Source organism: Coffea arabica, chromosome 10c, assembly GCF_036785885.1.
Source record: "Coffea arabica cultivar ET-39 chromosome 10c, Coffea Arabica ET-39 HiFi, whole genome shotgun sequence".
NCBI lineage: Eukaryota > Viridiplantae > Streptophyta > Magnoliopsida > Gentianales > Rubiaceae > Coffea > Coffea arabica.
This window is the reverse complement of record NC_092329.1, coordinates 269,159-341,247: the sequence shown is the minus strand read 5'-3', so window position 1 is coordinate 341,247 and position 72,089 is coordinate 269,159. Positions and strand designations below refer to the sequence as shown.

The following is a 72,089-nucleotide window of genomic DNA, read 5'->3' as shown; positions in this document are numbered from 1 at the left end:
GACCTCAACAACTAATTCGGAAGCAATTCTGGCCAAAACAACCAATTACAGACGCACTTCTCAATTTCGGGTAAAACCAGAACAGCAATAGTAATTTCGACTTTTCTCATTCCACACTGCTCCGATTGACCTGAAATTTTGAAGGCACCTTTAAAATGTCATTCCCTACAACTTTCATGTTTTAAGACAAGGCCAATTCGGCCTCTATCTATGAGCTATAAATTCGGACAGAATGAAGAACATTGAAACCTAGTTTTCCACTTTTCCTTCCAAAACAGAAATTGATTGCAATTAATCACTTTTTCCACCTCCTAGAGTCCTTAAACATCATTTCCAATCATCATACATGACCCCATAATCATATCATATGAAAACAGAAAAATCCCCAAAAATAATAAAACTTCATCATTTTCAACCAAAATCAGGAAATCAACCATAAAATCACTTATTCAACCACCACCAATCACTAATTGAACATTATCAAGATCAAAGGAAAGGTTCCTTAGTCACTTACCTTACAAACCCAAGAAAAGACCCAACTTAGCACCTTTGCTTCTCAAACCACTTCACTTCACACCTTAATACCACCAAGAGAAAGGTTTTTATGGAGCAAATCCAAGTTTAATCGGTTAAATTGTTTGATTGGAGCAAGAAATGAAGAAGTAAGATGAAAGCTTTCCTTTCTTCCTTTCTTGAGAGAGGTTCGGCCATGAAGCTTGGAAATGGAGCAAATTTTTGGTAAAGTTTTAGTTTATTAAGTCAAATGGTAAGACATGGCATAAAGTCAAAAATTCCACCCAATGGCCAAGCGACACTTGTCACTTAAATAATGAATCTCTATCTCTTTGTTCCCTCTCACACCAATCCATAAATATCTCTTAACACCTTGTAGAAAAATATCACTTAGCACAAAACTCCAACAAGTTATCAAAAATATATTACATTTGCCGCACTAGCGGGTCCCACGTTCAAAATACGCTTTTAATTTCTCAAAAACTAACCGATACTAGAAAAATCATTTTAAAACTATCTTTGCTCATAAACTTTATCTGGGGAATTTTTCTAATCAAGAAAATGTAGAAAAGGCGGGCGATTAAATAAAAGGGTTAAATACCAAAAACCCCCCTGTGGTTTGCCTAATGTTCACTTTACCTCCCTATGGTTTGGAAACCTACAATTTGACTCCCTGTCGTTTCAACTAAAGTGTATTTAACGGAATTTCTGTTAGATTTTCACTTTAGGTGAAACGACAGGGAGTTAAATTGTATATTTTCAAACTATAGGGAGGTAAAATGTACATTTGACAAACCACAGGGGGGTTTTTGGTACTTAACCCAAAACCCTTATAGAGGGGCAATTTTGACATTTTCCTTTCAGACGTTAGTTTAGATGTTTTCCGTTAGACTTTTACTTTAGTTGAAATGACAGGGAGTCAAATTGTAGGTTTCCAAATCATAGGGATGTAAAGTGGACATTAGGCAAACCACAGGGGGGTTTTTGGTATTTAACCCTTTGAAAAATTCAAGGCAACTCAAGCGACACACAAAGCAGCAATTTTTCAGAAACAACATAGGAATTCCACCAAATAAATTGCTCTAAAACACAGCCAAGAACTTCAGTCATCCGTATTTAACACTGGAATTTGAAGGCAGACAAATAGCTTACCCAGCTGTGTCGGTGACGATGGTGAATTCGAAACGGGACTGACCCGAACAGAATTTAAACGGGACTGACCCGAACAGGAATTTAAACGGGACTGACCCGAACAGGAATTTAAACGGGACTGACCCGAACAGAATTTAAACGGGACTTCACTGGGGATGTTTAAACAATAAATTGAGTTTTTACCTGAAAGTAGTTCACACTTTTGCAGCAAAAGGGAGTTTTGATTTTTGTGACTGAAACGATAACTGATGTCGTTCTTTATGCTCAAACTTCGTTAACAACTTTATCACTTCACCGTTGCTTACTGGGGAGCCAGTTCCGACGTTGATTTAAGTGCGAGAAATAGAATGTTTGCAATGTTCCTGCAAGAAAAGAAAAAGTGGTAATGGACTCGCCACCATCATTTGATCCGATTAGCCTTGAGAATCGTGTAAACATGAGTCTTGTGATGCTTTTGCCTCTAGTTTTGCGGCATACACCTTAGTCGAGCTTGCAACTTTGAAACCTTTCAGATTCTGAGACTGATAAGCACGTGTTTACTACTTCACCCAAATCCGTGTAGCAGTCGTGTTACTTTTTAACCACTGCGATAGATGATGGAATTCCCTATCTTTGTCCAAACCTTAGGGTTTATCATTCATCCGAATTTAATGGTGAAAGAATGATGCATGAAAATGTCATATAAAACAATGATATATGCAGAATGAATTTCCTATGTCAGGCAAAAATGAGAATGCAAAAGAATACAAACAATCACAAACAGTCGAACACAAATAATTGAGAGGAACCAAAAGATTTATAAGAGTACATTTTGTAAAAGAATGTTTGTACAAGTTTGGCCAAACAATATTATATTCGAAACTTGGGTATATCTGTTTCGGAATTCGATACTGGCAGAAATATCACAAACATGAGGAAAAGTCTAAATGAACCAGGTCACCAGCTATCCCTTACCGTGCTCATCCGTTGCGAAAAACCGACCTCGGCGCCCTTTCGGGTTTTCACCAAGGTTGCCCCCACCCCTTTTTGATTTTTTTTCTTTTTTTTTTTTTTTCTTTTTTTTTTTGAGGCGCCCTTTCGGGTTTTCACCTAAAGAAGATTGAAATATCTCGACCATGATCGACTCAGAAACATGAATTAAGGATTTGCTTCTGATAGCACTGACCATGACAAATAGCGTTGAACCGCTTTTCATCGATCGAAGTCAATTGCTCATGTCGTTGCTTCAACCAATCGGCCTCCTCCAATTTAGCTTCCATAAGGATTCGTAGCGACGGAATCTCAACCTCAGCTGGTAATACAGCTTCCATTCCATACATGAGTGAATACGGCGTTGCCCCAGTTGATGTTCGAATAGAAGTCCGATATGCCATTAGTGCATAAGGCAGCTTTTCATGCCAATCGCGATGCCTTTCAGTCATTTTGCGTATAATCTTCTTCAAATTCTTATTTGCGGCTTCTACAGCTCCATTCATCTGAGGCCTATAAATAGCAGAATTACGGTGTCTGATTTTGAACTGCTCACATAGTCCATCTACCATGTCATTGTTCAGATTTTTGGCATTGTCTGTAATCAGTGTCTCGGGTACTCCGAAGCGACAAATGATGTGATTTTTCAAGAAATTGGCCACTACTTTCTTCGTTACATGTTTGAATGACTCCGCTTTAACCCATTTGGTAAAGTACTCGATTGCCACCAATATAAATCGATGCCCATTTGAAGCAGGCGGGTCAATCGTGCCAATTACGTCCATACCCCACATTGAACAGGGCCACGGGGCGGTCATGCTATGCAACTCAGTGGGTGGAGCGCGTATAATATCACCGTGCATTTGGCATTTTATACATCTCCGGACAAAGTCTATACAATCATGCTCCATGGTAAGCCAGAAGTATCCGGTTCTCATGATTTTCTTCGCCAGCAAATGGCCATTCATGTGAGGTCCACAAACACCACTGTGCACTTCTTTCATCATATACTGAGCTTCATCCTCATCAATGCACCTTAAAAGGTTCAAATCTGAGGTTCTTTTGTACAACACTTCTCCACTTAAGAAAAACTTGGAAACCATTCTGCGCAAAAAACTCTTATCCTTTGAACTAGCATGCTGAGGGTAAGACCCTGTTTTGAGAAATTCCTTAATATCCTTATACCAAGGCATATTATCAGAGGACTCGTCTGCAACCCAACAGTGGGCAGGTTTGTCTTGAAGTTGAATCTGGATTGGTTCGATTTTCAATTCATCTGGATACTGGATCATAGAGGCTAGAGTGGCCAAAGCGTCGGCAAATGCATTTCGGGCTCTCGGGAGATGTCTGAACTCTAAATTTTGAAATTGCTTGGCCAAAGTGAGCAAACTACAATGGTAAGGAAGAATTTTCGAATCCTTGGTTATCCACTGCTTCAAAGTCTGGTGTACGAGCAAATCTGAATCACTGAAAGCTATCAACTCTTTGATTTCCATTTCTAAAGCCATTTTGAGACCAAAAATGCAAGCTTCATATTCGGCCATATTGTTTGTGCAAGCAAATTGCAATTTAGCAGCGGCAAGGTAGTGCTTCCCTTCGGGTGACACCAAAACAGCTCCAATTCCAGCTCCGAGAGAATTCGAAGCTCCATCGAAGAAAAGCCTCCATTCAGGACTTTGTTCACTTATATCGTCTACAGCGCCTACAAATAGGACCCTCTCGTCAGGGAAATAAGTACGAAGTGGTTGATAATCATCATCCCTTGGATTTTCCGCCAAATGATCAGCTATAGCTTGCCCCTTGACCGCCTTTTGTGAGGTGAACACAATGTCGAATTCTGATAGAATTATCTGCCATTTTGCCAGACGTCCAGTCAACATCGGCTTCTCCAAAAGATACTTCAAAGGATCAGACCGGGAAATAAGGTACGTGGTATGGCTCAACAGATAGTGTCTAAGCTTTTGGGCTGCCCAGGCCAATGCACAGCAACTTTTCTCAATGAATGAATAATTAGCCTCGTACTGCGTGAACTTCTTGCTTAGATAGTAAATGGCTTGTTCTTTCCTTCCAGAGTCGTCATGTTGACCTAGAACACACCCTACTGCTCCTTCAAGCACAGATAAATACATAATCAAAGGTCGGCCCGGTTTGGGCGGCACTAAAACTGGTGGATGCAACAAATAATCTTTAATCTTGTCAAAAGCTTGTTGGCACTCCTCATTCCAATACAACGGCACATTCTTTCTCAATAATTTGAACAACGGCTCGCATGTGGCAGTTAGTTGGCCGATGAACCTCCCAATAAAATTGATCTTTCCTAAGAAACCCCTCACGTCCTTCTGAGTTTTTGGCACCGGCATATCTCGAATTGCTTTGATTTTTGCTGGATCTATCTCTATGCCTCTCTTACTGACTATAAATCCCAACAGCTTACCCGCAGGTGCTCCGAAGGCGCATTTTGCAGGATTTAACTTCAAATTATACTTCCGTAGTCTCTCGAACAGTTTCTTCAGATCAACCAAGTGGTCATCTGCCCTTTTAGACTTGATTATAATATCATCCACGTAGACTTCCATTTCTCGGTGGATCATATCATGAAATAGGGTTGTCATGGTCCTCTGATATGTTGCCCCTGCATTCTTTAAACCGAAAGGCATCACTCGGTAGCAAAATGTGCCCCAAGGGGTAATGAAAGCAGTCTTCTCCCTATCCTCCTCTGCCATCAAAATTTGGTGGTAGCCAGCAAAACAATCGCAAAAGGTTTCAATCTCATGTCCGGCAGTATTGTCTAAGAGAATATGAATATTTGGTAGAGGGAAATCATCCTTAGGACTGGCTTTATTAAGGTCTCTATAGTCAACACAAACTCTCACCTCTCCACTTTTTTTTGGAATAGGGACTGGATTTGAAAGCCAAATTGGGTAATGGGAAACAATGATAATATTGGTTTTGAGTTGTTTTTCAATTTGCTCTTTTATTTTGAGGCTCATATCTGGTTTGAATTTTCGGGGTTTTTGTTTTACGGGTGGAAAAGAAGGGTCTGTGGGTAACCTATGCACTACCACATCGGTTGAAATGCCCGTCATATCGTCGTAGGACCATGCAAAGACATCCTGGAACATAGTCAAAAATTCAATCATCTCCTTTTTCTGCCTTTCATTCAAATGAATACTGATTTGCACCTCTTTAACTTCATCCTTAGTGCCAATGTTTACTGTTTCTGTCTCTTCCAAGTTCGGTTTTGGTGTTTCCTCATATTGTTCAAAATCCTTTGCAAACGAATCGGATACTTCCTCATTATCACTCTCGCTTTGGAGTTCGGATTCACAGACCTCCAAGTCGTGAGTGATATAGAAATTGCCATTATCGTATTCCAGAACTGTGATATCCAAAGGGTCAAATATTTTTATTTTTGGCCATCTGAAAGAATTAACGAATGTGGGATAATAAGCAAATAAGCATACAACAAACAAATGAACAAACAATATGGATATAGACAACACAACATGACAAGAACAACTTGTGCATTTTCATAAAGACCTTTGATTGAAAGCAAGTGAAAAATGAAAATTTAACAATATTTACATGCGCAAACGGGAAATTGTTTTCATTGGCTATTTACAGATGCAAAAGTATTTTTCATGAATTCATATGAATGATAAACCCCTTTCAGTTTACCGAAACTCCTTCCGAATAGGCAGAAATTCGGCTGTCCAATTGGAAATCGACCCTTCAGGGATGTCAGGAAATTCGGCCTCGTTCGGGAAATTGTCTTCAAATATTGCCCCAATGAACAGTTGGGACAAACTATCCTCGATTTCTTCAGTTGAATTACCCTCTGATGTGATTATTTCAGCTGGCCGGGGAAAAGTATACCGTAGCGGTGGAATATCGAAAACCCTTTGCCGGCCCTCTTTTTCTGCTCTTTTACGCTCCTTCATCTCCTTGAAATCCTTGGCGGTTGGTCTGAAACCCAAACCGAAGGTATCCCTCTTTTCTACTATCTTCACTGGCTTCAGGATCCCTTGCAGTTCACGCCCCAACCCCTTGTCGAATTTGTATCCTCCACGAATCATTTCTCTGGCCATCATTACACTGGCCTTTGAGAGAGTTTGTTCCTCCGTGGTTATCCAACTTACGGAGACTATATCGGATGTGCTGTGAGGGGACATGGTAACACTTTGACTACCCTCCTCTTTAACTCCAGAATCGGTGATCACCAGGCAGTCCTCTTCAGCAAAGATAGTGATTAGTTTGTCATTTACCACGAATTTGAGTAATTGATGCAACGAAGACGGCACGGCCCCAGACTTGTGAATCCATGGCCTTCCAAGTAAAATATTATAAATGCTCGGGAAGTTCATGACTTGGCAAGTTATTTGAAATTGGGCGGGCCCTATCTCGATTACTAAATCTGCCTCTCCTATTGGCTCCCTCTGCGCTCCATCAAACCCTCTAACCATAGTCCCTGAAGGCCTCAGCTTGACGTCTTGCAACCCTAGTTTCTCTAAGGTACTCCAAGGACAGATATTCAGTGCGGATCCATTATCGATTAACACCTTAGGCAGCATTTTTCCATTGCACCTCACTGTTATGTACAACGCCCTATTATGTCCGATGCCCTCCGTCGGCAATTCATCGTCAGAAAAAACAATTTGCTTGTTGAATAATACGCTCCCCACCACGTTTGAAAAATTATCAACAGAAATGTCCCTCGGAATTTGAACTCTTGTTAATACGTCGATCAATGCATCCCTATGCACGTCCGAAGAGAAAAGTAGGTCCAACATGGTTATCTGGGCAGGTGATTTGCTTAGCTTTTCCACTATGTTGTATTCACTTCTCTGGAGTCGTTTAAGGAAATCCACGGCTTCTTTCTCGGTGACTGTTGGTTTGATGGGTGGCTCAGAACTATTGGCTTGAATTGGAGTAGTAATCTCAAATGGATTTACAGTCTTCCCCGATCTGGTAACTACTGACACTTCCTTCTTTGCGGTTGAATTCTCCCCGATCTGTATGCTAGGCTCATCGTAATTCCACGGCACTTGTTGCAGACTTAATACGGGCTCCTGCTTCGGGAATTCGATGACTACCGGTTTCAAAGCTTCATTCTCTGCTGGCGTGAGGTCCAAGACAAAAGGCTTGTTATCTTCTTCGAATGGCAACTCTATGACAAACGGTTGGTCCGTGACCCCAAACACTTCAGCTTCTATTGCCAATTTCTTGATTTGTTCCTCGTACTCCGCATCGTCCATAATAACCCCAACATGCTCTGGTAAGGGGTTTTGATTTACGTTTGGCCCTTGCGGCTCCCTCTTTCTGATCACGATTTCTCCAGACTCAACCATATCCTGAACTTTATGCTTTAGCGCCTTGCAATCCAAAGTTGCATGCCCAGGTGCCCCCGAATGATACGCACAAACAGCTTGCGGGTTATACCAAACGGGCATGCCATACGGGTAGGTAGGAGGTGGTATTGTGCCAATTTTTCCGGAGGCCCTTAACTGGTCATACAGTTGGTCTAAAGGCCTACCTAAATTGGTAAAAGTACGGCTTGGGGGTCGGTTGTAAGGTTCATGAGGTTGAGGATGATTGTAAACAGGTCTATTTGGAGGAGGAAATCTTGGGTTAAATGGAGGTCGAGGTCGGTTTTGGGGTGGATTTGGTTGAGAAATTTGAAAAGGGGCTGAAGGTGGGTTAGTATAGTTTGGGCGAGGTCGAGGGTGGTGGATGTTGGTAGTATATACAGGGTTTGGGCTTGAATAGTAGTAAGGGTAAGGTTGCTGGTAGGCTGGGTCGTGTTGGTATCGGGGTCTGGGTGAGGGGTTGTGGTTCCAAACAAATGTTGTATCTCCTTCTTTCTTTTTGAATTGTGGTTTCTTTTCACTGCTTCCTCGCCCTTGCAAAGCTTCCACTTGCGATTTCAGGGCAGACACATTAACAATTTTCCCGGCTCGTACAAAGTCGTCGAATTCTTCAAGTTTATTTACAATTGCCGCGAATGAACATCCAGTCATACGGAAAATTTCTTCAAAATATGGAGGATCATGGGCCTTGATGAAAGTACGGATGATTTCTTCCTCGGTCATCGGAGGCTCCACCTTGGCAGCTATTTTCCTCCACCTCTTGGCATAAGTCTTGTGATCTTCGGAGGGTTTTCTTTTGGTTCCTTCCAAGGTGGTTCTAGTCGGTGCCAACTCACAATTATACTCATATTGCCTTACGAAAGCCTTGGACAAGTCAATCCAGGTTCTTACGTCTTCAGGTTTCAGATTTGAATACCAGTCAAGTGCGTCCCCTTCCAGACTTTCGGGGAACAACCTTAGAGGCAAGTTTTCATCGTCCACAGGCTTTCCCAATTTGTTTGCAAATAATCGGAGGTGCGTCTTGGGATTACCCGTCCCATCGTACTTGTTAAACTTAGGAGTCTTGAACCCCTCAGGCAGTTGCACATTCGAAAAGAGACACAACTCATCGTAATCCAAAACTCCTTGCTTGTTCAGCACCTGACTCTTCCTCATGAATTCATCGAAACGGTCCAGGCGCTTTAATAACTTCACATCAATGGGAGCAGAGGATCCTCCCACCTCTGGTTTGGTTTGAATAAAATGGTCTGGCAGATAAGGCTCAGTGGTGGGGTAATAAAAAGCTTGTGTCTCAGGTGGTATATTTGCAGTGACTTGAGGTTGTGGGCCTTGCATATGAGTAGGGAAAAATGAAGGATTAGGAGGGTAAGTGTATGGCAGATGAACAGTGGGGTAGGTGAAAGTCCCTTCGGGTGGACCTTGCATGGAAACAGTAGTTTGAACTGTAGGAATAACAAAGGGTTCAGATTGCAGTTGTATTACGTGCGGAAGCTCCGGCTGTACCCCGCTACTGACAAGCTCATCTATTAATTTCTTTTGGGTGGCCATTTCAGAGGCCATTTCCCCAAACTTAGCAAGTAACTCGGCCAACTGGACTCCAGGACTCGTGACTTCCGGCTGTGTAGTCGCTGTAGTCTTATCGGATGATTCTGGTTGAATATTCATGTTTACACGATTTCTTTGAGCTTTACTTCGGGATCGCGTAATAATGGGGCTTTTCCGGAAAGCTATTTTTGGAAATTTTACCTGAGAATGCAAAAGACTGCTTTAAATAAACCAATCGTTATTGAATTTCTGCAATTTATTCAAAAGAGGAAAAGAAAAAGACATGAGTTAGTAACTATTCGAACAATTCGGATGCATGTCCTATGGGGGGACCCTTTTTGTGCCAAGGGTAGGCCTAGCATGATGCAACACCTTCGAAGTGGGACCCGTTATACAAACCTACTTGGACAATAATTCCAAATGATTGCAAAAGAAAATTCACTTTCATTGATAAACTTGCCAATATTTACATCATGTCATGAAGACGATTCCGTACAAGATTACCAAAGCTCTTGAGTCTATCTAATATAGAATCCCTAGTTTCCCTAGCATATGGCAACTTGACACGTTCGGCTTGATCATATAATTCCCCACATTTTCTTTTCATCTCCTGACGCTTTTCTCGCTCCCCCTCATACATTTGCTTGTTTTGCTCCGCCATCCCTTTGTATGCTTCGACGGACTTACTTAATTGCAGAATCTCCTTATCCCTTGCTTCAATAATGGCTTTTAACCTTTCCACCTCCTTGGCCGGCTCATCTTGTATTTCTTGTATGGTGGACCTTCCTATCCAGTCTTCATATTGCGGAGTGGTCAATCCCCTTTGTTTGAGTTCCGGAACGTACTTGACGCGTTCGTCATCGGATAATGTTTCCCAGGCCTCATCAATAAGAGTCTTCATTGGAATTTCCTTCGGACATATCCCTTTGTCGAAAACGATGACAAATGGAGTCAGATCCACTGCAGGTGGTACATCTTGGACTCGCCCTAATTGTCGGAGAAACCTCCTCGGATTGTATGCCATGATACCCTGGGTACCCCATAGAGGAACAAATTCGGATGCCTTGGTACGAAGAATAGGTTTGGTACAATTGGTCCAATCCAATACCCATCTAACATTTTGATTGGTCATATTCGTCAAGAAATCCAAAAATTCGGACGCATTGCACGGCAAATTGCTGCTATCAACCCTTTTGTGATGTGTGATTACCCAGTTATATCCGGACATTGGTAGACTCTCAGGAATAGCCGGTCGTCTTATGAAGTGCTCCATCCCCCATACATGTAAGATTAAATTCGAACCACAAAAGAACTTTCCCCCTCTCTGACAGGTAGAGCAGGCTATGAAAATATCGGCTAGAATGGTTGGAATGATAGAACAGGGCTTATTATTGATTCCTAAAAACAGGTCATACATGATTTTGGTGAGCTTGAAGGCTATCTTTTTGTCTTTCCTGGGAAAAAGATAAGTTCCCACCATGACTAATCCATACACCCAAACTCTCTTTCGATCCCATATTTCCCTAGAAGTAAACGAGAAATCCCCTTGATGTCTTTCAAAACCATCCCTTAACGCGAATCGATCAAACAAGAATTTTGCCTCTATATTCTGGTCCAACCCTTGTATTACTGACTCCTTTATACCGGTAAAACGACAAAACTCCACTTTGTCAGATGCTAATGGGAATATAACGGCGGTTCCCTGAACCGGCAAATTGAGAAATCCAGCAATTTCCTCGATAGTTATGGTCATTTCTTCTTTCCCTAGCCTAAAAGTAGAACAGATGGGATCCCATAAGTGCACCAAAGCCTCTACCAAATATCCATCGGACTTAATGTCTTTAAAATCCCCGATAGGTCCCAATCGAGTGGATACTTGATTAATCTCGCTTGACGAAAGCAATGTGGGCCATTTTTGCACCTCAACTGGTATTGCTAACATCTGTTGGACGCGGCGAGGATTTCCCATCTAAGAACGAAAATCGATGTCAAATACCTTACCTACGGGTCCCACCTCTCTAGTTAAACATGAATTTAAACGTGCAATTCCCAAAATAGGGTTAGATACCCACGGGAAAAAAAAAGGTCGGCTTATCCCTAATATAGGATTCCCTATATGGCATTCCATTTCTAGGGCTTATGCATGATGCCATTTATTAAAGCAGTAAAATATGCAATATGACCTAAAGGACCCTTGATTTGCCAGGGTAGGCCCGAAATGACATGACATTATTATTTGTGCACAAAATATACAACACTTCTTAAACGTGCCATGTCCTATCTACACGGGTAGGCTTCTTAAAAGAAGGTCATGCCAGACCTCTTATTTGCTAGGGTTGTGAATGCAAAAACAAGAAACAAGGAAAGTTAGTTCCACAATTTAATCACATAACACGTTGGACAATTAAATGATAAAAAACAGGAAAAGTAAATAAGGAAAAGGATGGGATCCCTCCCCTCGTGAATGGTGTCTCTAATAGGGTTAGGCAGACTCTATCCTAGGTGAACTATATGGATGCATGAGGTTGGGGTTCACTAATGCATCTAACTCGATAAGCTCAGGTCCCCAAGCCTTCAGACTTAGGGCCAAGGGTCATCAATTCCATGGCCCTTTGTCGGTGGCTCGAGCGATTCCCCAAACACCGCTACGCACACGTCGTGTCACGGCCGCATGTTTGAGTGAATCTATAAAAACCCTCAACCTTCGACTAAAAACTAAGGATATTAATCCGAAGTTTAAAGCGGAAGAGTGAGTGACCCATTGGATCGTGCTACGCACACGTTGTGTCACGATCACACGTCCAAGTGGGTCTCCTAATCCTAAAAGGGTGGAGTGGCGTGACAAGCCACTAAAAGAAAAATAAAGGGGGATGAATAGTAAAACGTATGCGCGTATGATAGTGCACGCTTTGGAGGGGAGGGATCAAGAACCCACGCGAGGCTCTAAGGGTGACACACACCCCCCCCAAAATGCAATGCAAAGAGCGAAACAAGCAATTAAACATACATCCACACATTCATACATACGTGAGTGAGGGAATCGTTTGATATGCGCGTATGGGCCAAAATCCTAAAAAAAGGAAAAAATGCACCCTAATATCCAAATGAAATGCATAATAGGGGTAGAAAATAGAAAAGAATGGCTAAATCAAAAAAGCTCGGACCCACTTAGGAAGTCCCCAGTGGAGTCGCCAACTGTCGCGCCCCATTTTTTTGGAAAAATAAAATGATTGTTTTTGTGATTTTATTGGTTTGGGAAAAGTGAATTTTTTTTTTTTTTGATAAAAATAAAAATGGGTCTAAATGGGACTTTTGAAAATGCGACGATTTGACCCAAGAAAAATAGTTCAAAAAGGGTTTTTTATATGGAAAATGGAGTCGCCACTTGGTATAGAGTTAGGGTGTACCAAGTCACCCAAAAAGTGAATTTTTTTAAGGAAAAAAGTAAGAAACCCTTTTGAACGACTCCTAGTCCACGCAAACAAAGAAAAAGGTTCGGGAGTCACATTTGACGAAGGGGAAGGCAAGGATAAAAATCCAAGGCACCCCTTCGACCTAGCCAAGGCTAGTTGCGTGATTTAACCCTTATTTTCCTAATTTTTTTCTACCCAAAGTATGTATTTGCAATTTGGACAAAGACTAATGAATGAGAAATGCAATCCTAAATCTAAGAAATGTCTCTTATGAGGCTCGTGGTCCCATTCATATGAATTGTGAAGGCCAATAAGAAGTACCTCATAGAAAACCATGAATGATGCAAATGAGGACTCAAAATAAGAGTGTAAGGGTGCAAAGTGTAGAAAAGTACATGTTGTGCAATTTGAAAGTGTTTGTGTGCAAATGAATGAAAATATAAATGCTCGTGTGCAAGTGAACAAAAATAGCAAATATATATAAGTAAAAAGATAGGTGCAATGTGTGAGGTGAAAAATAAAGAAGTGAAAGAAGTGTGTGAATATGGCATGTGAATTAAAATATATAATTAGATGGGAAAAATAAAAGAAAATGATATGAAAATGCATGAATTTAGAGGAATGCATTAGGTCGGGTACGGGAATGACCTCTAGTTTTATGATTTTAATTTTCCCTTTGACTAGAAGGTAAAACTAGCGTGCTAAGGCTATTTTGAAGCCACACTCGCTCGTTTTCCTTATCGGAAGGGGATTCGCAAGCAAATGGACCCTATAACTAGCATGAAATGCAAAGAACCTAGAAATGAGGGGAAAAGGGATTCGAGGAACATGCCAAATGATAACAAAAACTAAGAAAAAATGCATGAGATGAAATGAACATGCAAAATATGCACTCAACAAAAGGGAAAATTCCTAAAGGGTCTATCGTTGGACTAGCCCATATCTAGGAATTCCTACTAGCGTTGGACTAGTGGAATACGAGACAATGAGCCACAACTAGCGTTGGACTAGTGTGGTGACGTGCATTCATTCAATCATGTCCATTTATGAATATATAAAGCAAATAGACATGCAAAATCACTTATAACACGTAGCACATAACACTTAGCATGCTTGACTAGATGCAATAGCCTAATAAAGCAAATTAAACACATAGCAAACCAAATTATACACCAAAAGCTAATGAACATTTACATGGGCTAACTAAAACAAATGGGGGAAGGGGAAAAAATGGACAAAAGTGCTCTCCAATGCCCTATCTATTACAAGCCAAGAGGTGTACACATACCCCATTGAATAAAAGAAAAGAAAGACTTAAAAAGGAAAGGAATTAAAGAAAACTTAAGAAAGCCAAGTAGACATGTAACTCTCATTTAGCACATTGTATCACATAGGGAGAGGCAAAAAGATAAAAGAAAGTTATACCTCCCTAGGAATGATGTCCAAATGAAAGAAAAATGGCTTATTTATCCTCCAAAATAAAGGAAATGGTCAAGGTACCAATTTATTTGGGAAAAATTAAAGAAAACATGCAAACACAGGCTCATATGGTCATAAAGCTCTTAAAATTATGAACGAAGAGCCATTTAAGCAAAGCATGGTAATTAATTGAAGCAAAGCAAAACATTGAAATTGCAAAATTAAAACTGCCAAGGATCAAATTGAGGAGATTATTCAATTAATTGGGTCATAGTGAAATGAAAGGAGACTTGGGGGGCCAAAGCGCAATTTTCAGAAACATTTCATGCAGGTTCATGCAATCTCTCGGAAAGAAAAATTGTCTCTGCCATATTTCTGCTATGCCTTCATCAAATCGAGACCAAACTCAAACATAAACTTGTTTTCGGAAACAGATTTCAAATCCAAAACCCAACTTTAAACTAAACAGCAACTATATCATTACCATCATCCAAGCAGGCAAAAAACTTAGAAAAATTCCATACAAAATTCTGGGCAGGAATTCTAACATTTGGAAGAACGAAACTGCTGCAATTTTTCCATTCATTCGAGCAACCAAAATTTGTGTTAACCATTTTATCATAACTATCACATCATTTCATCAATGAATTTCACGCACCATTTTCAATTTGATTCTAACTAACATAGCTAGCACTTATTAACCATACAGTTTCACAAAACAAAATCATGCCAAGAACAACCAATAAATCAGTTTTTTTTGCTTGCCGAAAAAAAATGAAAGAAAAACTGCTGCATTTTTCGTTTGCCAACTCATGTCCAAAACAAATTTTGATCAGATTTTCCTAACCAAGCATTCAAACTCTAAACTAAACAAACAAAATTTAGACATTTAGACAGGCTAAAAACTAGCTAGGGATTATGAAAGTGCTGGAAGACTTATTCACAAAGGATCATGCGAATCTGGAACAAGCGAATGAAATCAGTGGTCTTCACTTTGTTGTTAGCACAGCAATTTATTCATAAAACTCAGACCATTCTAACGAGGAAACTGGACATAAACATACAGCAAATAAACCTGTAACAACCAATGCTTCGGCATTTACAAGGTCAGGCTTATGACTATGACAAACTAGGGAGTTGTCGGGAGACCATAAAGCAGAAAGTGAACAAACTTTGGTTTCAAGCGCTTAGAAAATCTGGGAAAACAATCGGGTTGCTACAATTTATCGACCCCATCATAAACTTCTATGCAATCACACGCAGGGCCAGGGAACAAGAAAACAGAAACAATGAAGATGCAAACAACTAACGAAGAGATGAGGGAACATATCGGCAAATGCAAATTTGGTTGTATGCCAAATCAGACCGACAGCTAACCTTTGTCGTATGGATTTCAAAACATGAACCACATCACAACAACCATCATCATGAACTTTTAGATTTCTATCAATAAAACAATATCCAACACTTCCACATGCGAAATCTAGTCCAGAAATTCTATACTTTTCAGCACCTCTACCGTTAGAACAAACATGAAGAAATAGCCCATAAGACCAAACGGACATGATCAATAACTACCCAACAAATCTGATTCTCCTGACAAACAACCTCCCAATTTTCAATCCCAACCTCCGACAACAAACCCAGCACATCAAAACAAGATAAACACAATATATCAAAACATGTTCAAACCTGCCACTTCCTACCGTGAACTTGTGAACCAGATTGAAGATTTATAAAAGCCTAATGGAAAAGGAAAAAAACATACAAACTGCTGAGTTTGTTTGAAGACACGAAGCAAAAAGGGATTACCTTTGTTGTCTATGAAGTTGAGACGTATGAATCCAGATTTTGGGAGTTCAATTTTTTCTGCCGTTCACTGGAAAAATTGCAACCTTGGAGACCAGATTTTCTGCCGTTTCCCTCTTTTTGTTTCTTTCTTTTTGCCGTTTGTTTTGCTTGCTTCCCGTCACTCTCCCGTAGCTCTCCTTTTTCTCTCTCAGGTTTATAGCTTTCCAAGCTCTTAGACTCTCAGCTCTCCTCTCAAAACCCACGCAGCCTTCAATCCTTTTCTGCCTCTTCCAGCCGTAAAAACCCCTCCCCTAGTTTTTCTCCCTTTCTTTTGCCGTTCCTTTCTTGTTTTTGTCCCCCCTCCGACTCTCTCCCTTTTGCGGCTGCCCTGTTTCTTAACCTTTTATATGATCAATTGGGAGCCCTAAAACCATTGTCCTTTCTCCAGTAATTGCAGCCAAGGAGCCGTCCCAGATTTCTTTTGCAAGCTGCGTAACTCCGCAGCTTTCATGCTGCGGCAACAATTTTCCTCTCTTTTTTTTTTTTTTTTTTAGCTAATTAAAAACAGAAATTAATAACAATAAAAATGAAATAAATGATAAAAACAAAAATTTATAATAACAGAAATTAATATTGAACAGCCAATTACAACTTCCATTTTTCATCCATTTTTTTCTTTTTCCTTTTTTTTCCTTTTCTTTACTTAAATAAAAAAAAACAATAAAATGCAATCAAAAACACAAATGCTTGTAACCTGAAATAATCATATATATTTTTCCTCTTTTCTTTGAAAAACAATTAAAATGTATCAAAAAGTAAATAATGCCTATTACACTAAAAACTTTTTCTTCAAATTTCAAACTTTTCACTTTTTTTTCAAAAATAGGCCAGTATGCATTAAACCATTTTTTCCTTTTCTCTTTCCCCCTTTTTTTCTTTTTGTTTTCACTTTCCTCTTTTTCCTCTAAAAAAAAAATCTACGCTAAAACTTATAAATTAACAACTACAAAAAACTAAAAAGGGAATAAAAATAAAATAAAAACCTAAAAAAACTAGACAAACGAAAATGAACTAAAATGCAAACCGTCTAAACAAAAATCAACCAATTATCACTAAAACCAAACAAACAAAATTAATTCAAAAATTTGGTGTCTACACTCTCGCCCTGAGCGCTAACCATCTGTCTAACCTTGTTCACCTTAGCCTGTAAGTCCAAGTTGGCATTCACCAACTGACAACGCTCGTCGTTCAAGGCCAGTACAACGTGGTTATGATAAGCAAAGGTCATCCTACAAGCACATCGGGGGTATCGAGTAGCAGGCAAGTAGCGTACATGAGTTTTTCCACCTAAAGCTCGGTAGTAGATAGGCTTAGGAGGCACTACATGACCATTTGCATGGCTATTTCCGTTAGCTGCCAGAACTCCATTTTCGTTTTTCATCCCTGCAAAATAATAGCATTTTTCGGGTTAGAAATTTAAATCACTATCTAGTTCGGATGCCATTTATGCATGTCTAATCCAATCACTAGTATGCTCTAAATACCCTTTAAGGTGCAACTTAATTATCCGGTCTCGGGTCTTAAGGATAAAGTATATAATATGTCTCCCATATAGATATCTAACCTAGCGCTAACCTGGCTCTGATACTAACTGTGACGCCCCCACTTCTCCCTAAGGCGAACCAAAGGGTATCCGCGGGATGCCTGCCCAACTCTCGCCAGGACTCAAGCAATTATATTCAACCTTATTACCAGTTTACAAAACACAAGTAAATAATTTAAATATAGTAAATGCGGAAGCGTTCAAATTTAACAATAGTCATCCATTATCCAACCCGCACGTCGGGTGTTCAAAGTACATCATGAATTCCAAATATACATCACGCTCCAAAAGTTACATTTCAATTCCAAAAAGTACAACCCAAAATCAAGGGCATAGCCAAAATGTAATAGAAATTCTAAACAAAAGTACATCAGGAGGGTTTCTCCAACACATCTCCGAGGTCAATCCTGTTAAGGAAAACAAATCTACAGGGTGAGCAAAACGCTCGTGAAGCCAAGAACACACATGCAAGCACATAGTCTAGATAACAGTCCCAAATAACAGTTCAAGAGATAATTACAAGTAATTAATAAAGCCAGTGAAAGTAAACAGAAACAATTCAAGAATATAGTAGCTCTCAGGAGCTAAGTTCCACTTGCTGTGTCAATGACATTTATATATCTCCTTGCGATGACACTCCGTCAATCGTGTCGGTATTTTCAATCCGTAGAACTCCACTAACTTCCCATCCGTCCACCGTACACCGCTCCGAGCCCGCACGACATTTATAAGGCGATACTCCACGAGTATGCCAAGCAAGATCTTTCAATAGATCAAACTTATCATGTGAATCTCATGGCTTACCGAGGTCCCCGACCAAGCCCATACCGGCCCGAGTTCCAAAGTCGGCCTATGAGTTTGGGCGTCCCCATGTACATGTAAATGTCGAGAAGATTTACTCCAACGACGTATGCACTCATAGCATACCAAGTCATGTATACAAGTATTTGACAGGTCCAAACATGTAATTCAGGATATGTAAGTCTAGCAAGCCAGGCCAAGCATGAATTAATTATTTCAAATGAGTACGAGTGCAATAAAGTACACACTCGACTCCATTTTATCAATACCAGGTAGATTAAGCAAGACAAGCATGTATCAGGTTCACAGGAGTTCAAGTAAACATGCACTTGACACTCACCAAGCAATAAGTAGTCTCAACCGAAATTTAAGCGTTCACCGTGGGATCCTCTTGAGGGTCCTCGTGTGCGCCTGAGCAAATAATAGTGAAGTATCACTCATATATGCCAATTATCAAGGAAGATTGTACACTAGTACAATCTAAGGAAATTTCATGAAAGCGAACTTCAATTACTCGTAAATCGAGATTTAAATGGAGTTTCTTAAAGTACACGGGTAATCGAGTTTTCATTTTAGGAAATCAAGTATAAAACGTTTAAGAAATATTGAAGGCATAAGGAGTACTTGAAAACTCCCTTCCCTTGGAATTTGGAAAAACTTCAGGTTTGATACGATATTTTGAAAAATCGTATCTCACATTCTACATGTCAAAAATTGGAAAACTTGGTGCCGTTGGAAACCTCTTTGAAAGTACTAAAAGTTCTTAGAATACACTTTTCTAAGATTTCAAATGAAAAACATTCAAAAATGAGCTCAAAGACGCTGTTTTGGTTCATAAGGCAGATTTAAGTTGGTTTTTGGCCAACTTTGAAAATTCGGCAAAAATTCACTTGATTGAAACTAGTCTTTGAAATTCGTAACTCTATGAGTGTTGTAATCCAAGTTTACAACAAAAGAAGCAGAATGAGAAACGGAGTTTTGAGTACCAAGATATGGTAGCTCAAAATTACCCAAATTTCCTTGTTAAACAAGGGTTTTTCAAAATCAAGTCTTGAACTTTGGTAATTTAGTCGAGCAGCGAAATGGACTCGGATTGGTACCAAATTTGGCATTAGAATACTCCTATATAAAGGGTGTCCCTCTATCAAATTTCATGGAAAAAAAATACCTTCAGAAAGGTAGTCAACCAAACAACCAAAGTTTCGAAAAATCCCAAGGTAGAACTGCTTTGAGCTTTTTGTTTTCCATTCCAAACATTTGGCCAGGGAAAAACCTCCAAACATAGTTTATTAGTGTAGGCAAAGCCTAAGGAACATTCATGGTACATTTGGTAAGTGTTTAACACCCAAAAAATTCAATTAGCAAGTCTACACCAAGCCTTGCATCAAATCTGTCCAAAAGTTAGGGTTTTCCAGAGCAGGGCAAGTTCCGTATTTTGATCACAAATCACTCAACTTAACTCGGAATTGAGCATGGTTTATGGCGTTGGAAAATACATTCATAGAGCTATAATTTCACAGAAGAAATTATTTTTGAAATTTGGCACACAACTAGCTCGAATTCGAGCCACAAGTTGCAGCCTCAGCATTTCGTTTCAGGAAAACAGAGAAACAGAACATCCGACTTTAAATGGTTGGTTCGGCTCACATAAATGGAACCAAAACCTGCGCGCATTTTATACCGTTGGAAAGCTGAGAATGTCTAGTTTCAAATTCCATTAACGGTACTCGATTTCGATGTCAGAATACAGAGTTATGGACGAAACAAGTGAGCTATCTGAGCATTACGGGAACAGTTTTCCAGATTTACTAGCTTTAATCCATTTGACCAACCAAATCTCAATATTTTTCAATGAAATTTTATACACCATCTATACAACATATAAACATGATATATCAGCCATTAAATCCCCAAAATTCCGCAGAAATAGGTACGTTCAAAGCAGAGGCAGAATTGAAACTTTTTCCCTCATGCACTCCTTGAAGTTTATATTAGTTATGCACCATTAATCTACCATTTTGAGCACTAAACCAACATTAAATCCATCATCAATTATCACATCAGCCATCATCCAAGAGTGGGAGTTCATAGAGCCCACATTCAAAAATTTTCAACAATAACAAACCACCCACATGAATAACTAAGCTCATAAGTGTAAAATAACCTCCATAAATCAAAATTAGAGTGTTGGATCATTACTTACTTACTTATATCCATAAATCTCGATTTCTCTCGCATTTGTTTCACTAGTGCACTAAACCTCTAGTACACTTATATTCATACAAATATTATTCACTCTTAATTGTTCCAAAATAAGGGTCTAAAGTCCCTCAATTAATCGCGCGCGTGAAAACGCGTATTTCCAAATTAGGCGCGATAAAGTGAAATTTTCGAGAAATTCTTATAACGATCGTACCACTAACTATCACTTGAGTATTTAAACCTAAAATTACCTATTTTAGGACCATTGTACAAGTCTCCAATTTTTCAAACTTATTGTACTCTCAATCGGTTAAAATTTTTCAAACGCGTTTTCCTTTTTTCACTAAACAAGATTCTAAGAAAATAATTTTTGAAACGAGACACTTTAAAAATATAACGAAACTATAATACCAAGTACTTAGGTCTAATAAGGCTAGAAAATATTATTCGTGGCAAAAATTCAAATAAATAATTAATTTAGCCAAAAATAGGGATTTAAAAAAAATGATAGTTTTTCGAGTCCTCACATGCTGTCTAATGTTGGGTTAGGCAGAAAGTTTTGGGTTAAGGTTGTGACATACGCTCAATATCTCGTTAATCGCTTGCCATCATCTACAATCGGTGGTAAGACTCCATTAGAGGTATGGTCTGGAAAACCTGTAACAGATTATGATTCTTTGCATATTTTTGGTTCTATTGCATATTATCATGTAAATGAATCAAAATTGGATCCACGTGCAAAGAAGGCTCTCTTTATGGGATTTAATGCTGGAGTTAAGGGATAAAGGTTGTGGTGTCTAGAAGTAAAGAAAATCATTATCAGCAGGAATGTTACCTTTGATGAATCTACCATGTTGAATAAGGTAGCACAAGATGGGACCAGTGGTACTCCGCAACAGGTGGAGTGTACGCCGAAGCAGGTGGAGTTTGAGCAAATAATGGTGAGTCCAACAAACAGCACCATCAGTGACTCTCCCTTGGCAGAAGAGGAGTCAAATGAGGAAGAGGTTTCAACCCAAGAACCTCAACAGCAGCAAGAGTCAATTGTCGTCAATAGGGCAAGACGAGAAATTCATAAACCTGCTCGTTTTGTTGACATGGTGGCCTATGCACTTCCAGTTATTGATGATGTTCCATCCACATTTTCTGAAGCAGTTCGAAGTACAGAAAATGATAGATGGAAAGATGCTATGGAAGAAGAGATGCAATCTCTTCAAAAGAACAAGACGTGGAAGTTGACACAACTACCGAAGGACAAGAAGGCAATTGGATGCAAATAGATATTTGCAAAGAAAGAATAATTTTCTGACAAGATTAATGTTCGCTACAAGGCAAGATTGGTGGCTAAAGGCTACGCTCAGAAGGAGGGAGTTGATTATAATGAGGTATTTTCTCCAATTGTTAAACATTTCTCTATTAGAATTTTGTTGGCCTTGGTAGGGCAGTTAAATTTGGAGTTAGTTTAACTTGATGTAAAGACCGCGTTCCTTCACGGTGACTTGAAGGAGGAAATCTATACGTCTCAATTAGATGGATTTAAAGTTGCTGGTAAAGAAAATTAGGTTTGTAAGCTGAGCAAATCGTTATACAGATTGAAACAATCACCGAGACAATGGTACAAACGATTTGATCAGTTCATGATGGGCCAGAAGTACACAAGAAGCAAATACGATCACTGTGTGTATTTGTGCAAGTTACGAGATGAGTCCTACATCTACTTACTCTTATACGTTGATGATATGCTGATAGCGTCAAAGAGCCAAGTTGAAATTGACAAAATAAAGGCTTAGTTGAGTAAAGAGTTCGAGATGAAGGATTTGGGAGAAACCAAGAAGATTTTCGGCATGGAGATAAGCAGGGATAGAACGAGAGGCAAGTTTTGTCTGACACAAAAGCAGTATTTGAACAAAGTACTACAACGTTTTGGTATGAATGAAAATTCAAAACCTGTAAGTATTCCGCTTGCTCCTCATTTGAAACTTAACAGCCTATTATCTCCAAAAACGGATGAAGAGCGAGCGTACATGGCGAAAGTCCTGTATGCTAATGCAGTTGGTAGTTTGATGTATGCAATAGTGTGTACGACACCCGACATTTCACAGGCAGTTGGTATGATAAGCAGGTTTATGCATGATCCTGGCAATGGTCATTGGCAAGCTGTGAAATAGATTCTACGGTATATCCAAAATACTGTAGATGTTGGATTACTATTTGAACAGGATAAATCTCTTAGTCAATGTGTAGTTGGTTATTGTGATTCTGACTATGCAGGTGATTTGGATAAGCGACATTCTACAACTGGCTACTTGTTCACGTTTGCTAAGGCGCCAGTTAGTTGGAAGTCTACTTTGCAGTCAACGGTGGCTTTGTCTACAACGGAGACAGAGTATATGGCGAATACAGAAACTGTGAAGGAGGCAATTTGGTTTCAAGGATTGCTTGAAGACTTGGGAGTTGGTCAAAAACACATTAACGTGTTTTGTGACAGTCAGAGTGCTATTCACTTAGCAAAGAACCAGATTTTGCAGGCAAGAACGAAGTATATTGATGTTCCCTATCACTTTGTGCGGGAAATTCTTGAAGAAGAGGAGATTTTTCTCCAGAAGATTCGGACTACGGAGAATCCTGCAGATATGGTGACCAAGGTGGTTACAAGGTCCAAGTTTGAACATTGTTTAGATTTGGTCAATATCCTGCACATTTGAGTTGGTGCCTGAGGGCGCAAATTTGAAGATACCGCAAGGACCATTTGTTATTTTTGTTTGTGAGAAGATTTGTATTTTTTGGGTGGGACTAGAAATTATGCCAAGGTGGAGATTTGTTGAATTCAAAACCTAAATTGTAGACTTTTTCAAGTCACAATTGTTGAATTTGTGGCATCAATTTCTATCCCTCAATTTCTATCCCACATCGGTAGAGTTGAGAGCTTGGGTAAGGGCTTGAGAGTTATCTCAACTTGGGTAAGGGCTTGAGAGTTATTTATAACTCTCAAGCAAATCAATTCAATTACACCAACCACCAACAAAAGAATTACACCAAAAAGGATTTTGTAATTCTTTCTTCTCCTAAATTTATAAAAGCGGGTCGCTTGAGTGGTGCTCGGAGATTAGGCAAAATTTGCCGAACTCCGTTATCAATTTTTCGGGTGCGTTCTTTTCTTATCTCTTTTATTTATTCCGCACTTATTTAGTAGTTTCTTTTCTATTAAAGTATAGTATTCAATATATTTGTCTATATTTGTCGGGTATATTTGTAGTGTTTTATACGATTCATTTGGGTATATTTTCTTATTCGTGTGTACGTAATATTTATGTATACACGGATCTAGTTGTGATAATACACCGTGTACGTAAATTCTGTCTAGGAGACTGGATTTTAAGTGGGACCACTTGTGACCTCTCCAGCCTTCCCTGGGAATTTACTTGGAATGGTAATTCTGTCTAAGGAGATTGTTTCGACGATCTTTTTTGGGAATTACTGAATGGATTTAATCACTAGTTGTATTTTTGAGTGGAAAATTACCCGATTTCCCCAACAGGCTCAACATCCTGCAATAGATTTAGAGGAGATGGAATCCCTTCTTAGTGATGTTACAATCATTGTTAGCCCAAAAAAACATGTTCTTTTGCCGATAAATGATGGCAGATGAGAATTTCTTGCCAGTATCAAGATATTTATCGTCCACAGGAAACTTAAGTTGATTTTTATTTATTTATCTTTTGTCTTTTACAGTTTCCTGTTGTCCTCTTTCTTCGTGGGGAACTAATTATGAATAGCTATGCCTATAGATTTTGTACAGGAGGCTGGTAATTTCGTGAAAGCTACTGACTTGCAACATTTTTCAACATGTTTGATGGACTTTGGTGACCTCATAGACCAAACAATTCAAAATTTTAATGCTCGAATTCACGTAAAGCCTGATTTGTCATTTTCCTGCTTTTTTTCAAAAAAGGGGAAAAAAAGCACTTGGTCCTTGACTGACAAGCGCTGCCATGACACAAAAGAGCATTAGAGCCGGAGGTTCCTACTACAAAGGCAGTTCCTGTCCAGTCTTTATATTCAAAAAGATAGCAATAAATTAACAGATTTTAAGTGGATTCAATCAGGTTCTATGACTCTGGCTAAGGAAGAAAGATGGAGCAAAATTGATATTGAATCTGATTGCAAATATATCATTGACAGATTACAAGGTAAAGGGCTGAATAATAGCATCATAGGCACTATCGTGGAAGATATAGCAAAGCTGAGGATGTTGTTTCGACTCTGCGGTTTTCCTTTACCCGTAGAGTTGGAAATGATTGTAGTCATGGAAATGCAAAATTTGCAGTTAGGCTCACTGAAGATGTTCAATGGGAATCTGATTTCCCTGTGGCGCTTAGAGAAGCAGCACAAAATGACAGAAGAGCAGTTGCTCTGTTTTGTAACTAACTCTTGTATTTTCAAGTTGGTTCTTTAAAATACAAAATTGACGTTTGTCCAAAAGAGAAAAAAAATGTACGTGCTATTGATTGATATTTTAATATGCTAACTTGCTGCAATTGACAGATTTAATGAGAGGAGCAGACCGAAACATTATAGTAGTTCAATGGTGTATATTGCAATTAACCGTTTTTATGTGGCAGGGAAGAGCAAGCAATTACAATTGACTGAATGAGTTTTTTCAATTTGATAATTGTAGTTCAAAATTTATAATAAAATAGCTAAAGTTAGTTTTTATTTTTTGCAATGTAAAAGTTGCCCTAAAAGCGCCAATTTTGAATTTATGCTAAATATGCTTTAATGACCAAAAGATCGACTTTTAAATAGTATTTTTATCCTCGAAAAACACTTTTTTAGCAAAAGTACAGCAATTCCAAATAGGTCCTAACGAATGTTCAACGGCTGGCTTTTCTTTTTCTTTCGTTAGGTCTGTCCTCCCATCTTCAAATTTCAAAGCTAGGTTGATGTTTATCAATTTCATTTGAACCACTAAGGGTTAATTTTGTCGCTTGGAACAATTCTGTTAATTTGGTTAAACTCGTTGTACAAGAGTCTGATGCAGAGGTTTGTCTAAAACGGCCATTTGAATCTTTATGTGTTGGTAGAGTGTGTTCACGATGGAAAGAGTTATTAACTGTTGTCATTGTGCCAATTTACTTTCTTTCCCTTAAATTTGCTTGTGAAGTTTCCTATTTATCTTAAAAACTTGGTTTTCAGGAAGTTTATGGTAACTAATCATTTAGTAGTTGTTAATAAGTTTTTAATGTCCTTTAGTGAAGTGAATCACGGGTTTAGTTGTGATAATACACCGTGCACGTAAATTCTGTCTAGGAGACTCAGTTTTAAGTGGGACCGCTTATGACCCCTCCAACCTTTCTTGGAAATTTACTTAAAATGGTAATTCTGTCTAAGGAGATTGTTTCGACGATCTTTCTTGGGAATTACTGAATCGATTTAATCACTAGTTATATTTTTGAGTGGGAAATTACCCAATTTTCCCAACAGATGCTATTTGTCTAAAGTGATTTTTGATGTGTACTTAGCATCGTTCGCTAGCATCAAGATATAGAACTTGACTTTTGACTTGATATTGTTTTCTGTTCTTCCTAAGCTTGTCTGTTGCTGTTTGTTTTGTGTAGTCAGTGTTCAGAGTTTGAAGACTACTGGACCTGTAGGCTTAAAAGTCCTGTTCACAATTTTCTTGGAAAAATTGGCCGCAAGAAGCATCTGACAAGATGTCTACCTCTGTCAAAGCTTTAGAACCTACATTTCAGAGAGCTGGTCGGAGAGTGTATCCTTATTGAAAGACTGTAGTGGATGATTATACTGATTTCAATATCTGTTACTCTATTTATTGCTACTACACTAACATGAAAAACCTTTCCAAATAATCTTCAATCCGAACACGCTCATAGATTTTGCATATTTGTCTTTGCTGATTCCTTTTTTGCTAAATATCTTTTTATGTTGACCATACCATTTTTTGGTTGAACTTGACTTTCGCTATAGAAGGACAGAGATTTGGAGAATTGAAAACTTCCAACCAGTTCCTTTGCCAAAATCTAATCATCATAAATTCTACTCAGGTGATTCATACATTGTCTTGTAGGTTCGTATGCCTTCCAAATATTCCTTCCTTTGTATCTTGAGTGTTTATGATTGAAGGAAGAGCTTAAATTTTTTATCTTGTTTTAAGTTTGGATACAATGAACTGATAAAAACTAATATCGATCGTGTGTTGTTCATTTACACTTTTAGACATCAACTGCCAAGGAAGCAGCATATTTATCCAATATACGTTTCTGGCTTGGAAAGGATACCGGCCAGGCATCATCTGTCTCTCTTTAATTGTGTAATTTTTGCATTCTTTGACTCCTTGCATACATTATGCACAAATTCTTTGCCCCATTGAAGATTGTTGGTTGGGTCTATTGATGATTTCAAAGCCAAAAGCAGCTCGCCATCACTTGATCTTGCTTGGAGAAAACTAAGAAGAATGATAAGAAAATCAGCAATACGTTAAAATCTAAGTACCTTGAGAATGTGGAGGCATATCAATACAGCATTTTGGCTGCTGCTATTGATGTTGAACATTAGAGGAAAAGATTGCTGCAATGGCTTACGCCGTATTTTTTGTACGTGTGAGTAGGATGCTTTGCTTTTCCTGCTAAACAACTTTTATGAAGCACTGCAGTGGCTTCAGCAATATATTTTGAATCAGCCATGCTGCTGTATATGTAAATGGTATACTTGGCTCTTTCTTTTGAACAACTACCAAACAATTCTGGTACAATACTCCAATGACTTTATCCTTTTGAATTATAGCATCGTATCAACCATTAAAAAATATCAGAATAACAAATAAAATTTTATTAACAGGTCTAAAGTTCCCACGCCTTGCGTGGGAAGTCATTACCTAGTGTGTATATATTTATATATATATATATATGTATATAAAGTGATAATTAAGTGAAAGTCATTTGTTGTTTGCCAACTTCATATTTCAACATGGTAACAGATCATTCAATTCTTCTGACATTACTTCGCGTCACTCCAATATTTTTTTAGCGTCAGATAACTTCACAGAAGGTTTAGAGATTAGATTTGCTCTTCATTAGTAATATATATACACACACACACACACACGTGTGTGTGTGTGTGTGTTTGTGTGTGCAGGATTCTTTCTATTGCAGATATGAATGGAATAAAGTTAATTGAAGGAGGTGAAAAAGGAAGCTACTGGGTAGTTTATGAATCTATTCAGTGACACAACACCTATTTAATTTCTCAGGTACATTATCTGCTCTAACGTCTTGAGAGATGCGGAAGCTATGTCATGAGGAATAGCAACTATTGGAGGCTTCTGTCACTGAAGCTGAGATTACAGAGGTGTTCTTTAAGATGAAGAGAGGTACTGCCCCTGGCCCTGATGGTTTTACTGTTGATTTTTTCATTCTGGAATCGGAGACAAAGTGATGATTGTGAAGGCTGTGCAAGCTTGTTTAACCTTGAATCCTTTATATGGTACATTGAACTCTTTACTGTCTTAACTCTTGTTCCTAACAACTGTAACTATAAAAGGACTTTTGCTTGCTGATCTCTTTGCATTGAGCATCTTAAACTATAGAATTTAGTACTTTATCACCTTTTTTTTTAAGCAGAATCGGGTGGGGATGTCAGCCCCACATTTTATTAATAATCAACGAATACAATGAGTTTAGGAATGGAGGGGAGCTACAAACTTGACAAGTACTTTATTACCTTACACTGTTAATTCGTGATACACTAGCTTTTTTTTTTTAATAGAGAAAAGATTGAATTTAAAGAAGTGCGGAGAGAGAAACGGAATTTGGATCCAAGACATCTATTTCTGGTATCTCAACTTTAGCGAGTAAACCAAAGCCTCCTCAGCCTTGGACACGCTATTCAAGTTTGTTACAAATCAATAAAATCTCTCACCATTTATTAATACTAGGACATTAGCTGTCCGAATTTGCAGTAGTTCGTGTAATTCTCTTTATCATTTAAAGGTACTAAAGCCTTTTTTATTCAAAGAAAAAAGCCATCAAAAGTTTATTGATTATAAATGGATTTGTAAAATGTACGATAATGTAAGCTCTTAAATACGGCAAGCAAGAGTTTTATAGTTCAAACTGCTATATACCAGTATTAATTTTAGAAGTGCAAATTGCAATTAACCAAAAAATAAATTGCACCACAATTCTTTGTACACCAGTCTTTGTGTATTTGGTGTGTGTTTGCTGTGTGCATTTATGTATGAGACGTCAATGGAATGATGTTGAAAAAAAGATTCAATGTGAAAGGCAATGGTATGAAGATTGGTGTAAGGTAAAAAAACTTCTAACTATAAATTTTTAGTATTAGTAATTATTTATATTTTCAATGGTATGAAGATTTAAATTTCTGCTTATTTATTTGATTACTACTTTTTAGATGCACAGAGAAGCAAAAGGCCTTTGGGATGATAAGTTTTTATATTTGGATGATCTTGACATAGTATATGGGCGAGATAGAGCTACTGGAGTTGTTGCTGAAGGTTTTGCAGATGCTGTCCAAAATATGGAAAAAGAAGTGGAAGAGGTTGCTGCTCAAGTAGACTTAACGAATGATGATAACGGTGATGATGATGATGAAGCAAATTCAGTAACACAAACAGCTTCAACGAGTACAAGAAACTCATCAAAGAAGCAAAAGAAAGCATCACTTACAATAGGAAATCCATCAAAAAAGATGAAATCAACTACAACACAGCCAACCATTGATGTTCAATTTCAACAACTAACGGGACAGTTTGGATCCTTCATGGAGGGCATTGCCGCTAACTTCACCACTATGGTAGCTGTCATGGCAAATGAAGATAAACGTGAACAGTTGGCTGTAAATAGAAGCAATAATTTGCCTACTAAGTTGGTCAATCTTGGATTACCAAGTGGAGATGTTTATAAAGCAGGAAACATTATAGGAGCAGATGCAGCAAAGCTAGATATGTTCTTTAATCTTCTTGCTGACATGAGAAGGCAATATGTCATTAATCTCTTCTATCTTTCATCTAATTTCTGAAGTATGGCTCCTTATTATGAATGTTTGGAAAAGTATGGCTAGTGAACATGGTGATAAACTCGATGGAAACTTTTTGTCTATCTTGGAAGTGACTCTGTTCACGATCTTTTGGGTTATGCCATAAACATGTTGATTTTTTATTTGGATTCTATGTAATATCTTCTACTTTTGATAAAATGAAATGACAAAATATTATTTATGTCATATGATTATTTCTAAGTAATTATTGATATGTTACATTATTATGCTCATGATAACTTATAATTATATGACAAGATTATTAACAAGGTTTATGTATTTTTTCTTTTGAAACCTTAAGACAAAGTCTATTTTCAATTTTACAAGCAGGGTTAAAATTGGAAATTTATTATATTCCATTCCGAAAGAACCAACGAACCAAACATCAAGTATAGTAATGATATCCATTCCAGATATTTGAACCAAACAGATGTATTGGAATGAATGGTCTCATTCCAAACCCAGGATATCCGATTCCAAATCCGAATCCGATTACAAGTTGCGAACCAAACGCCTACTCAATTATCTTTGTCGGTTCACTACGGCTCCTAGGAAACGAGTTAGGAGGCGTATTTTATATCGACGGAAAGCTCTCGGAGTCTATTTTTGGATGCCACAAATAGCACTTGATTTCAACTCCCAAACAGAAAGTTATGATCTAAAACGTGAACATTGGTTGGGTCTCCTAATCAGAAAATTTTTCAGAATTCATCCTCACTTTCATCCCACTTTAACTCAACTAATACAAAAGTTTTTTGGGAGATATTTACTACACATAATCACCAACATGTATCAAGCATTATTGCACCAAAATAACATCAAAATTCGAAATTAACATGAGGGTTTCAGCAGGCTAAAATTCGGACAGCATGTAACTTTCATCTTCTAACTTTCTTTTCCAACTTTCCAACTAAAACTAAAACATATCTTCTCAAAATAAGCATCAAACAAGCAATTAAACATACAAAATTCTCAAGGCCTCTGCCTACAAAGCCACCTCAAGTCCACTACCTAATGTCAAAGTTCTTGTGAACTCATCAACAGTCCAACAACTAAACTAACTAACTACTAAGATTTGAGAGGAAAAGTTGAAGTTTCTTTGGATGATTACCTTGCTGCCAAGATGAAGACTAAACACTAGGGTTTGAGCTCTTAAATTACCAAAGTTTCTTCCTTGTTCAAGTCACCATCCAAGCTTGTGTGAAGAACCAAGATAAGAAGCAAATTTGGAGTGTCTTTGTGGAGCAAGAATGGAAGACAAGGAGCTGAAATTTTCTTGTTGGAAATGAGAGAGGGGAGTCGGCCAAGGGAGAGGAGAGGAAGAAAGGTTTTGGGTGGTAATTGTGAGACCCCGACAATTTACTTGTCTTTATAATTCTTATGTGAAATCACTTACCTTTGTTTCTTGGTTGCTTTAATAGTTGAATTTGAGCCAAGAGAGTGAATTTTGTTAAGAAAAGTTTCATATTCTCAAGTTGTTAGAAAATCTAAAAAAATTTTCACAGGAGGCTCTGCGCAGTTTTGGGAAATTGGCTATAACTTCGTATAGAAAGGTTGGAATTGTGTTCTGTTTCTTCCATTTGAAACTAGACTCATAGGGCTTCCTACGGTATAAAATTTAGAGTTTGATTCAATCTCTATAAATTCTAAAAAATTGGCAAATTTGACTAAAAATTTTGCCCTACACAAGTAAACATAGGAAAGTTGTGATAGCTTATGGCTCAATTTGGACCAACTTATGAGTTGAATCTCTTTGAGGTGTCTTCTAAAGATAATTAGTATTTGAAGTATAGGTTTTAACAGGCTAAGTTGTATGAATTTTTGATATTTATAACTCAAGTTATGATTTTTCTAAATGAAGGGTAGTAGTTAGGATTTTTGTGCATATTAGGGTTTTTGGTATGTCTTTGGTGCATTTTGGTAGTGTAATTACTTGGTGAGATGTGTGTACTAAATTTTTTGAGTAAGAGTGAGTTTTAAATAAGAAATATGTGTGATTAGAAGTAATAATAATAAGTTAGGGAATTATAAGTTAAAACCCTTGTACATGCGAAACAAGGAAAATCGGGTTGAACCGATGTGTACTGTTCGTTACCGATTAAGTGCACCACTTGAACACCACTTTATTAACTTAATCTCCTTGTTATTAATTGAGAAAAATCAGCCCTAAAATATCTCCTAAAGCAGCCGAAATTTTGGACTAAAGAAAAAAAATAAGTAGCCATCTTGAGTTGACACTTGTTGGCAATCCATGGAACTTTGATTAAATGAGTTTCCTTCCTTCTTATCTTTCTTCTTGGCTCCATTCTCTTCCATTTTTCTTCCATCTTGGCCGAAAATAAGAGAGGGAAAAGAGAGTAAAACAACTTCAACTCCGACCTTGATTCTTTCTTGTTGAACTGAAATCAATCGAACCAAACTGATTAAATTTACCTTTTGGTGTTTGGAAGGCTTGTGTGCTGAAATTTTGGGAAGATAGTGGTGCGTTTCTCAATTTTAAGGGACTTTTGGAAGGTATCATTGTTGCCTTTCCTTTTCCTCCTCTTAATCTTGTTAAAGTTTAGATAGAATCTCTTAATCTTGCCTTATGACGGTTAATCGGTTAGTTTTGATTGATTTGTTGGAATATGGAGCTAGGGTTTACATTGTCTGCTTTGATTATAGTGATTTACCTATTAATTGATGCTATTGAGCTAGTAATTGGTGGTTTTGATGATAGAGTACTTGTTAGATATGAATTGCTAGAGTAAGGTGCAAATTCCAGAATTTGGAAACCAATTTGTTATGTTCTGACCAACTTCATATGTCCATGTTAGAGGCCGAATTAGGCTTAAATCAAAACATGAACGTTGTAGGAAATGATGTTATATAGTTGCCTGTAAACTTTCAGCTCAATCGGAGCACTGTAGCATATGAAATGATTAAAATACCCTTGACTGCCAAATGTACAATGTTGCGGATAGTTTTTGTTTTCCTCTGAGATGTCACATTTTGACCTTGAAAATGGACAAATTGGCTATTGATGTCTTCATATGATTTGTAGTTCTCTATCTTAGCTTCAAAACAATATAAATTTTACACCAATCTGAGAAACATAGCTTTAGTTGTGACCGAAACACCAAAAGACGTCAAATCTACCATTTAGCTATTTGCCTTTAAACTTGATTTCCGGATGCCTTGTTAAGACTTGTGTTGTAATTAGATTATTTTGAGACTAGTTGAAGGGCTATTGTGGTACCATTGCCTATGTGTGATCTTGGGACTGATTTGAGGAAAATAATGAAGCCATAAATGGCTGAAAAATAGGTAAACACAAGGGGCATGCCGCCCAAATTTTCACTAGAGGTATAAACTAGCATTTGGAGTTCTAGTTCTATAATCTGCAAATTCGACCTAGATCCACTAAAGACTGGGTTTAGTTGTCTTCATGAAAGTTATAACCCTTTGTCTTAACTTCGAAACACTGCCTAGTACACCTTGATCGGATAACCAGATCTCTGGTTACAGTCAAAACCGTGTAACCCATTTTTATACCGTTTTCATTTTCGCGCACGCGCACATGCATTTCTTTGCCGTTTTTGCCGTCTCCATTTTAGTCCTTACTTCCATTTTTTATGGTCAGTTGACTAATAGTTGAGTATAATCTTCTATCACAGGCAGTGACGAATCGGACGGAGTCAGTGGACCCGTATAAAGTACCTTGATTTGTGCGCTAACTATTTTTAGTGAGTAATTGGATTGGTTTATATGATAAATTGTCGAAATACCTTGTATATGTTAAATGGGTACTTAGGCGAGGGTGTACTTTATCTCACTCGATCTAAACCCATTCTTTGTTCTTGATTTAATATATGAGAATACATGCCTTGTGTTGAGTATCACTCTTTTGCTATGTGCTGTTGGGGTGATTACATGACTTGAGTTAAACTCCTTGTGTTGTGTCTTGTTAGGGTGAATACTTTGTTGAGAGATATCATCTATTGAGAGATTGGATATCTCAGGGTTTGGTTCCAACCCGGTTCCAAGGATAGGCGAACTATTCGAGCCAGCCGCAGCTTGGTCAAAGTTAGTTCCATGCTAATCTTGGGATTTAGTTCTTTGTTAAAGCTTTGATTAAAGCTAAGTTATTTTGTTTCGCTCGAGCTGCTATGTGCTATTGACTGGCCAGTGGGGGTTGATAAGGTAAACGGGGAAAGTTAAGTAGAGTCTACGGTCTATGAGTATTTTGGTTAACGGAGTGTCAACAGGTGGTTAAGCTCGGAGAATTGAACTGGTTTTGAAGCCACTCGTATCCTGCCATTGTGATGTTACATTTCTATCTATTGATATGAAATATCTTGGTTACATGTTTATTTGGATGTGATTTTATGATTTTACCCTCGATTATTCACTAAGCATATAACTTACCCCATTCTATTTGTTTTCCTTAGCAGGGGCCGACGCGGGGAAAGTTTGGGAAGGTGTATAGACTTTTAGTTTATAGAATAAGTGATTTTGCCCTAGTACTTGTTATAAGTTGACTAGTAAGATATATATATTTGTTGTGATGGTTATAGTTAGTAGCTTCTCTAGGATTTACTTTCTGGTACTAGTGGTATGTGTGCCTTGATATAATAGTTTATATAACTTTTGAAGATGTAATAGTGTATATAGAACTTTCTTTTAGCGTGAAATTTATTTTATCGTTTTTGGAATCGAGTCCTGGCGCGAGCTAGGCAGGCGATCCGCTAAGCCCTTTGGTACACCTCTGGGTACGGTGGGGTCGTCACAGGTGGTATCAAAATTATTTCGCGTGGTCTCTGCGCGAGGTGAGCTTAACCCAAGTGGTGATCTGATCCCAATTATATGAATAAGTATAAAAGATTTAGTGCTTTTCATGAGCGTAAGTTGTGAATCATGAAGGTTATAGGAGTAAAATCTTTATCATGATACTTGAGAAAGCTAGATATATATGTCAGGTAGGAATCTTAAACTTGGATGCTTTTCACTTGAGAGCGTATGGCCTGAGATGTGAATTTTCCTAGTTTCAAATTTTTGTACCCGAGTACCAATAGTGGAGAGCACTAGAATAAGGTATATATCTCGATTGAATTTAAAATATATTTGGATGATAAACGTCAAGGCATGAAAGATTCTAATATTGGACTTGAGATTGAATTGATCAAGGAGAGTGGATCAATGAGTTTTGTCATGGACTGATTTCATGCATGTCTGGATAGGGTTTCTATGGATGATGGCTAGTTGTGGACGTCGTGAACGTTACGACACTAGTATTGTAGCTTGTTTCGTTTCTCTCATACCCGTGTTGATTATGGTTACACATGTATTTCTTTTGAATTCATTTTAACTCTTGTTTGACTATTTATTTTCTATTTTCTACCCTTCTACGATACCGCATAGGAACTTGATTTTGATTATTATTGTGCCGAGATTGAGAGTTTTGGAATTAGGTATGGAGATTTTGAGAAAAAGGATTTGAACAAGAATTCTCGCTCTATTTGTGGTTAATAATGAATAAAGGTAGTTCGATTATTAGCATATTAGCGTAGCCTTTACGTGGTAAGATTTTCTCTCTAGTTAAGCTTGTGGTAGTACTATGAGTAAGAGAAAATCACTTGAGAGTTTGATGAAAATTCTATAGCATCAAGTTTTGTGCGAGCAAATGTTAGAATTTCGAGGACGAAATTCTTTTAAGGGGGAGAGAGTGTGAGACCCCAAAAATTTACTTGTCTTTATAATCCTTATGTAAACTCACTTACCTGCCATTCAAGGTTGCTTTAATGGTTGAATTTGAGCCAAGAGAGTGAATTTTGTTAAGAAAAGTTTCATATTCTCAAGTTGTTAGAAAATATAAAAAAATTTTCGCGGGAGGCTCTACGTAGCTTTGGGAAATTGGCTATAACTTCGTATAAGAAAGTCGGAATTGAGTTCCATTTGTTGCGTTTGAAACTAAACTCATAGAGCTTCCTACGGTGTAAAATTTAGAGTTTGATTCAATCTCTATAAATTCTAAAAATTGGCAAATTTGACTGAAAATTCTGCCCTGCACAAGTAAACATAGGAAAGTTTTAATAGCTTATGGCTCAATTTGGACCAACTTATGAGTTGAATCTCTTTAAGGTGTCTTCTAAAGATAATTAGTATTTGAAGTATAGATTTTAACAGGCTAAGTTGTATGAATTTTTGATAGTTATAACTCAAGTTATGATTTTTCTAAATGAAGGGTAGTAGTTAGGGTTTTTGTGCATATTAGGGTTTTTGGTGTGTCTTTGGTGCATTTTTGTGGTGTGATCACTTGGTGAAGTATGTGTACTAAATTTGTTGAGTAAGAGTGAGTTTTAGATAAGAAATATGTGTGATTAGAAGTAATAATAATAAGTTAGGGAATTATAAGTTAAAACCCTTGTACGTGCGAAACAAGGAAAATCGGGTTGAACCGATGTGTACTGTTCGTTACCGATTGAGTGCACTACTTGAACACTACTTTATTAACTTAATCTCCTTGTTATTAATTGAGCAAAATCAGCCCTAAAATATCTTCTAAAGCAGCCAAAATTTTGTACTAAAGAAAAAAATAAGTAGCCATGTTGAGTTGACACTTGTTGGCAATCCATGGAACTTTGATCAAATGAGTTTCCTTCCTTCTTATCTTTCTTCTTGGCTCCATTCTCTTCCATTTTTCTTCCATTTTGGCCGAAAATAAGAGAGGGAAAAGAGAGTAAAACAACTTCAACTCCAACCTTGATTCTTCCTTGTTGAACTGAAATCAACTGAACCAAACCGATTAAATTTACCTTTTGGTGCTTGGAAGGCTTGTGTGCAGAAATTTTGGGAAGATGTACAGTGTTGCGGACAGTTTTTGTTTTCCTCTGAGATGTCACATTTTGACCTTGAAAATGGACAAATTGGCTGTTGATGTTTTCATATGATTTGTAGTTCTCTGTCTTAGCTTCGAAACAATATAAATTTTACACCAATCCAAGAAACGTGACTTCAGTTGTAACCGAAACACCAAAAGACGTCAAATCTACCATTTAGCTATTTGCCTTTAAACTTGATTTTCGAATGCCTTGTTTAGATTTGTGTTATAATTGGATTATTTTAAGCCTAGTTGAAGGGCTATTGTCGTAACATTGCCTATATGAAACCTTGGGACTGATTTGAGGAAAATAATGAAGCCATAAATGGTTGAAAAATAGGTAAACACAAGGGACATGCCGCCCAAATTTTCACTAGAGATATAAACTAGCATTTGGAGTTCGAGTTCTGTAATCTGTAAATTTGGCCTAGATCCACTAAAAATTGGGTTGAATTGTACTCATGAAAGTTGTAATTCTTTGTCTTAGTTTCGAGACGCTACCTAGTACACCTTGATCGGATAACCAGATCTCTGGTTATGGTCAAAACCGTGTAACTCATTTTTATACCGTTTTCATTTCCGTGCACGCGCGCATACATTTCTTTGCCGTTTTTGCCGTCTTGGCCATTTTAGTCCTTACTTCGATTTGTGATAGTCGGTTGACTAATAGTTGAGTATAATCTTCTATCACATGTAGTGACGAACCGGACGGAGTCGGTGGACCCGTATAAAGTACCTTAATTTGCGCGCTAACTATTTTGAGTGAGTAATTAGATTGGTTTATATGATAAATTGTCGATAGGACTGTCAATGGGGTTGGGCCAGTCCAAGCTCAGCTCGTTCGGCCCGACAGAAAATCCGATGAGCCCGATCATTTAGTGAGCCGGTCTGAGTTTGAACCTAAAAATTAGGCCCGAATTAAATGTGAGCCGAGCTTGGGCCTTATTAGGCTCAAATCCGATATAGGCCCGACCCTTTAATTACATATATATATAATATTTATATTTTGATATTATGTATAATTATATATCCAAATATATTTTTACTAAATACTAAATATATATATAAATTAAAAAACACAAAAATACATCTAAAGACTTTTTCATGAGCTTTCTTGAGAGCCAATATTAGTAATGCATAACTAAATCTCTAATTTTTCTTATTGGTTGAGTAAATTTTTGTATTAGCATATTATTGGTTGATTTTTTTTTGGTCTACAAACACAAAAATCATCAAGCATATTTGGATTTAAATCACAAGATTATAAAAAAAAAGTTTCAACTTTTAAAGATGTATTGGCTTATGATCGCATGTTTTATTACTATTTTTCATGCATTTTAAATGGATTAAATATAAATATTGTTGAAAAAATTTTTGATTTATATACTTTTTAAGAACTATTATTTGTTCATGTTTAGTTTTAATATTATAGTCTTGTAAATGTTAAATTAGTTTTACAACTTAATAGTTATAGTAATTATATTAAGAAAATTAAGGAGTAATAAGTGAGATTGAGCTAAGTCCGATTAAGGCTCACAACCCAAATATTATGTGAGTTGAGTATGAGTTTCACATTTACGAACCCGAAACTCATAACCCGAAACTCGAAAATGTTTCAAATTAAATGAGCTGAACTTGAACTCATCAAATCTCGACTCATTAGGCCCGATTGACAGGCCTAATTGTCGAAGTGCCTTGTATATGTTAAATGGGTATTTAGGCGAGAGTGTACTTTATCTCACTGATCTAAACTCATCCTTTGTTCTTGATTTAATATGTGAGAATACATGCCTTGTGTTGAGTGTCACCCTTTTGCTGTGTGCTGTTGGGGTGATTACATGACTTGAGTTGAACCCCTTGTGCTGTGTACTGTTGGGGTGAGTACTTTGTTGAGGGATATCATCTATTGAGAGATTGGATATCTCAAGATTTGGTTCCAACCCGGTTCCAAGGATAGACGAACTATTCGAGTCAGTCGGGGTTTGGTCGAAATTAGTTCCACGCTAATCTTGGGATTTCGTTCTTTGTTAAAATTTTGATTAAAACTAAGTTATTTTGTTTCGTTCGAGCTGCTATGTGCTGTTGACTGGCCAGCGGGGGGTGGATAAGGTGAACGGGAAAATTTAAGTGGAGTCTATGGTCTATGGGTATTTTGGTTGACGGAGTGTCAACAGATGATCAAGTTCGGGGAATTGAACTGGTTTTGAAACCACCCGTATCCTACTATTATGGTATTACATTTCTATCTATTGATGTGAAATATCTTGGTTACATGTTTATTTGGATGTGATTTTACGGTTTTATCCCCGATTATTCACTAAGCATATAACTTACTCCATTCCATTTGTTTTCCTTAGTAGGGGCCAACGCGGGGAAAGTTCGGAAAGGTGTATAGACTTTTGGTTTATAGAATAAGTGATTTTGCCCTAGTACTTGTTATAAGTTAACTAGTAAGATATATATATTTGTTGTGATGGTTATAGTTAGTAACTTTTTTAGGGTTTACTTTTTGGTACTAGCAGTATGTGTATCTTGATGTTATAGTTTACTTAACTTTTGAAGATGTAATGGTGTATATAGAACTTTCTTTTAGCTTGAAATTTATTTTATCATTTTTGGAATCAAATCCTGACGCGAGTTAGGCAGGCGATCCGCTAAACCCTTTGATATGCCTCTGAGTACGGTGGGGTTGTCACAGTAATTGGGTGATTTGATGGGTGTAAGAAGGATTGACATAAAGGTGTTCTTAGTGCCCAAAAGTCAACAACTAATTAGTGAGCAATTAGTACTCCTAATTGAGCTTAACTCACTCACATCCAATTCCTTAATTAACTTTTTTTAGTCTACCATTAATTATTCTTAGTTCTCCAAGATTAATGTGTTCTCGGATCGAATTTGCCTCGAAAAAAGTGCATTCACTATTTCTCGCTAAACGAGCTGTAAAAAAATTAAATTCGCTAACGAAACGTTTTAAAAATATAAATGAGACATTGTTCCATGTAAATGGATTTAAAATGGATGAAATAAATTATTCGGAGTAAACGGGTGAATAAATAATTAAATAAGCCAATAAAATGAAATAAAAGTAAGTAAAATTAAAATTCGGGTCCTTACTTTACCTCGCCCAAGGGGAGATCGATCAAGATAACCTGGCTACACCGAGCAAGGAGGGGCCAGTCCTTCTACTTCTGCAGGTCCCTTTACTTCTGCCGGGCCATCTACTTTTACCCCACCGCTGCCGCCACCTCTTCCACCTCCACAGCTCTCCAACTGGCAGTGCCTCTTCAATATTCTAGACTGCCATCAGACCCAAGTCATTGAGCGACATGATAGCATCAATGCTCGCCTAGATTCTTAAAATGTTAGGATGCGACGAATAGAGGATCATTTAAGCACCGTTCCTCCGCCCCGTTCTCCTCCTGGAGACAATGGTGATGGTCACAGCTCCGCTAGTGAGGGAAGCGTTGGGCCAACACCTTGAGTTGCTGATGGGGTGCGTTTTAGTGGGTTATTTCACTAATATTCCATAGTTGTTTGGACTAAATATTGCACTATTTGGTAGATTCTACTTAGATTTTGTGCTTAGTGTTAATTGCAGAAATTGGTGAAGAAAAGGTGCTGAAAATCAATTCCACAAAACTTTCTGACAGTTAGGCGCTGGCACACCTAATTCCAGCTTTCAAGTCTGGATTCTCGGGATTTATTGCACGTGCGAGGCTTCCAAAAATATATCAAGTAGTTGGCTTCAAATTAGGAAGCTAGTGGTCCACTCCCAAGAAAAAGGAAAGTTGAGAAAGTTGACTTGTAATGGGGTTTTATTCTAAGAAGTTGATTGATATTAGAATACCAATCAATTAGGAGTCAAAATAGGAAAGAAATCGTCAGACAATCTGCTTCCATTTTTTGGGTGGCTAGAAATGTGAGGGATGGTACTTGGTCTTTATTTTTTCTCTCCTTTGGCCGACTTTTGGGGAGGACACGAGAGGACAATTGCTTTAGTCTTTATTTTTGTCTTTTACTTTTCTTTCTTGGACCGAATTTGTAAGACAACAATTGTAAGCTTCTGAAGACACTTTTTCGCATGGCCAATTCTCCAATTATGGAGAATTAATTCATAATTCTAGTCAATGGGAAATTATTTTAATTGTTTCCCTTATTTATTGGTATTTGTATGTTTTTTGTTTTTAATGGTTGTGGCTATTGTGTATGATTGAATAGATGTGCAATATTTAATTATTCACATAGTCTATTTGATAATTGGGGGTAGTTGAATCCGGAATTGTTCGATTACCTTTGTCCCAGTAGCAACTGACATAATTGGATTTATGTCAGGGAAACATACAATCTAGTTTAAGTAAACTCTCGTAGCATGTTTATTGATTAAACTAGAGTTTCTCTAGTTTCTAATGCAATTGAGGAATTATATCCTATGGTCGTACTTAGGGTTATTCCTAAATTAGGAAAATAGTCAATTGTCATTCCTTGACTATCGAAACAATAAGGAGAGATTGACTGTCAGATCGTATCGGTAGTTAAAAATCTACTTTAATGAATGTTAGGATTATATTGAATCAATGATCAGTTGCAAGAACCATTTCTAAAGTGTACCATTGGCTAGAGTTTTTCCAATTATTTCTCTCAATTAATTATTTTTCACAGTTAATTTATTTAGTTAGCAATTCGTTAGCATTTAATCCTCAAACCCCCCCGTTGGTCTTGACTTAAAAAAAGATGAACTTTTTTCCAGTCCTTGAGGAGACGACCCTACTTGCCACTGTCTACTAGTTAGTAATTTGTCAGTTCATCAATTCTGGTATATCGGATTAAGCAAATACTTCAGAGTCATGATGAATCAAGTAACCCATTGCATATCCAGAATCCCCGTTCCAGTACCTGGAATTGATTATTGACTGTTTTTTGTGGTAGTTAGGTTTTTTTATTATTATTGCACAGACTCGACACTTGTCAATCTTTGGCGCCGTTGTCGAGGACTGGTGCTTGAATTATTTGTCTCTTTTTGAGTTCATTTTATTTATGATATTTTTGCTAGTTTATGTCTCGTTCTTTTCGCACAGGTGAATTGATATACGACCTTGAGGTTGAGAAGACAGCATGTGGGCGAAAACAAGAGACCAAGAGACGCAAAGAGGGACAGTCATTTACTGTATACGATTCTGAAGAAGACGAAATTAGCATGGCCAACAACCAAACACTAAGGGAGCTGGTTGCCTCGGAGTTGACCCACCAGCCTTTGTGCATTACATTCCCAACTCTGGCTGAGAATACTTCCTTTGAGTTAAAATCAGGATTAATTCACCTCTTACCCTCGTTCCATGGTCTCTCTAGTGACGAACCCCATAAACACATCCAAGAGTTCGAAATGGTATATTCTAGCATGAACTCTCTTGGGATTATTGAAGAGCAAATTAAACTTAAAGCATTCCCTTTCTCTTTGAAGGATGCAGCGAAAGATTGGCTATATTACCTACCCGTAGATAGTATCACAACATGGGCATAGTTGAAAGAGAAATTTTCAGAAAAATTCTTCTCTGTATCTCGGGCAGCAAGTCTGAGGAAAGAGATATGCAGCATCAAACAGTACCCCGGGGAGTCTTTATATGACTATTGGGAAAGATTCAATAAGTTGTGCACTAGATGTTCTCAACATTAAATTAGTGAATAACTATTGATCCTGTACTTCTATGAGGGGATGCAATCATCTGACAGAAGTATTATTAATACTGCGAGTGGAGAAGCACTAGTGAATAAAACACCAAGAGAAGCATGGGAACTTATTGAAGTAATGGCAGAGAATTCTTAGCAATTTGGCTTCTGTGAAAGTAACCGTACCCGCAGGGTCAACAAGGTAGAGACGTCATCTATTCAGCAGCAACTGTCAGAGTTGATGTCTTTTGTCAGGCAACTAGCTGTGGGGAATGCGCAGCGAGCGAAAGCCTGTGGAATTTGTACAAACGTGGGCCACTCCACAGATGCATGTCCCATTTTGCAAGAAGATGGAGCTGAATAAGTAAATATGGCTAGAGGCATGCCCGCGCCTCGTAGGCAATATGACCTGTATTCAAACATGTACAATCTTGATTGAAGAGCCCATCCCAACTTCAGTTACGGGAACAAGCCGCAGAATTCATTTGTGAATCATCCTCCAGAATTTCAGCAACCATGACAAGCAAAGTCTCAACTTTCATTTGCAGATTCAGGAGACTCTTTGGAAGACATTGTCAAGAATCTGGCCACAAGTACTGCTCAATTTCAAATGAAAACTAAAGCGGGCATGTTGAAAACTAGATCGGGCATGAAAAATTTGGAGATTCAAATAAGTCACAGGGCAACTGCAATTAATCGCCTGGAATCTCATATTTTTTAAAAATTGCCATCGCAACCCGAGGCAAATCCCAAGAATATAAGTGCCATGACATTGAGAAATGGCAAGGAAGTGGAGAGGCTTAAGTTAACGAATCCAAAAAGCAAAAACGAGGAGGAGATAGAAAAGGAGATTAAAGAAGAAGGGCGCATTCGTAAAGGCCCTAAGTTAACATTTACTCCTCTAATTCCTATTAAACCTAATCTAGCTCATTTTCCTTGCAAGTTGGAAAAAACAAAGAAGGCAGAGAAGGAAAAAGAAATCCTGGACGTGTTCCGTAAAGTGCAAGTAAACATCCCTCTATTGGACGCGATTAAACAGGTGTCCAAGTATGCAAAGTTCTTGAAGGACTTGTGTGTTAACAAAAGGAAGCTGAGGGCAGATAAATGAGTTGTGGTAGGGGAGAACATGTCGGCCGTACTGCAAAGGTAGCTACTGCCAAAATGTGGGGATCTAGGTATGTTTACTATCCCCTATAAGATTGGATATTCTAAGATTAAAAATGCCATGCTAGATTTAGGGGTTTCTATTAATGTGATGTCTAAATCAATTTATGATTTTCTAAATTTAGGACATTTGAAAGAAACAGGGATAATGAAACTGGAAATTGGTGGGCATCTTTATTTATGCTAGTACTAGCGATAAAATCAGGAAAAATTAGTGGGATATTTTATGTAGTAGGAACAAAATCTGGGGTAATAATAAAGTTGTAATTGGGAACTTTAATGACATTACTTCTAACAAAGTGAAATGGGGATGTAGAACTCCGCCCAACTGGACTTTCACTGATTTCAAAAATTTCATCAACAAAAATAAGCTGCTGGATATTGGTTTTGAAGGCCTCCCGTGGACTTGGAGTAACCTATGTGAAGAGGAGGGCGAGATAAAACAGAGATTGGACAGAGTTTCTGCAAGTGTAGAATGGTGTGAAAAGTTCAAAGACGCTAGGGTGATACATATTGAGAATGAAGCGTCTGATCACAATGTCATCCCAAAGGCATGGGGTAAATATCAAGTGGGGTCTAGAGGCTTTAGAATCAGTAGGAAGATTAATCAATGTAGAATGGCCCTTTCGGCTTGGGGCAAAACGTTGAATCTGAACAGCTAGAATGAAATTAAAAGGATCAAAGAGGAGATGCAAGCAGCAAGGACTAGGGATGGGGCTAATAGGAAAGAATCCCTCAATTAACTCAGGAAGCAACTGTTTGATGCCTATAAGCAAGAGGAACTTTTTTAGAGCCAAAGAGCAAGAAACAAATGGCTTCAAAGTGGTGGCAAGAATAGGGCATATTTCCATGCTTGTGTGGGTAACAGAAGGAAAAGGAACAGAATATCCAGACTTGAGAAGGATCAGGGAGGGTGTTGTACAACCAATGATGAAATAGGGGTGAAAATTACTCAATTCTACGACCAACTCTTCACATTTTCACAGCCTTCAAATTTTGAGGAGATTCTAAATGGTATTCCTAGGACTATCACCGAGCAGATGAATTTACAGCTTACCAGACCTGTAACCGAGAAGGAAGTCAAAATTATAGTTTTCTCCATGCATCCAAACAAATCTCCCAACCTAGACGGTATGTCCCCTATTTTCTTCCAAAGGTTCTAGAATATCATTAAAATAGATGTAATGGACACTATTCAAAGCTTCTTTTATACTGGATTTCTTTCAAAAGCTATTAATGAGACCCTGGTTACCCTCATTCCTAAAATAGACAACCCCCTGAACCTTGCTCATTTTAGGCCCATCAGGTTATGTAATATTTTATACAAAATCATTTCCAAGATTCTTGTGAATAGGCTCAAACCCCTCCTTAGCTCCTGCATTAGTTATTCCCAAACAGCTTTTGTTCATAATAGGCAAATTCTAGACAATGTTATGGTTGCTCATGAGTACATGCATTGGCTGAAATCAAAAAGAGAGGGGAGGGATGGGTACATGGCTATAAAACTTGATTTGTCTAAAGTCTATGATAGAGTCGAATGAAAATTTCTTTATGCTATCCTCTGTAAAATGGGATTTGCCCCCTCTATGGATTAGATGGATTCATGGCTATCTTTCCTCTGTGTCTTATTCCTTCAATGTTAATGGTGTTAAACGTGGATATGTAAGACCATCTAGAAGGATTAGACAAGAGGATCCCCTTTCCCCTTACCTTCTGTTCTGTGCTGAAGGCCTTTCTAACCTCCTAAATAATGCTATCAGAAACAATCAAATTACAGGAGTTAAAATTTCATGGCAGGGCCCCTATGTTTCTCATTTATTCTTTGTTGATGGTTCTCTAATCTTCTGTAAAGCTAATAGTAATGAAGCAGGACACAAAGAAAACAAGTTATGGAAAAGCTTCTGGACAACAAGTTAACATCAACAAATCAGCTGTCTTCTTCAGCAAAAATTCAAGTGAGAGAGAAAAGACTGAGGTGCTGCAGAAACTAGGAGAAATCCAACAGGTTTCGCAAGGGAAATACTTGGGCATACCATTAGTTGTTGGAAGGTCCAAAAATAGTGTGTTTAGGTTCATTAAAGAAAATATGATGTCAAGGATTCAGAACTGGAAAGGTAAACTACTGAGTAATACAAGGAAAGATGTGCTACTCAAATCGGTTGCTCTTGCACTCCCCTCTTATGCTATGTCAATATTTAGACTATCAAAGAGCCTCTGCAAAGAGTTAAGGGGATGATGGCTAGATTCTGGTAGGGAAATGACCAGGGGGAAAAAAGAATGCACTGGAAGAAATGGACTGATATAGCGGAAAGGAAAAAGAATGGGGGACTTGGGTTTAGGGATTTACTCTGCTTTAATGAAGCATTGTTAGCCAAACAAGCATGGAGGCTTCTCATTTGTCCCAACTTGTTGGTGAGCAAAGTAATGAAAAGCAAATATTTTCCTAAATCTAACATTTTTGAGTCCAAAGTAAAGGCGGGAGCTTCTTGGATATGGCAAAGCTTGCATAGCTCATTAGAGTTGCTAGAAAGTGGGGTTTGGAAGCAAGTGGGGGATGGTGCAACAGTGGATATCTAGGACAATAGATGGGTAGAATGCTTAAAGATTGGAAAAGTCACTTTTCCAAAACCAGTTGGAGGTCATATGACCAAGGTCTGCAATTTGATCAAGGGGAATCAATGGAACAAGGACCTCATCACAGCTTTGTTCTCAAAGGAGGAAGCAGAGGCAATTATGTTATTCCCTCAAAACTTATTTAAAAAAAAAAAAAGACAGATACAAATGGAGATAAACTGCAAATGGGTTCTACTCCACTAAATCTGGGTATGCGAGGGCTAAAGACAAAATCAAGGAGTTGACAGAGATGAATAGACCACAAGTAAACTCCAGCATAAACAAAGAAAGGTCCAAGGTATGGAATCAATTGTGGGGACTGAACATCAAACATAAAATCAAACACTTCTTGTGGAAATGTCTCCATTGCATCCTCCCAACTAACGAGGAAATTTTTAGAAGGACTGGCAAGGGGGATCTACTATGCAAGTGCTGTGGGGAAGAACAAGAAACAATTAAACAAGCCTTGCTTAAGTGCAAGGCTAGAGAGCGGGCATGGACAGCTTTTCCTATTTCATGGGACGACATCAGAGATCATAATTGGAACTTTTGGAAATGGTGGGAACAGATGCAGGAAGCTAGATCAAGGAATGATGGGATTAAACACATTGAAATCACAACTAACTTCCTCTGGCAAATCTGGAAGGCAAGGAATGAGTGGTGTTTTAACCAGGAATTGAAGGAGGGGCACCAAGTATCCAAAAAAGCTGTGGAGGAATGGATGGAATATGATGAGGCTATAAGAGATGTTAAGATGGCCAATGAAGAGAATTCTCAGCCAGAAAACAAACATCGAATGCTAGTTGGACTGATGGAACAACATAGCAATATAATGTACACGGATGCTGGAATGAACCAAGGCAAAGCTAAAGCAGGAGTTGGGATTATTACTAAAGCTAACAATGGCAGGATTCTTGTAACATTGTCCATCCCACATCCTGGAGCTAAAGATACTGCAGAAATGGAGGCTATAGCCATTCGAACAGCCTTGGGCAAGGCTATAGAGGAAAACATGGCATCCTTATTGATTCTTTCTGACTGCAAAGCTGTTGTGAATAGACTCAATACAGGATGTCAAGGCCTAACCTCAATGGACATGCTAATTAAAGACATCAGACAGCTAAGTCAGTCCTGTTAGAAATGCACTTTCTTTCACATTAGGAGAGAAATGAACATGTGTAGCCATGGTTTAGCTAAGTTAGCTATTAACTTGATTCAAGAAACTAGGTGGAAGCAATCCTTCCTTGTGTGGCTTAATAGAGAGGCCCATAATGACTTCCTGGCAGTTGTTAGTCTTTTGTAAATCTGTTGTGCAGATATAACCGTAACTTATTACATATATATACAGTTGACATTTGACAAAAAAAGAAAGAAACAGGGACAATAATTCAATTGGCTGATCGTACATTTGGTTATCCAAATGGAGTAGTTGAGGATGTTTAGTGTAAGCAAATGGATTAATTTTTCCTGTTGATTTTTATGTGCTTTGCATGGATGATAGAAGTGCTCCAAATCCATCACCCATTATATTAGGAAGGCCATTCTTGAGTACTGCCCAAACTAAGATTGATGTTAGTAAGGGTGCTCTCACAATGGAATTGACGGAGAAATAGTCCATTTTAATATTTTTGATACAATGAAACATTCTGTTAACTCTCATTTTGTGTTTGCTATTCATGCTACTAATTTCTCTATGCAAGAATTTTCTGAGTTTGATTGTAGGAGCAAATTCAAAATTGTTGCGAACAAGTATCATGGAATGAAAACAACTTATGAGATGAAAATGAGTAGAAAATTAAGAAAGATGGTTGCACTCAATGGCTATCTAGACCCCGGAGGAATACCACCAATTGCAAGAAAATTTGAATTATATCCAGATTAAGGAGTGGTATTTAACGTCTAGCCAAAGACATTAAAGAAAGGCACTGTTTGGAAGGCAATCCAAGACTCTTTGTTTTAGTTTTCTTATATTTCTGGAGTTTTTGTTAAGTGTTAGTTGCATTTAGTGGTTTGTTATTGTTGTGGTAGGGAGCTGACAGTTAGACGTGCCCACACCAAGTGGTTACGCCTAAGAAAGAAAGTTTTAATTTGACGGACAAAAGACTACCCAGTAGTTAGGCGTGCCCACACTAAGTGGTCACATTTAAGGAAGGGCAATTCACGTCTGCGGGCAAAAACTCTACATTAGTTAGGCGTATCCACGCCGGGTGGTTACGCTTAAGGAACTCAATTTTTAAATATTGGTCAGAAGACTCTCTAGTAGTTAGGTGTGCCCACGCCAGGTGGTCGCACTTAAGGATCTTAATTTCGAACGGTTGGTCAGAAAATTCGAAAGCAGTTAGGCGTGCTCATGCCTAACACGGGGGTTCAAAAAAAAAGAAAAAGGGTGAAAGGACAAAATTGCCCTCTCTTATTTTAAAAAAAAAGTTGCCATACTTTTTCTTCTTCCTTCTTTTTTCTTTCTTCTTCTTTCTTTTCTCCCTTTTCCCTGCTGCTGCCTTCACCTGCGTCGTACGCCGTCAGCCTTCACACGCATGCCGATCGAGCCCCTCATCGCAATCCCGAGTGCGCCGTTGTCGCACGTCGACCACCGCTCACGTCCATCCTGCTGCACCGCCCAACATTGCCACACATCCACACGCCGACGCCACCTTTGCCGCTGCCGCTGCTATTTCTTCGCCACTCTTTCCTCCCGAGCTTTAGTCCATTTTTACCTTCTTCCGTGTTCAGGGAAGTGTCGTTGCCCCATTACTTCTATTCTTATTCTTTATTGCTTACATTGGAGACAATGTAAGGTTTCGATGTAGGGAAGGGTTAGCTATGTTTTTAGTTGTTCATTTTACATTTTCTTTTCTTTAGTAGTTCTTTGTCTTAAACAATGATGAATGCAATTGAGATACGAGTATGATTAGTAAGTTCATGCCATGGGGTTTTCTACTTTTCTTGATGATGAATTAATTGATGAATATGCTGAACTTGATATAATTTTGACCACTTGTGAGATTTGTGGGCTTATTTTTTTCGTTTGTTTAGTAGTTATTGCACATGGTTTGTCATTCTAGAACTTGTTTGGTTATGCATGTCAAGACCACATTTTAATGAATTTGATGCATTAAAATGATGAGGACACCTAGGATTGAAGCATTTTTTGACTTGCTTAAAAACCTACCTTTATTTTATCTACCTTTAGTGAGTCAAGGTGAGCCTTTAACCCTCTTTCTTCGTTTGATACCCTAATTGTTAGCCGAAAAACCTTCTTTTTAGACTTTCTCTTTGTACCTTGAGTTAAAAAAATGTTTCGATTTCATTGCATGGGAGTTTGGGATATTATTTGACAGTGTTGAAGATATGTAATTATAGAAAGATTTGATATTGTAAATATTAGGAAAGATTAGATTTGATTTGTTTTATTATAGTATCAAATATTAATTAGATAATAGATTGATTTAGACTAGCATGATTTTAGGATCTAAATTAAGTTACACTTGTGTATATATATATTTGTACATTGTGTAGTCCAAAAATATGAATAAGAGTATTTTCTCTCACTTTTTTTAGTTTTCATGGTATCAGAGCTTTAGACTATGTTAATCAGTTTGTCTTTTGACGTGACCCTATTAAGTCACTTTTAGTTCTTTCTTGTGTAAATTATAATGGTAGATATGAAAGGTAGTAGTAAAGAGATGAAAACAGTAATTTTTGATGTTATTCCTACAACATCAAAAATTACTGAACATAAACTGAGTGGAAAATTTTTTTTGTTAAAATGAAATAAATTGTTTCTAATCATTGTAACATTACCTAAACAAGTTGTAACTCCTTATTAATTACTTGTCCAAATTCACAATATAAGTGTGATAAATTTAGTAGCTATATCTACTGATACAAATAGTTGACATTATCTTACAATCAGTTCAGACAATGTTACATTCATTCCTTGTCCACTTTCTACAATTTGCAAATTCAATCAATATGAATATGAATAATATTTAATAATTTGTAACAATTTTATAATTCTCTCTAAATTCTATACAGTTGATTTACCGATGCCTCAAACAACAACTTTGGCCAACATGTACATAGTGGCCGAACTCCATTCTCATCAGATTGTTATTGATGAGTCAATTTCTAGTTCATCATGCTGACTCATGGTTGTATATTATGCATATTTTCTACTACTGTAAATATGGTTAGACTCAGCATTTCTTAAATTTTGTTGGAAGATGAGGACTGGTAGCCATCTTTGATGGGGATCTTGGACACCAACAGTTGTCAGTAACAACCATTCTAAACGATATAATATTTTTTGAACAAGGTATAACTTAATGTAAACTACTTGTAAAACTTAACAACAGAGACACAATTATTACATATGAGACTCATATGAATAGTAACAAAATATCACATCTCTGTTATAAAGATGTACAAGTAGTTAAGGAGGAGTTACAATTTGTGCAGAGAGAGTTATGCCGTTCAGGGACGGTTGATTTGACAACTATCCCTACCCCAAATCTCTTTAGAGGGTGTTCTAGTTTTGTAATAGGTATTAACTCAATTTCAACTGCTTGTATGTTTAAGTGACATAGATGTTATATACAATTATTACTTGTACATCTCAATTATTATTGACTCATAGTCTCATGGCACTTTCTTATCCTTACATATCTTATGAAAATCATTACTGGCAAAGGTTGTATGCCATTGAGTACAATCATTCCTCAAAGGTGTAATGGCTTACCAATAAGTTATAAGACATAGGTAACTATTTGTAATTTCTCATAATAGTGATGCAATTACTATGTTTGTGACCCATATCAACACTGGATAGAACATCACATAGTTATTGTTTAGTTGTACATGTCATGCACTGTGTCTAACAACTTATTGAAATAGCATTATACTATCCATGACACGATTCACTAATTTAATCAAAATTCGAAAAGTAAACAGTGGGCAAGAAAGTGAATAATAGCAATATTGCCCAACATTCACATAGTTTACTCTGTAATTTGTATGGTTACAGCAAACATGCTGAATAATAATTGACCTCTGCCAATTGGGAACTATCCAATTTTTTTTATATATTATAATAATTTGTGAAATTTTTGAATACAGATATAAAAGTTGCTAAAATCAACTAAATTCTAAGAATGCAGGAAATGGTCTCAATTTTGGAATCAAATAGTACATTTGTCCGAAGAATTACAAATGCCTAGAGCATTGCCTTTAAAATTTTGAACTTAACGCCCGAACTCCATACAACTTGTTTTGTTCTCTTTCTCCCAAGATGGTACCGGCAATTGAGAGTCATCTTAGCAAAACATAGTTACGCTCCAACTTTAGCTCCAATATGTGGTAACTACATCCTTGTCTTTGTTTAAGTAGCCCTATGGAACACTAAATTTCGTGGTAAATCCATATTTATTGTAGAAATTATACGCTTTGTCTTCTATATGAAACTCCATTCCAATTTGCCAAGGCTCGTCTTCTGTCCATTTCAAGCATTCCACTACATGAATTTCATTTGTTTAGAGTGTATAAATTCATCAACATTATGTAAACATTCCATAACAGAGTGTATAATTGCATGCATATCTTGTACATGCTATCTTAGACCATGTAGAATCAAAACTCTAAAATAAGTTATAGTACATTGCAGTTAAGGACTCATGACAACTGAATCAAAACTATCAATTAAGAAATTGGACATCCAAAGAATCTAAATCCGACCAGAATCAAAAGAGATAAGCCCAAATAAACCAAAATAGGATGCAGAAGAAATGAGGACTATAATTCATTCCTCAAAAATTGCTTTACTCTAGAGCTACTAGTGTATGCTACCTCTTTCAGCCATCAAGAAGAATAAGCAAAAAAATACTATTGCTCTCTGATCAGATCTACTCTTCTCATGCCTAATTAATATGCCAAATCATGCAGGGGAAAATTCTAACAATTAGAGTTTAATTTTGTACCCACAATATTAAATATATATAATTGGAAGAATCTTACCAAAGGACAAGCAAACTTGCATAGAGGCAACTAAAAATGATTGTTATGCATTACAAAATAAACTAGCTGGCAAAGAATATCCAAACATGTGGCATATATAGGAACAACGAGATAATAGAATCACAAAAGAACTGTTGTATAATAAAATAAAAATTTTTCATAGAAAACACAAGTAAGAGAAGAGGCAACTATAATGTACAAATTATGGTGTCTCTCAATCCGATTATACAACAGAATACCCTAGTATGTACAACATAACCATTATTATAATAATTCTAACCATGTGTGTTACTCTTAAAATTATCATATAGCAACATGATGACTAAATAGTGCTCTAACAAGACATACTTGTACATATACCAAAACTCAATGTAATACTCATGAAACACATTGTGAATATTTTCTAACGTTGCGTATAGACACCACATGTATATATTTGCTATTTGTTATCTTACATCTACATATCCAGGATTTAATCCCATTAACAACACTTATATATTAACTATTATGATAGCAATGATTTTTTCACTTGTACATACAAATGAGCGCACTGTTCTTCCTGGGTAACAATGTGTACAATCAGACAGACACGCTGAAAAAACAGAGCATAACTTCTTTTTCATTTAAATATTAGTTTCTGCTAACATTGCTACCACTACAATTTCTATCCAATTCATATGATAATCAGCATCATTACCTTCATCAATCTCCGCCGCATTGTTGTAACTATTTGCTCACCCTGTTATAATGTCTATTGTCTTGGCCATTATTGTATGCTACAACTGTAATACCCTTTTCTAGTTTAAATCACTTCTTGGAAGCGATGTCAATGCAAATACTATGATTGCTTCGGTGTTTATATTTGCTTGTACCCTTGCCGTCCCAGATATGGGTGGAGGTCCAAATTATCAACATTTAAAACCCACCACAACAAGACTTTCTAACCCTAATTTGGTACACAAATCTGCATTTGCTATTTTTGCTCTCTCTTCTCTGGAGATAGATTGTTATTTCTCACCATTCTTCTCTTTCCACTATACCTTCAAAGAACTAAAATGAAAGCCTTCTTTTTTGTCAAGGTTTTCGCGGGTTCGTCTTCAAAATTAGTTTTGAATTCAAATTTTTAATTCAAATTTCATATTTTAACAATCCTGTTCCAATATAACGCCGTTTATATTGGTGTTTTTGAAATTAATATTTTTTTTGAAACTTACTAATTAGATGGTGTCGTTTTGATGCCTTCTTTCTACCTGTCGACGTGGATGCATAATAACCACTTCTTAAGTTTTGTGAGGGGACCGTTCAGGGACGGTCTTTCTGATGACTGTCCTTGCCCCAAATCCCAACGAACCACTCGAAGACGTCCGAGGCTACTGTGACAACTTCTACAGTAAACACCATAAGCAAATCAAACTCGAAATCATAGACCAACAAACAGTTTTTCATTTGTTGTGTTAGCAAAAAGAATCAAGCTTCATTAGAGGATACAGTAGAATCAAGCTTTATCATGAGCTTTTAGATTTTCTTCTAATCATGTTGTCCTATTTTTTTATTTTTAATTCACAGTCTAGTTGTGTTTGAATTTACAGTTACAATTTTTTGCAGGCCCTAATAATGTTTTCGAGATAAAGTCTTATTCTCTTGTGCATTGAGAAATGGCCTTATATGATTTTTTCCTTTTTTGCTTAACTTGTTCAAGTAGAGTTTTTCTAAAGGGTGCTCAATTGACACTCATCAACATGCTTACATTTCACCTAATTTACCATGTATAGACACGCTCTAACAATTACCACCTTTTCTTGCATATATACACTTTCTCTAATTAATCTTAATTTTTTGAAAATCTAACACATGAAATATATTTTAATGAATGCCCATTGAGCACTCGTTAAATAGAACCTTTCAAGTAAGAGGCTACTCTATATTTGTGGAAGTTAATCATCCATTGAAGGGAAGATATTTGATAAGATATACAGTAAAATGTATATTTACTGTATATAGACTTTTGAAAGTGTTCCATGGGCTAAAATCTCTAATGTATTCTATTTTCTCATTTGTGCTGGCTCTTTTTATAGGTTCAATGGTTTAAGTTTTTGGTGACTCTATGTTTTTGTGGGTGAAGTACTCATAGAAGATGTAGACAAGTATTCTTCACCCTCTTTGCTTGCTATTGGCCAGAGTCACACACAAAAACTCTCCAGCAGCTGTGGTTGACAGGCACATACAATTCTATGTTGTATCTTCACTGTAATTGTTCCAGAAAATTATCATGTACATAGCATGTAACAGTTCTTAATGGAGTTAACAGCTGTAGATGGAATTTTGTGCTGACATTTTCAATTATTGCATGAAAAATTCATATTTTTTGACTTTTATCACTACTAATAAAAGTTAATTTTCCTGATATAAATCCTATTGATTTATTGAACAAACAATAAAATCATATCATAATATTTATGTACTAGAAGAGAATTAAGAAGCTATCATCTCAAAGCCTTTGGCTGATTTCCATTATTGCTAATCCCACTCTTTTACTATCGATACTAGATGCAACAAAATGATGAAGTTGTCGTTCAAAAAAATTAAACTACTATTGGGAAATTTGCTGCTTGAAATTCTAAATAGAATAATGAACGTAGAGACAATGTCATATGCGTTTTGTTTTGGTGAATATTTTGAACACTTCTGATCTTTAGTCAACCTATCAAATTGTGCACTTGTCTTCCTTCATTTTTTCTTTGCCATAGAAGTGCTCAGGATCTAGGGTTTGGTTATGACTGAAAAGATGAATACTGTGGAATCGAAAAAAAGTGGTGATTAGGATTTCATGAAATGATTGAGTTCCAATGAAGTATATCATTAATTTTGTATTTTTTTTTCTTTCTAAAGATAGTTTGGTAATTCAAGAAGGTTTTTGTCATATACCTAAAAAGCTTGGTAACAAAATGGCAAATGCCATTAGTCCTTAGCATCCTTTTTAAAGTAGAAGCTCCAAAACATCCTCCATCTGGATAAATCATTGCAGTCCAATAGATTTGTGCATATTTTCTAACAATCATCTGATAAAAATGCTTAAAACTCAAAGAGAAATTTAGCTTTCATAGGAGATGGGAGAAATTCCAAAACTAGTACTCCCTCTGTCCCAATGAATCTGTCGTGCTTTGGGAATCCCACATTTTTTCAACAGTGCTCCGATTTCAAAAGGTAATGGGTTATGTTCCAAGAATGCCCCGGTTGAATTAGCTATGCAGCCTGACGTGTTGCTCCATTGATGGTAGGATAGAGTAGTGATATGATTGTGGGACCCATACATATGATATATTTTCAAGCCCTTTTGGAGAAAGTGCAATGCACGAATCCTGCTGGTTCTAACGTGACACTCACACACCATCACATGAAAATTCTCTATTTCACAGGTGAACTTTGGGGCCCACTAAAAATAAGAATCTTGTCGTAAGATTTAAGGGTATCAGTGGAAATCGGTGAAAGTTTTTATTACCATTATTGGTAAGTGACACTAATTTTGGGACGGACTAAAAAGGAAAGCATGACACTTCTAATGGGACGGAGGGAGTAAATAATATGAAATCTCAATCTATCTATTGAGCAAATAGATATTAATGAATATGAAAAACATTAAATCTCCAAAACATCTTCCCTGCATCCAGGTGAATCACTATAACTCAAAAGATTTGTGCATGTTTTTAAAAATAACATTTGTTAAAAAATGATTGAAGCCCAAGGAGAAATTCAGCTAACATGGTAGATGTTAAAATTTTCAAATCTAGCAAACCATATGAAATCTCAAATCTCATAGAAAAAAGAGAAAAAAAGGAAAAAATTTCTTACAAGGGAAATCCTAGGATAGAATAAAATTTTCACTAGAAAAAACTAGGAGAGAAGAAATACTTACCAAGAAATGCTAGCAAAGAAAATTCCTCGCTAGAGGGAATTTATTTTAAAAAAGCAAATAAAAGGTATAAAAAACGGTTCCCTCCTATGGAGAAAGATTAGATCTGAAGGCCATTTTCGTTAGAGGAGCCTTAAAGAGAAGAAAGAGAGAATGAATTTTAGAGAGAAATACACTAACACACAATTACTAAAATATTGGATTCCACAGATTAAATATTCGAAGATGTGCATTACAAACATATATCTTAATGACTTTCAAGACATACGTTGTATCCAAAAACACATTTGTGAATTTTTACACATATCAAGTGAAAATTATGTATGAAGTATGATTAATCATTTTTTAAAAAAAAATGAATAAATGGGAAGACTAGGGCGGACTTGGAAGTCTTTCCCTAACAGCTTCATTATGTCATAGACTCGTACCGTGAGCTGTGACAGCCCCACCTTCCCCTAAGGCGAACCAAAGGGGTTAGCGGACTGCCTGCCCAGCTCTCGCCAGGACTAACGGTACTGTTTACGTCGGTCTATTACGTTCCGGAACATAACAATGCGCGCAAACAAGTCAAAATCTCAAAATAAAAAAAAACGAAAATTCGAAACCAAAATGAACATTAAAATACACGTCAGAATCCGGCCGGAATCTGGCCGGATTTCCGGCCGGATTCTCGGCCGGATACAAGGCCGAGAGCAAACTCCAAAATTTCATTTTTTCCCCAAGCAATCCGCCCTGCAATCCGGCCAGTTTCTGGCCGGATTCCTGGCCGGATTCGGCACTGTTCATCTTCGCCAATTTTTTTCCTTTTCTGTTTGAAAGCCGTGGTGATCCGAAATCCGTCCAAACACCAACCAAACATATATATACATTGAAAACCAACATTTACAAGCCAAACGGCCTACCAAAGTATCCATTTAGTTCATACATATACAAGTAGCCATTTACACACCAAACATTGGTGGAAACAAAGCACTTAGGGTTTTCACCCTCAAGGAGCTTATACAAAATACATATACATGAGCTCAACTTGCATCCAACTATCATAACCTTTCCAAAAGTGTTCATTTTCCTGTAAGGAAAACAAATAAAACGGAATGAGCTAAAGCCCAGTGGTATACCACTACATAAGCAACCAAAGTCACATAAACATGGCCAATCACTTAAAGTTCATGATAAGCAATGAAGTACAACGGTAAAAGGATACAGTCGGCTCTCAAGAGCCCATTTCCACGCTTGCAATCTTGATCCAACCTCATTGACCCTCCGTCAATATTAAAAGAACCAAACCGTAGACCACCCTTTACTTCCACTTCCTTCCACCCAACATACCCCAACCGGGCCCGCACTCCATTTCAGTAGTTTTGGTAATACTCGAGTTTACCGAAACCAAGGGTCTCATTACCACAAGGTTCCCCAGTACAGTCCCCGTGGCAATTCAATCTTCACGACCAAGCCCTCGCCGGCTCGATCCAATTGACTACCAAACGGGGTTGAGCTCAATAATGCAGTAAGGCCGTTGAACATCGTCCAAATGACATCAATTCAGTTTCCATGAAATGGAATTCACCAACCAATATATCAAGTTCAGTAATGCAATAAAACGGTAGCCATTCAGTGACAATATCAAAAGAGGTGAGGGCGGTCAAGTACACCCTCACCTTAATCAATTTCAATATCCAAGTAAGCCATCAAGGCATCACATAACATTTAACAAAGCCACATAGTAACAATTTAGTGAGTGGTATACTCACCAAGTGAGAAAGTGGTGTTTCATACACCGTGGTCACCAAGACGTCGTGAGCTACCGTCACTCCCTAGAATCACACAACAAATGCAATGAGACTCGATAACGAGTCATATAGCAATGCTAAACACAACCCCAATAGGGTTTCATATGCATAAATGTGCATAATAGCAAACCAGAAATTAGAAAATGGCCTTAGTCTTGGCCCCCAAATAGAAAACTGTTTTACACTTATTATGCGGTAATGGCGTCAAATTCTCTACGGTTATCGGATGGGGGTGTAAGACCCACCGTTTCGAAGCTATGAAACAGGGCTACAACAATGTAGAAGGTCACTCAATCCAGTTCCTAGCTTAACTAGGTCGAAAATGCCAAATACCCTACCAGAATTACCAAAACAGGTTTGCAAATCACACAAAACTATAATTACTATAACTTAGTCTATACAAGTCCAAATACCGAAATTCCAAAGGCATAAGTTAGCTAAGTCATCCAGCTACATTTCATCAGAAGACACCAACTCCAAAATCCAAACCAATTCCAGTCAAAATAGCCAATTACTATCGCAGTTTTCGCATTCTGTCCAAAGCAGAACAGCTACAGTAATTTCATCATAACTCATTCTACATTAATGCAAATGACCTGAAATTTTACAGGCACCTCAAACACATCAATACCTAAAACTTTCATGTTTTGAGAAAAGTCTAATTCGGCCTCTAACCCAGTGATCTAAAACCGGACAGAATTGGGATTTTAAGAACCCTAACTTTTCAAATTTCCAACCAAATCCAAAATTGATTGCATTTATCCACATTTCACATCCACTAGAGCCATTATAGTCCATTGCCAATCATCACAAACAACCACACCATCATAATCCAATTAAACCAGAAAAATCATCATAAAATGGAAAACTTCACCAAATCAATTCAAACCAAGATAAAAATCAGAAATTTCAGCACTCTCATCACTAATAAGCACAACATAAGCATCATTAGGTGTAGTAGGATGTTTCAAGCTTCACTTACCAAAAACCAAGAGAGAGGAAGATGTTGTGCACCTTAGTCCTTCAAACAAAGTTCACCAAACAACTTACTAGCACTAGAAGGAAGAATTTTATGGAGTGAAAACTAAGTTAAGCAAGTGGTTTAGTTGATTTGAGCTAGAAGTTTGCTAGAATGTTGAAGAGTTTTGTCTTTCTTCTTGCTTAGAGAGGGCCGGCCATAAGGAGGAGAAAAATGGTGAATTTTGTGCAATTTTTGGATATTTAACCTTTGGTCAAAAAAGTCAAAATTGTGAATAGTAATTCTTAAAAGGCATCCAATAAGAAGGTGACACTTGTCACCTTCATAAATGCATTCTTATCTTTCTTTCCTCTCTCACATCAATCATTTCACACACACTATTTATCTCTTAACACCCGATAAATTTTACACAGTATCCGAAACTTAACCTTATTGGCCGAATTTTTCCGAACTTTTCGCACTAGTGGGTCCCACATCCAATATATATTCTTAATTTTCTAAAAATTCACCAATGCTAGAAAAATCATTTTAAAACTATAATTGCTCATAAAATCCACTAAGAAAATATTTCTAAGCCAGAAAATGCAGAAAACATGCAATTAAGGGGAAATAAACCCTAGGAAAATAATTAGGGTTTTACGGGTTCTCACACTCTCCTCCCCTTAAAAGAATTTCGTTCTCGAAATTTCTCACCTTAATTCCCGAAAAGGTTTGGGTATTTCTTTCGCATTTCCTCTTCCATCTCCCAGGTAGCTTCCTCCACTCCGTGGTTTCTCCATAGCACTTTCACTAGCGGAATTTTCTTGTTTCTGAGCTCTTTGACTTTTCGATCGAGTACTTGAACCGGTTTCTCTTCATAGGCCAGTGATTCATCTACTTCGATATCCTCCGGTTGTAAAACATGAGATGGGTCAGAATGGTACTTCTTTAGCATCGAGACGTGAAATACGTCGTAGATTCGAGAAAGACTGGACGGTAGCTCCAATCGATACGCGACCACTCCAACCCTCTGAAGGATCTTGTAGGGTCCGACGTACCGCGGTTGAAGCTTCTTTCCTTTACCAGTTGTAAGACTTCGTAAGGGTGTGATCTTAAGAAATACGTAGTCTCCAACTTCAAACTCCAAGTCTTTTCTTCGGTTATCCGCGTAGCTCTTTTGGCGACTTTGGGCAGTTTGGATTCGTTGCCGTATCAACTTGACCTTCTCGTGTGCCTCTTCCATCCATGGAATAGTTGTCGGGTCCAGTGCTTTCTTTTCGCCAACCTCATCCCAATAAATCGGTGAGCGGCACTTGCGTCCGTAGAGAGCTTCATACGGAGCCATTTGAATTGACGAATGGAAGCTATTGTTGTACGCAAATTCTACCAAGGTCATGTGCTGACCCCAATTGCCTCCAAAGTCCAGAATACAGGTTCGTAGCATGTCCTCAAGAGTCTGAATCGTCCGTTCTGACTGGCCATCCGTCCGAGGGTGATAGGTAGTGCTTAAATTGAGTTTCGTCCCTAAGGTTTCTTGGAACTTCTGCCAAAACCGAGATACGAACCGTGGATCCCGATCAGAGACAATGCTCACCGGCACGCCGTGTAACCTTACAATTTCATCCATGTACAGTCGGGTCAATTTGTCCATTGAATATTTCATGTTCACTGGCAAGAAATGGGCCGACTTGGTTAATCGATCAACGATCACCCAAACGGCATCGTGTCCTCTTTGCGTCCTTGGTAAACCTGAAACGAAGTCCATGGTGATGTTTTCCCACTTCCACTCGGGTATCTCCAAGGGTTGTAACAAACCCGATGGCTTTTGATGCTCCGCCTTCACTTGCTGGCAAATGAGACATTTCTGCACGTACTGCGCGATTTCCCTCTTCATATTGTCCCACCAATAGGTTCCTTTCAGGTCTTGATACATCTTGCTGCTACCCGGATGGATTGTATACTTGGACCTATGAGCTTCCTCCAAAATTTCTGCTTTCAACGATTCCTCCTTTGGTACCACTATTCGATCTCGATATTTCAACATACCCTCAGGACTCAAATTGAAGTCCGTTGTTTCTCCCTTTTCCACTTTCTCTCTCCACTTCCGTACCATCAAATCCTCGCCTTGCGCCTCTTTTATACGTTCCAGTAGAGTGGAGGTCACCCTTACATTGCTAAATATTACCTTATGACTCCCAAGACAGGGTTTCCACTCGCACACGGATTCTAGTAAATCCCACTCCTTAATCATTAGCCCTGCCACTTGCACTTTACGACTCAAGGCATCTGCTACCACATTTGCCTTTCCCGGATGGTAATTGATCGTACAGTCGTAATCTTCCAAGAATTCCATCCATCGCCGTTGTCTCATATTCAGTTCCTTCTGGGAGAAGAGGTACCTAAGACTCTTGTGATCCGAAAACACTTCGAAGGTCACCCCATATAGGTAATGCCTCCACTTTTTCAGTGCAAACACAACTGCAGCTAATTCTAGATCGTGAGTCGGGTAGTTCTGCTCGTGAAGCTTCAATTTCCTAGAGGCAAAAGCAATCACATTCCGGTTCTGCATCAAAACGCATCCCAATCCTTCTCGCGACGCGTCTGCATATACTGCAAACCCGTCCACTCCATTTGGCAAGACCAGTACCGGAGCCATGGTCAATCTTTTCTTTAATTCCTGAAAATTCGTTTCGCATCGGCTGTTCCAGATAAACTGGCCATGCTTATTTGTCAAGTCAGTTAGAGGTCCTGCCAGTTTGGAAAAATCCTTAATGAACCTTCGTTAGTACCCAACTAGCCCTAGAAAGCTACGAATTTCCGTGGTGGTTTCTGGTCTCTTCCAATTTATCACGGCCTCAACCTTCGCCGGGTCCACCGAAATACCTTCGTGGGAGATCAAGTGCCCTAGAAACGCTATTTTCTCCAACCAGAACTCGCATTTGCTAAACTTGGCGTACAGTTGATGTTCCCTCAATGTCTGCAACACCACTCTCAAATGCTCCTCATGCTCCTCGCGTGTCTTAGAGTAGACCAAAATGTCGTCAATGAACACAACGACAAATCGGTCTAGGTAGGGTTTGAAAACCCTATGCATTAGGTCCATGAAGGCGGCGGGAGCATTGGTCAGTCCAAAGGGCATAACGGCGAACTCGTAATGCCCGTATCTTGAATTGAAAGTAGTTTTCGGAATGTCCTCCTTTCTAATCAACAACTGGTAGTATCCCTGTCGGAGATCCAACTTCGAGAAGACCACTGCTCCTTGCAGTTGGTCAAACAACTCGTCAATGTGGGGCAGTGGATACTTATTCTTGATCGTAACGTTGTTCAGCCCCCTATAATCAATACACATCCTCAACGTTCCGTCCTTTTTCTTCACAAATAGGACCGGAGCTCCCCAAGGAGACTCACTCTCGTGAATGAATCCCCGCTCCAAAAGGTCTTGCAATTGCAACTTAAGCTCTTTAAGTTCTGCAGGCGCCATTCGGTAAGGGTTTTTCGAGATAGGTGCGGTTCCAGGTAAAAGATCTATTCGAAATTCTATCTCCCTTTCCGGAGGTAAGGCCACTAATTCATCAGGAAATACATCCGGAAATTCCCTCACTATGGCCACGTCTTCTACTTTTAACTTATCCGTAGGGGTGTTAGTTAAGAAGGCCAAAAATCCTTGCGCCCCTTTACTTATCAGTTTCCTAGCTCGAATGCCCGAAATGAGAGCAGATGAGGCTAACCTACCCCTTATATCTAACCTTAAGGTTGCCTCGCCAGGAATGCGAAATTCAACTATTTTCGTTTTACAGTCCAGTTGGGCGTTATATTTGGCTAACCAGTCCATGCCCAGAATCACGTCGTACCCCTTAATGGACAAGCTAATCAGGTCTCCTAGAAATCTCCTTTCACCTACCCATACATCGCAATCTCTATAAACCATACTAGTCACCAAACGTTGATTCCCCGTAGGTGTACTCCGCCGCGAGGTCTTTCTGAATCTCTACGTTCAAACCCTGAATAAAGCGCCTCACGCGTCATTGCTCGGTCATGATTAGTTCAGGCGCGAATTTGGACAGGCGGGTAAACTGACTCTCGTACTCCGCCACAGTCTGAGCCCCTTGCCGGAGTCGGATAAACTCGTCCTCCTTCCTCTCCTGGACTAGAGGAGGGAAAAACTTAGCATTAAATTCTCGGATGAAGTTCCCGCAAGTTCTCGGTGTCTGTTCCCGTTCCCATTTCTGCCTAATCACGTTCCACCAGGAACGGGCAGCTCCCTCGAGTTGAAACACGGCAAATGTCACATGCCGTTCCTCTGGGTAGTGTAAAGCTGCAAATATGTCTACCATCTTCTCCAGCCATTTCTCAGCAACGTCAGGGTCGGGTCCCCCAATAAACTTTGGCGGAGAAAACTTTTGGAAACGTTCTAGCGCCCTATCTTCGCTCTCGATATGATGGCCAGGGTTTCCGGGGTTAGGATTTGGGTTTTGGCCCTGTTGTTGCACTACTTGTGCGAGTAGGTTGGTCATTTGCTGCATAGCAGCAGCTATTTGAACGTTGGGGTCTATCTGGGGTTCAGGATTTGGTCCAGTAGAGGCTTCCCCCGTTTCCCTAACCGATGTGGGTTGCCTACCGCGACCTCGTCCCCGACCACTTCGTGTTCCTTCCATAAGTTCACTCGGTCTAGGCAAAAGTACCAAACCAAAGCAGTAATAAAGCAGGTAAGTAACACATAAACTTTCACATAACACCTATTGATACATTTCACACAGGGTCACAAGCACACATATATACAAGCCAAACATATATATACAAGCAGTCAGTCAAGTACGGCCAAGGCACGTACGTACACAAAAGATCCACCTGAGGATAGGCCTATCAAAAGAAATTTACACGTAGCTAACTCTACATCCAAAACGGTTAGCTAAGGCTCTATCCCTATCCCTATGTACATTCACAACCACCACTATCCAAAAGATAACCTAATAATCATGGCCTAGTCAGTCGCTGAAGTCTGGGACCCAGGCGACGGGGAGCAATAAGTAGTCTCAACCGAAATTTAAGCGTTCACCGTGGGATCCTCTTGAGGGTCCTCGTGTGCGCCTGAGCAAATAATAGTGAAGTATCACTCATATATGCCAATTATCAAGGAAGATTGTACACTAGTACAATCTAAGGAAATTTCATGAAAGCGAACTTCAATTACTCGTAAATCGAGATTTAAATGGAGTTTCTTAAAGTACACGGGTAATCGAGTTTTCATTTTAGGAAATCAAGTATAAAACGTTTAAGAAATATTGAAGGCATAAGGAGTACTTGAAAACTCCCTTCCCTTGGAATTTGGAAAAACTTCAGGTTTGATACGATATTTTGAAAAATCGTATCTCACATTCTACATGTCAAAAATTGGAAAACTTGGTGCCGTTGGAAACCTCTTTGAAAGTACTAAAAGTTCTTAGAATACACTTTTCTAAGATTTCAAATGAAAAACATTCAAAAATGAGCTCAAAGACGCTGTTTTGGTTCATAAGGCAGATTTAAGTTGGTTTTTGGCCAACTTTGAAAATTCGGCAAAAATTCACTTGATTGAAACTAGTCTTTGAAATTCGTAACTCTATGAGTGTTGTAATCCAAGTTTACAACAAAAGAAGCAGAATGAGAAACGGAGTTTTGAGTACCAAGATATGGTAGCTCAAAATTACCCAAATTTCCTTGTTAAACAAGGGTTTTTCAAAATCAAGTCTTGAACTTTGGTAATTTAGTCGAGCAGCGAAATGGACTCGGATTGGTACCAAATTTGGCATTAGAATACTCCTATATAAAGGGTGTCCCTCTATCAAATTTCATGGAAAAAAAATACCTTCAGAAAGGTAGTCAACCAAACAACCAAAGTTTCGAAAAATCCCAAGGTAGAACTGCTTTGAGCTTTTTGTTTTCCATTCCAAACATTTGGCCAGGGAAAAACCTCCAAACATAGTTTATTAGTGTAGGCAAAGCCTAAGGAACATTCATGGTACATTTGGTAAGTGTTTAACACCCAAAAAATTCAATTAGCAAGTCTACACCAAGCCTTGCATCAAATCTGTCCAAAAGTTAGGGTTTTCCAGAGCAGGGCAAGTTCCGTATTTTGATCACAAATCACTCAACTTAACTCGGAATTGAGCATGGTTTATGGCGTTGGAAAATACATTCATAGAGCTATAATTTCACAGAAGAAATTATTTTTGAAATTTGGCACACAACTAGCTCGAATTCGAGCCACAAGTTGCAGCCTCAGCATTTCGTTTCAGGAAAACAGAGAAACAGAACATCCGACTTTAAATGGTTGGTTCGGCTCACATAAATGGAACCAAAACCTGCGCGCATTTTATACCGTTGGAAAGCTGAGAATGTCTAGTTTCAAATTCCATTAACGGTACTCGATTTCGATGTCAGAATACAGAGTTATGGACGAAACAAGTGAGCTATCTGAGCATTACGGGAACAGTTTTCCAGATTTACTAGCTTTACCACATTCAAAAATTTTCAACAATAACAAACCACCCACATGAATAACTAAGCTCATAAGTGTAAAATAACCTCCATAAATCAAAATTAGAGTGTTGGATCATTACTTACTTACTTATATCCATAAATCTCGATTTCTCTCGCATTTGTTTCACTAGTGCACTAAACCTCTAGTACACTTATATTCATACAAATATTATTCACTCTTAATTGTTCCAAAATAAGGGTCTAAAGTCCCTCAATTAATCGCGCGCGTGAAAACGCGTATTTCCAAATTAGGCGCGATAAAGTGAAATTTTCGAGAAATTCTTATAACGATCGTACCACTAACTATCACTTGAGTATTTAAACCTAAAATTACCTATTTTAGGACCATTGTACAAGTCTCCAATTTTTCAAACTTATTGTACTCTCAATCGGTTAAAATTTTTCAAACGCGTTTTCCTTTTTTCACTAAACAAGATTCTAAGAAAATAATTTTTGAAACGAGACACTTTAAAAATATAACGAAACTATAATACCAAGTACTTAGGTCTAATAAGGCTAGAAAATATTATTCGTGGCAAAAATTCAAATAAATAATTAATTTAGCCAAAAATAGGGATTTAAAAAAAATGATAGTTTTTCGAGTCCTCACATGCTGTCTAATGTTGGGTTAGGCAGAAAGTTTTGGGTTAAGGTTGTGACATACGCTCAATATCTCGTTAATCGCTTGCCATCATCTACAATCGGTGGTAAGACTCCATTAGAGGTATGGTCTGGAAAACCTGTAACAGATTATGATTCTTTGCATATTTTTGGTTCTATTGCATATTATCATGTAAATGAATCAAAATTGGATCCACGTGCAAAGAAGGCTCTCTTTATGGGATTTAATGCTGGAGTTAAGGGATAAAGGTTGTGGTGTCTAGAAGTAAAGAAAATCATTATCAGCAGGAATGTTACCTTTGATGAATCTACCATGTTGAATAAGGTAGCACAAGATGGGACCAGTGGTACTCCGCAACAGGTGGAGTGTACGCCGAAGCAGGTGGAGTTTGAGCAAATAATGGTGAGTCCAACAAACAGCACCATCAGTGACTCTCCCTTGGCAGAAGAGGAGTCAAATGAGGAAGAGGTTTCAACCCAAGAACCTCAACAGCAGCAAGAGTCAATTGTCGTCAATAGGGCAAGACGAGAAATTCATAAACCTGCTCGTTTTGTTGACATGGTGGCCTATGCACTTCCAGTTATTGATGATGTTCCATCCACATTTTCTGAAGCAGTTCGAAGTACAGAAAATGATAGATGGAAAGATGCTATGGAAGAAGAGATGCAATCTCTTCAAAAGAACAAGACGTGGAAGTTGACACAACTACCGAAGGACAAGAAGGCAATTGGATGCAAATAGATATTTGCAAAGAAAGAATAATTTTCTGACAAGATTAATGTTCGCTACAAGGCAAGATTGGTGGCTAAAGGCTACGCTCAGAAGGAGGGAGTTGATTATAATGAGGTATTTTCTCCAATTGTTAAACATTTCTCTATTAGAATTTTGTTGGCCTTGGTAGGGCAGTTAAATTTGGAGTTAGTTTAACTTGATGTAAAGACCGCGTTCCTTCACGGTGACTTGAAGGAGGAAATCTATACGTCTCAATTAGATGGATTTAAAGTTGCTGGTAAAGAAAATTAGGTTTGTAAGCTGAGCAAATCGTTATACAGATTGAAACAATCACCGAGACAATGGTACAAACGATTTGATCAGTTCATGATGGGCCAGAAGTACACAAGAAGCAAATACGATCACTGTGTGTATTTGTGCAAGTTACGAGATGAGTCCTACATCTACTTACTCTTATACGTTGATGATATGCTGATAGCGTCAAAGAGCCAAGTTGAAATTGACAAAATAAAGGCTTAGTTGAGTAAAGAGTTCGAGATGAAGGATTTGGGAGAAACCAAGAAGATTTTCGGCATGGAGATAAGCAGGGATAGAACGAGAGGCAAGTTTTGTCTGACACAAAAGCAGTATTTGAACAAAGTACTACAACGTTTTGGTATGAATGAAAATTCAAAACCTGTAAGTATTCCGCTTGCTCCTCATTTGAAACTTAACAGCCTATTATCTCCAAAAACGGATGAAGAGCGAGCGTACATGGCGAAAGTCCTGTATGCTAATGCAGTTGGTAGTTTGATGTATGCAATAGTGTGTACGACACCCGACATTTCACAGGCAGTTGGTATGATAAGCAGGTTTATGCATGATCCTGGCAATGGTCATTGGCAAGCTGTGAAATAGATTCTACGGTATATCCAAAATACTGTAGATGTTGGATTACTATTTGAACAGGATAAATCTCTTAGTCAATGTGTAGTTGGTTATTGTGATTCTGACTATGCAGGTGATTTGGATAAGCGACATTCTACAACTGGCTACTTGTTCACGTTTGCTAAGGCGCCAGTTAGTTGGAAGTCTACTTTGCAGTCAACGGTGGCTTTGTCTACAACGGAGACAGAGTATATGGCGAATACAGAAACTGTGAAGGAGGCAATTTGGTTTCAAGGATTGCTTGAAGACTTGGGAGTTGGTCAAAAACACATTAACGTGTTTTGTGACAGTCAGAGTGCTATTCACTTAGCAAAGAACCAGATTTTGCAGGCAAGAACGAAGTATATTGATGTTCCCTATCACTTTGTGCGGGAAATTCTTGAAGAAGAGGAGATTTTTCTCCAGAAGATTCGGACTACGGAGAATCCTGCAGATATGGTGACCAAGGTGGTTACAAGGTCCAAGTTTGAACATTGTTTAGATTTGGTCAATATCCTGCACATTTGAGTTGGTGCCTGAGGGCGCAAATTTGAAGATACCGCAAGGACCATTTGTTATTTTTGTTTGTGAGAAGATTTGTATTTTTTGGGTGGGACTAGAAATTATGCCAAGGTGGAGATTTGTTGAATTCAAAACCTAAATTGTAGACTTTTTCAAGTCACAATTGTTGAATTTGTGGCATCAATTTCTATCCCTCAATTTCTATCCCACATCGGTAGAGTTGAGAGCTTGGGTAAGGGCTTGAGAGTTATCTCAACTTGGGTAAGGGCTTGAGAGTTATTTATAACTCTCAAGCAAATCAATTCAATTACACCAACCACCAACAAAAGAATTACACCAAAAAGGATTTTGTAATTCTTTCTTCTCCTAAATTTATAAAAGCGGGTCGCTTGAGTGGTGCTCGGAGATTAGGCAAAATTTGCCGAACTCCGTTATCAATTTTTCGGGTGCGTTCTTTTCTTATCTCTTTTATTTATTCCGCACTTATTTAGTAGTTTCTTTTCTATTAAAGTATAGTATTCAATATATTTGTCTATATTTGTCGGGTATATTTGTAGTGTTTTATACGATTCATTTGGGTATATTTTCTTATTCGTGTGTACGTAATATTTATGTATACACGGATCTAGTTGTGATAATACACCGTGTACGTAAATTCTGTCTAGGAGACTGGATTTTAAGTGGGACCACTTGTGACCTCTCCAGCCTTCCCTGGGAATTTACTTGGAATGGTAATTCTGTCTAAGGAGATTGTTTCGACGATCTTTTTTGGGAATTACTGAATGGATTTAATCACTAGTTGTATTTTTGAGTGGAAAATTACCCGATTTCCCCAACAGGCTCAACATCCTGCAATAGATTTAGAGGAGATGGAATCCCTTCTTAGTGATGTTACAATCATTGTTAGCCCAAAAAAACATGTTCTTTTGCCGATAAATGATGGCAGATGAGAATTTCTTGCCAGTATCAAGATATTTATCGTCCACAGGAAACTTAAGTTGATTTTTATTTATTTATCTTTTGTCTTTTACAGTTTCCTGTTGTCCTCTTTCTTCGTGGGGAACTAATTATGAATAGCTATGCCTATAGATTTTGTACAGGAGGCTGGTAATTTCGTGAAAGCTACTGACTTGCAACATTTTTCAACATGTTTGATGGACTTTGGTGACCTCATAGACCAAACAATTCAAAATTTTAATGCTCGAATTCACGTAAAGCCTGATTTGTCATTTTCCTGCTTTTTTTCAAAAAAGGGGAAAAAAAGCACTTGGTCCTTGACTGACAAGCGCTGCCATGACACAAAAGAGCATTAGAGCCGGAGGTTCCTACTACAAAGGCAGTTCCTGTCCAGTCTTTATATTCAAAAAGATAGCAATAAATTAACAGATTTTAAGTGGATTCAATCAGGTTCTATGACTCTGGCTAAGGAAGAAAGATGGAGCAAAATTGATATTGAATCTGATTGCAAATATATCATTGACAGATTACAAGGTAAAGGGCTGAATAATAGCATCATAGGCACTATCGTGGAAGATATAGCAAAGCTGAGGATGTTGTTTCGACTCTGCGGTTTTCCTTTACCCGTAGAGTTGGAAATGATTGTAGTCATGGAAATGCAAAATTTGCAGTTAGGCTCACTGAAGATGTTCAATGGGAATCTGATTTCCCTGTGGCGCTTAGAGAAGCAGCACAAAATGACAGAAGAGCAGTTGCTCTGTTTTGTAACTAACTCTTGTATTTTCAAGTTGGTTCTTTAAAATACAAAATTGACGTTTGTCCAAAAGAGAAAAAAAATGTACGTGCTATTGATTGATATTTTAATATGCTAACTTGCTGCAATTGACAGATTTAATGAGAGGAGCAGACCGAAACATTATAGTAGTTCAATGGTGTATATTGCAATTAACCGTTTTTATGTGGCAGGGAAGAGCAAGCAATTACAATTGACTGAATGAGTCAGAGATGCCGCAAGGAAAACCAGGACAGGGTACAAAGCTTTTACTTTTTGTCTTTTTGGAGTTTTTAATTTTTTTTTAATTTTTAGAGAATTAATAATAGTTCTCCACTTACTTTCTTAATTATTCGATTACAGGTGAAGTGTCTTATTAACTAGACTGTACTTTGTTATCGTCTTTTTTGGAGTTAAGTATTGGAAGATATCTCAACTAATCAAGTCAACCAAATTGGGATGGAGATACAGCATGAGAGATATCCTTATACTATATAAAAAAGGTAGTTTGGTTTCACCTACTGCTTGTGCTTTTAACTACCTCGTTGAAAGCAAATTATTTGGGATTGGGTTGTATGTGAATATACATATTGCATTCTGAACATGTTCACCCTTCTTATCTTTTAGCTTTAAAGACTGGTTGCGCTTTTAGTAATTTTTTTATTAAGATCTCATTTGGGATTGCAGTAACTTGTCTAAAAGCCTTTCAATTGGTAGAGCTTTTGGTCAAACTATTTATTAAGTGTTTAATCATATCATTTAGGTGCATACTTACATAAGTACTTTTTCAATTTGATAATTGTAGTTCAAAATTTATAATAAAATAGCTAAAGTTAGTTTTTATTTTTTGCAATGTAAAAGTTGCCCTAAAAGCGCCAATTTTGAATTTATGCTAAATATGCTTTAATGACCAAAAGATCGACTTTTAAATAGTATTTTTATCCTCGAAAAACACTTTTTTAGCAAAAGTACAGCAATTCCAAATAGGTCCTAACGAATGTTCAACGGCTGGCTTTTCTTTTTCTTTCGTTAGGTCTGTCCTCCCATCTTCAAATTTCAAAGCTAGGTTGATGTTTATCAATTTCATTTGAACCACTAAGGGTTAATTTTGTCGCTTGGAACAATTCTGTTAATTTGGTTAAACTCGTTGTACAAGAGTCTGATGCAGAGGTTTGTCTAAAACGGCCATTTGAATCTTTATGTGTTGGTAGAGTGTGTTCACGATGGAAAGAGTTATTAACTGTTGTCATTGTGCCAATTTACTTTCTTTCCCTTAAATTTGCTTGTGAAGTTTCCTATTTATCTTAAAAACTTGGTTTTCAGGAAGTTTATGGTAACTAATCATTTAGTAGTTGTTAATAAGTTTTTAATGTCCTTTAGTGAAGTGAATTATTTCCTATTGTTACGACTATATAGTTTTTTTAATGCCAGCAATTTGAGACCATCATTTTAGCCTTTTGTAGCATAATGTACTGCTCAAATAAGTATACACATTTTTAAATTTATTTATCAGACCTTAATGCAGAAAAATTGTTTTGGGATACCTGGAAAGACAGCCTTGATCTGTTTTTTAGCCTTGAACGAATTTTGTTTCCGCAATACTTTAATTTAATTATCTAAGTAACTCAGCAGCCCACTAAATCTTAAAATTCTTGAGAAGCGGTCTCAAGAATTTTCTCCATATTTATGGGTAAATTATCCATTTGGCCCTTGAACTTTTAGTTTCAGTAAAATTAAACCCTCTAACTATTTGCAGTCAACTTTTAGCCCTCGAACTTGTAAAATTGGGAACATGTGGCCCTTTTGGCTAGTTTATCTCGTTTTGCAATCGAAAAGTCAAATCGCACGAATGACAATATGCTTTAAAGAAAGGTCTGTTGTCTGCATAGAAACAAGCAAAAAGTGAACAATTTCATCTTTTTCCCTTTTCCTAACCCGAATCGCTAATAGATCTCAACAAATGAGTTGCAGAGGGAAGGCAGAGAATTGTGCCACAAAACAAGCAAAAATGTCCAAATATCGCAGCCCTCCGCTTCCTATTTGTCCTTGTGGTAAAGTTACAAAGATGATTATTTCGTGGATTGATAGAAACCTAGAGAGAAGGTATGCCGTTTGCTCACAAGAAGTTGGTAGCTGTGGGTATTGGGATTGAATTGACAAGGAGATGTGCTGTCATTCTATTGAGTTGATACGGGGCCTTCTAAGGAGGATTAATGCAATAGAAAAGCAAAAAGAGAAAT

At 37.8% G+C, this 72,089-nt stretch overlaps 1 protein-coding gene across 1 annotated transcript; it reads left to right on the top strand.

The window, feature by feature from the left end:
* The first annotated feature begins 46,720 nt into the window (after positions 1-46,720).
* On the top strand, positions 46,721-47,290 carry LOC140016166 (uncharacterized). Its single transcript, XM_072069598.1, has one exon. The coding sequence runs from the start codon at positions 46,721-46,723 to the stop codon at positions 47,288-47,290; it is 570 nt and encodes a 189-aa protein (XP_071925699.1).
* Positions 47,291-72,089: the final 24,799 nt, after the last annotated feature.

Excerpts from the sequence above, each read along its gene's own strand:
- LOC140016166 (XM_072069598.1), top strand. The coding sequence starts at position 46,721 with ATGCAGGAAGCTAGATCAAGGAATGATGGGATTAAACACATTGAAATC.